The sequence below is a fragment of the Loxodonta africana genome, chromosome 24 (assembly GCF_030014295.1).
Source record: "Loxodonta africana isolate mLoxAfr1 chromosome 24, mLoxAfr1.hap2, whole genome shotgun sequence".
NCBI classification, from domain to species: domain Eukaryota; kingdom Metazoa; phylum Chordata; class Mammalia; order Proboscidea; family Elephantidae; genus Loxodonta; species Loxodonta africana.
The window spans coordinates 31,284,359-31,347,797 of record NC_087365.1 but is presented as its reverse complement, the minus strand read 5'-3'; the positions used below and the strand labels follow the sequence as shown (position 1 = coordinate 31,347,797).

The 63,439-nt window shown below is 50.0% G+C and overlaps 2 protein-coding genes across 3 annotated transcripts; both read right to left on the bottom strand.

The window, feature by feature from the left end:
• Positions 1-10,375: 10,375 nt before the first annotated feature.
• CCM2L (CCM2 like scaffold protein) lies at positions 10,376-27,410 on the bottom strand. Of its 2 annotated transcripts, XM_064275940.1 has the most exons (10): positions 27,381-27,410; positions 22,844-23,011; positions 20,831-20,914; positions 20,553-20,736; positions 19,205-19,659; positions 15,222-15,357; positions 13,397-13,460; positions 12,274-12,403; positions 11,582-11,720; positions 10,376-10,714 (listed from the first exon to the last, which is right to left on the bottom strand). In XM_064275940.1, the coding sequence occupies exons 1-10, from the start codon at positions 27,408-27,410 to the stop codon at positions 10,398-10,400; spliced, it is 1,707 nt and encodes a 568-aa protein (XP_064132010.1). In that variant the 3' UTR covers positions 10,376-10,397. The 2 variants fall into 2 exon arrangements, with proteins under 2 accessions (XP_064132010.1, XP_023405893.1); XM_023550125.2 differs by lacking the exons at positions 10,376-10,714; positions 13,397-13,460 and having other exon boundaries at positions 11,717-11,720.
• Positions 27,411-34,224: 6,814 nt separating this feature from the next.
• Positions 34,225-62,978, bottom strand: XKR7 (XK related 7). Its single transcript, XM_003411642.3, has 3 exons — positions 62,395-62,978; positions 42,328-42,560; positions 34,225-41,219 (listed from the first exon to the last, which is right to left on the bottom strand). Exons 1-3 carry the CDS (start codon positions 62,976-62,978, stop codon positions 40,273-40,275), a joined length of 1,764 nt encoding a protein of 587 aa, XP_003411690.2. The 3' UTR covers positions 34,225-40,272.
• Positions 62,979-63,439: the final 461 nt, after the last annotated feature.

Genomic DNA, 63,439 nt, shown 5'->3' with positions numbered 1-63,439 from the left:
ATATTTGTCCTTTTGTGTCTGACTTCACTCAGAATGCTGTTTCTAAGGTTCACTCATGTCCGAACATGTATTAGAACTTTATTTCTCTTTATGGCTGAATAATATTTCATTGTATGGACAGATCACATTTTGTTTATCCATTCATCTGTTGATGGACACTTAGGTCATTTCCACCTTTTGACTGTTGTGAATAATGCTGGAAAGAACACTAGCGTCTAAGTATCTGTTCGAGTCCCTGATTTCAAATCTTTGGGGTACATAACTTGGAGCGGAATTGCTGGGTTATATGGTAATTCTATGTTTAACTTTTTGAGGAACCGCCAAACTGTTTCCACAAGCAATGGATGAGGACACAAATTTCTCCACATCCTTGTCAGCACTTAATTGTTTTTGTTTTCCACATAACAGCCATCCTAGTGGGTGTGAAGGGATATCTCATTGTGGCTTTGATTTTCATTTCTTTAATAACTAATGATGCTGAGAACTTTCTAAGGTGCTCATTGGCCATGTGTATATCCTCTTTGGTGAAATGTCATGGATTGAATTGTGTCTGTCCAAATTGTGTGTCAACTTGGCTAGTCCATGATTCCCAGTATTGTGTGATTGTTTACCATTTTGTCATCTGGCGTGATTTTCCCATGTGTTGTAAATCCTACCTCTATGATGTTAATGAGGTGGGATTAGTGGCACTTATGCTAATGAAGCAGAATTCTATCTACAAGATTAGGTTGTGTCTTAAATCAATCTCTTTTGAGATATTAAAAAAAGAGAAGTGAGCAGAGAGACATGGGGACCTCACACCACCAAGAAGCACCAGGAGCATAGCATGCATCCTTTGGATTCAGGTCCCTGTCCTGAGAAGCTCCTCAACCAGGGGAAGATTGATGACAAGGACCTTCCTCCAGGGCCAACACAGAGAGAAAGCCTTCCCCTGGAGCTGGTGCCCTGAATTTGGACTTTTAGCCTCCTAGACTGTGAGAGAACAAATTTGTTAAAGCCATTCACTTGTGGTATTTCTGTTATAGCAGCATTAGATGACTAAGACAAATGTCTGCCCAAGTCCTTCCTCCATTTTTTGAGTTGTCTTTTTGTCATTGAATTATAGGTATTTTTTATATGCTCTGGATATTAAACCCTTCTCAGATATATGATTCTCAAATATTTTTGCCCATTCTGTAGGTTGTCTCCTCACTTTATTGATAAAGTCCTTTGACACACAGAAGTTTTTAATTTGATGAAGTCCAATTTATCTATTTTGTCTTTTGTTGCTTGTGCTTTGGTGTCATATATAAGAATCCATTGTTGAAAACTAGGTCCGGAAGCATTACCACTATGTTTTCTTCTAAGAGTTTTATGGTTTTAGTTCTTACGTTTAGGTTGACGACCTTCGTTCTTTGATTAACTCTATAGAGGGTCAGCAAAAATGAGGAAAACCCTCAATGAGATGGATTGACGCAGAGCCTCAACAATGGGTTCAAACGTATCAAAGATCATGGAGATGGCCCAGGGCTAGGCAACATTTCCTTCTGTTTTACACAATGTCCTCATGAGACAGAGCAGATGCCACAGCAACTAATAACATGTGCTTTTGTGTCAGGGTCTGGGAGCACAAAAATGGATGCATTTTGGCCCTCAAGTAACTTCTAATCCAATCAGGGAGACACACAAAGCAATAATTTAGATACAGAGTGGGCAATGCTGCGGTAGAGACAGAGACTCATGATATTGCAGGCATGAGGTCCAGTATGGGTGCATCAAGGAGGACTTCTTGAAGAAGGTGATATCTGAGTTGAGGGTTAAAGAATACTAGATGAAGAGCAGGGTAAAGGGAATTCCAGGCAGAAGGCCTTGACAAAGACCTCGATGGGGAAACGGCCAGGCCTGTTGGAGGAACCACAAAGTTTCATGCTGTTGGTACGTGAAGCCCAGGGCGAGGACAGCAGAAGAGGCTGGAGAAGGTAGCAGCACCAATGAAGGAGCTGGGCTTTATCAAGTGGGTGACGGGAGAGACTGGCCTATGGGTGTCTTCAAAGCTTACCTACCCCAGGTCCCATCCTAGAGGCAGTAGACTTCCTGCGCAGGGCGGGATGGGGCCGGGAGGGGAGGGGGGTGCCCATGAAGTTGTTTTTCTGTCCCCAGCTGCGTGGCCACCTCCAGCTGACAGGTCCCCCTAGGGGGGATGGGAGACAGTTCGGTTTCACAACCCTACCCCCTTCCCCAAGCGTCCCCGGAGGCCAAGAAAAGAGGAAGCGCTTTGCGGACTTCCTCCTAGATCGGTGGCGCCAGAGCAGAGGCGAGTCCTCGCGGAGGGGCGGGGCCGGGCCTGCCTGACCGCTTCCAGGGACAGAAAAGGGCCCCGCCCCGGCCCCGCCCCCGGCCACGCCCAGGCAGGGGCTCCCAGGCCCGGGAACTAGAAGGTAGGATTAGAGCCCCAACTCTTTCGTTTTGCTGTGTGTCCCTGAACAAGTCCTGTCCCTTTCAGAGTCTCGTTGTATCTTGAATGAGAAGGCACATCCTTAGCAAAACTGAGGCATGTGCATGCATTAACACGGGCAGATCCCCGAGATACAGATGCCGAATAGTACAGAGTATCCTTTTTTTAAAAAATTACCGAAATACATAGAGAAAGATCTGGAAGCTACACAGCCAACAAAAAAAGAGTAGCTGTCACTGAAGAGTAAAGCAACACTGGAGTCAAGGAGAAAGAAGGCTTTTTCTATATTTGGCTTAAAAAAAAAACTAGAATATATTAATTTTTACTTGTGTAATTAAAAAAAAAACAAAAAGAGGGGATTGGTGTAAATGGTTACCAAGGGTCCTTTTTTCTGAATCTTTTATGAAAATTTCCAAAATACAGCAAAATTGAAAGAATTTTACAGTGAACACCCCTAGACTCACCACCTACATTCTACCATTAACATTTTATTTGTTTTATCCCTTACATGTTGGGCGCAGTGGTTAAGAGCTTGACTGCTAACCATAAGGTCGCCAGTTCGAATCCACCAGGCACTCCTTGGAAACCTTATCGGGCAGTCTTGTGTCCAATAGGATCCCTATGAGTCAGAATCAACTCGACAGCAAGGGGTTTGGTTTGTTTTTTCCATTCATCAATTCTTCTTATTTTTTATGCATTTCGAAGTAAATTACCTCAGCGTGCATATCATTGGCTAGAGTTCAATATTTGTTTACAGTATTTTTCTTTTAATGTAAAATTTACATATAACAAAGTGCACAAGTGTTCTTTTGCTGAGATTTTACAAATGTTCTGCATCTTAATGAGGTTTGTGTGTACACATAGGTGTATATACATCTGTCTTGTCCTACAGGGTATTTTAATTGTCAACATTCTGTGAGTCAGCACTCAGTCCAGGGTCAGGATTATAGTAGGTCTCGATAAATGTTAATTTAAGATATGAATGAGTCAAAGAATGAATGTGCACATACCTTGCCCCCCTGAGGGCAGGATCATGTCTTTCTGTTTGCATTCCCACAGAATTAGTATAAATGCCTAACAGGAAACCTTGGTGGCGTACCGGTTAAGAGCCATGGCTGCTAACCAAAAGGTTGACAGTTCAAATCCACCAGGCACTCCTTGGAAATCTTATGAGGCAGTTCTATTCTGTTCTTTAGGGTCACTATGAATTGAAATCTCTCATGAGGATGCAGTCAAGGCATCAGCTGGTCTACAGTCGTCTGAAGGATTGACTGGGGATGGAGGATCCATTTCCAAGATGACCCATTCACATGGCTGTTGGCAGGAGGCCTCAGTTTCTCACCATATGAACCTCTCTATAGGGCTCTCCCAGAGCAAGTTATCCAAGAGAGCCAGGTGAAATATCCCACTGGCTATACAGGTCAGCTTTATTCCATGTTAGTCTATACAAGGGCACAAATACCAGGAAGCAAGACCAATTGGAACCATCTGGGTGAAGGTGGTCACTATGAACACGCACTCAAATTTTCCTAGCTCATGCTCTGTGATAGGCACTGTGCTGGGCTTCAGTGAGTCTAAGAATGAGTCAGTATCAGCCCCTCCCCTCACAAGATCTGTGTGTGGTGTGTGTGTGTGTTTTGGGGGTAGGGGTGGGGAGGGGTCAGACAGATGTAGAAACAGTGTCTACAGAGTGATAAAACCATAACAGTTGTTTTTTTTTTAATTGCTGTGCTGTAGTTAATGAGGGCAGTAGTTATTCAGTGGTAGAATTCTCGCCTTGCATGCAGGAGACTCTGGTTTGATTCCTGGTCGATACACCTCAAGCACAGCCACCACCCGTCTTTGAGTGGAGGCTTGCATGTTGCTACGATGCTGAATAGGTTTCAGCAGAGCTTCCAGGCTAGGATAGACTAGGAAGAAAGGCCTGGGGATCTACTTCTGAAAGCCAGTCAATGAAAAGCCTATGGATTTCAACAGCCTGACTCCTAACCAATCAGGGGATGATGCAGGACTGGGCAGTGTTTCATTCCGTTGAGTGCATGGGGTCACCATGAGTCAGGGGCCAACTGGACAGCAACTAACGACAACAGTTTACATTCACAACATGAAATTTAAGATACACCATGAAAAGAAAATCTCCTTCTCTCTTTATTCTACAGCCACACAGTTCCCCAGCCCAGAGGCAACAACTGTAACCTATTTTGTGTATCCTTCTTGAGCTATTCCATGTGTATACACATCTCCCGCCTTTTTAAACAAAAAGGCAGCACTATCCAAAGTGCATTATTCTGCACCTTGCTTCTTCTTTTTTTTACAGTTTGTCTTGGCAATAATTCCCTGTCAGTACATAGAGAGCTACCTTGTTCTTATTTATGGCTGCGTAGTATTCTATTGTCTTCAGGAACCACAATTTTTTTAACCAGTTCCCTATCAATGGACACTTGGGTTTTTCTAATCTGTTGTTATTACGGACAAAGCTGCAGTGTTTTCCCTTGCACATCCATCGTTTCCACTTATGTAAGTATAAATGTAGGAGAAATTTCTGGCAGTGAAATTGCTACGTCAAAGGGTCTGTGCATGTAAAGTGTTTGGTAGATACTGCTAAACAGAGCTCGTACCAGCTTCGCCTCTCACCCACTATGTGTGAAAGTGCCAGTTTCCTCGCACCTACACCCACAAAATAAATATTGAACTTTCTGAACTTTGCCTATCCAGTAATTGAAAAATGGTTTCTTGGGGTAGTATTCATTTGCATTTCTCTTCGTATGACTAAGGCTGAACATCTTGTCATATGTTTCAGGGTCACTTGTAATTTCTTTTCCCTAAATTGTATTAATAATTTGTCCATTTTTCTTTTGGCCTGTGGGTTTTTATTATCCATTTGTAGATTTTCTTTACACATCAAAGACACTATTTTGTCCGCATGATAAGCTTCAGAAACTTTTTTTTAAAAAAAAAAAAACAGGTTGTGTTTAAACAGAAATGAGAAGTTTCTGCGGATCGCCCCATTTTCTGCACATCACTGCTGAACTGCCCGAGGGCTGAAGGAGCAGTTATGCATGGAGAACTCTAGAAGGTAAAGCCAGGACCTGGGGGCGAAGGCAAGAGGCAGCTGTTAGCTCTTGCACAGACTGAACTGCCAAAGATGGGAGGGGCTGCCCCAGTAGGCAGTGAGCTCCCATCACAGGAAATGGGTAAGGCAGGCTGGCCTGGCTTTAAGCCCCTTTGCCCCTCATCTAAAATGTCTGAGGGTGGAGAATGAGTCAGAAGTGGAAGGACCCACAAATAGGGCTGTCAATTCCTCATCATTTAGGCCTGATTGGGTGGTTACCGCATCTGGAGGCTCCAAGTAACATTGTTTAGTAGTAATGCAAAGTCCCTGAATGAAAACTCCCTGAGGCCAGAGTCCAAGTGCTCAATAAAGAGCTGTGGAATGAATGAAAGACAGACAGAAAGTAAGGAGAAAGAAATAAATTAAGAAAGAACCCAAAGAATTTGAAAAGCTACTCTTTCCTTGTCCCCTCCCTCCCATCTTGAACCTACATCCTCCTTTTCATTATTCTTGCCCTATCTGAGTCAGGTCATGGCATTCCTCACCTGGGCACTGTCCCAGCCTCCTGCCTCATTCCACCTACTTTCTAGCTCGATTATGTTTTCCATCAGAGCCTCTTCCCCAACAATCAGACTCACTTCCAGACAATGCAGCCTATTAGGTCACTCCCAATTGCCCCTTGGGGAAGGTCCAGACTTCCTAGCCTGGACTTCAGGGGCCTTTTCACCAATTTACGCACTTCTCCAGCTTCCTCTCCTACAAGCCCTGCCCACCCACCTTGTCTCCCACCAAGTCACACATGCCATGTTCCTCTAGCAAGAATACTGGTCACGTCTATTGAGCACTTACTATATGTACTTTTGCATGGATTATCTTGTTTAAGCCTCAAAACAATCTATGAGATCTACAAAGGTGATGTTATTATTATCCCCATTTTATAGATGAAGAAACCAAGACCCAGAGACATTTAGGAGCTTACCCAACTAGCAGATGGCAGAGTTGGGATTCCAGTCTGATTCCAGGGCTGGCGCACTGAATCACTGCCCTGTCCTAACTGGTCACCAGTCTTGGAATGTGTTCTGCTCCTTCAAGCCCCCCTGCCTTTGCTCATGCTGGGTCCCTCCCTGGAGGGCTCTCGTCTGTATTACGCACCCACTGAAATCTTGCTCGTCCTTCAAGGTTTCACTCATAAGTCACCTCGTCAGCAAAGCCTTTTCCGGGTTCCCCAGGAAGAGCTGGTTTCTCACTCTTTGAGTTTACAGTTGAGAACCTGGTGCTGTGATTGTCTGGGGGCATCTTCCCCACCAGACTGTGAGCCCCCTCAGTGGGCAGGAACTGTGCTGTATCTTACAATGCCTGGTACAGACTGGGGGTTCTCAAAATGTTTGGTGACTGAGTGACAGTGGACCCAGAGACGACAATCCACACGCAGTTGTGAAGAAGTCCCAGAAGTTTCCATCTGGAAGCTGCAGAGCCCCAAATGGGAAAGGACTCTGTGTAGGGTGCAGCTAGAGACAATTTCACTAGCTTCACCACTCATCCTTGGGCCAGCAGTATCCCCAGGGGATCCAGCTGGTGGGGAAGTTCCATCCTTGCACCACCCCTAGAGGTCCCCAGGAACCAGCTGTCCTACCCCAAGGGGATTTTCCCCTCTTATGTTGCCAAGAATTGAACCATGATGGGAAGTGACCCTCGCAGGGTCTCTGGTGCTGCAGGAGGAAGTATGGCCAGTGTTCCTATGCTCAGTGTCTGGGCCACTTCAGCCAGGGCCCTTTGGACCTTGGAAGCCAAGGGATTACGTGGCTTTGGTAAGAGGGTAGTTCTGGGGTGGGTGGGGACTTCCTTGGGGTGTGAAGGAAGTTGCCTCATCCCCGGGGCTGTGGGGTAAGAACTGTCCCAGCACGTCTCAGCAATCCTGTTACTGTGCCCTGACTGAGGACTGTGGTGAACTTCTGAGCTTGGTCTTTTTGCAAGGCCTACCAGGTCTCTTAGAGGCACCCTGATGTCTTTGGCCCTGCCCCTAGTCAATCAATCAACTACTCCCTCTATGGCTGTCTTGTTCAAGAATTTACTAAGGCTCCCCATAGGCTCAAGTTCAAATGACTAGGCTTGCCAACACTGCCCAAAAACTGGCAGAGGGGATAGCAGAATGGGTTGGGTTGTAGTATGGGCCTTGGGGCTAGCCAGAAATGGGTCCCAGTTCCAGCTTACTGTGTGACTATAGTCACTCACTTCATCTCCTTGAACCCCAGTTTGACAACATGAACATTAAGGATTTGTTCACTGAAAGGCACCATACGCCAGTGGTTCTCAAAGGGTGGTCCCTGGATCATTGGCATCACTTGAGTACTTGTTAGCAATGCAAATTATTCGCCCCATCCCTGCTCTACTGAGTCAGAAACTCTGAGGGTGGGGTCCAGCAATCTGTATTTTAACAAGTCCTCTGGGAGATTCTGATGCATGCTAGAGTTTAAGAACCACTGCTACAGACAAAGATGGCCAACATACTGGGAGAAAGTATGTGGAATATCAATATCCAACAAGGGATTAATATCTAAAATTTATGAACTACTCCTGCAAATCAACAAGAAAAAGACAGGAAACCCAAAAGAAAATGGGCAAAAGATATAAACCGGCAACGCACAGGAGCGGAAGCCCAAATGCTTGATGAGTATAGGAGGAGGTTGTGCCTCAGGATTAACAGAGAAATGCCAGGAAAAACGATGAGATGCCGCCTTACACCCAAACTAGTCCCCCAAAATGACCGTCAGATAACGTAAAAGCTAACGTGGGGAGACACGATCCTTCACATGCTGCTGATGGAGCCATTCTGAGGTTTAAAACGTGTATGCTCTGTGATCTTGGGTATAGAGCCCAAAGAAATTTTCACATAGGTCACAAAGGTACAAAGGTACGAAGATGTTCACATAGGTACAAATATGTTCATCACAGGGTTGTTGTTTGTGATAAGAAGGAGCTGGAAGCAACCTAGGTGTCCATCTCTGGGGGAATAGATGAATAAAATATGTCGCATACTTAGCTTGGAATATTTTGCAGCAGTTGGATGCAACAAAGTAGGTGTCCCCACAGCAACATGGATAGAACTTTTTTTTTTTTTTTTAACATGGATAGATCTTAAAAACATATGTTATGGAGTGAAAAAAAGAAAAGATTTGAACGAGATTCTTAAACACAATGCCATTTATCTAGTGTAAAAACATACACAAAGCACTATATATTTTATGTCTAGGGATATATCAACACACAAGGGTGGGTGCCCATGGTGAGGGGAAAGGGTGTGGGGATGCGGCAATTAACAACAAAACATCGGAAGGGTCTTGCATGGACCAGTGGTGATGGGATGATCATGTCCCACAAAATGAGTATGAATCATGGAACTCTCTGGGCCTGAAGTCCTAGTAATAATAATATGACTTTTAAATTAGTGGCAATAGTACCTATATCACGGTAAGTGCCATGTGTCTGGCCACGGAAGGCTCACTTCAGCTCTTCTGTGTGAGGCCTGGTGGTGCAGTGGTTAAAGCACTTGGCTGCTAACCAAAAGGCTGGTGGTTCAAACCCACCAGCCAACCCGTGGGAGAAAGTTGCAGCAGTTTGCTTCCGTAAAACATCATAGTCTTGGAAACCCTATGAGGCAGTTCTACTGTGTCCTACAGGGTCACTATGAGTCAGAATTTACTAGATGATCTGTCGGCAGTGGGCTGGGTGTGAGCTTCTGGCCTCCTCTCAGGCCTCATTCCTTTTAGCCTCTAAGCCTTTACTCAGGCTGAGTGCTGTCCCTTTCCTGATTTCTCTACCTCTCCAACCCCACCTTGAGACTGATTGCCCCAAGCCCCTGCTGTCTATGCGGCCTTGGGTTTTTCCCATTTGGGGCTTGAGCACAGAGCCGGGCTGTAATAGTGCTGCAAGGGGGTGAGTTCTGCTCCCTCTCCCCAAACTCTGAGCTCCCTGAGGGTCTTCTTCACCTCACCCCCACCTCAGTTCCCCTCCCACTGCACACAGGCAAGACAGGTAAACTCAGTCAGAAAGTGTCAGATATGGAAGAAAACACCATTTACTGAGCACCTATGAGTCAGAGTCGACTCGACGGCAATAGGTTTAGTTTTTTTATCATGTGGTAGACCCTACACTGAGGTCTTGACCGTCACTAATCCCCACAAACACTGTGGGAGGTAGGCCGGGCTGACCTCATTGGACAGATGAGGAAGTAAGAAGCAGAGAGGCTGGGACACTAGGACACGTAGCCACATAGGCACCCTAGGTCTGTCTGGCTTCACATCCCAGACACTCAAAGGTTGCAGCAACTTGTCTCAGGGTCTGAAGTGGAACCCGAATCACCCACCTCTAATTCGAATCTCAGTGGAAGAAAACCTCTGATCTACGCTGTTGATGTAACTCCTGCCACTAAGGGATGGAGACCCTGCCATTTAGAGCCTTAAAAAATCCTTATACTATTTAGCACAGTCCTTTTGAGGGATATCTAAGGGGAATCAGCAGATTCCGTCAAATCCTTCCCCTCTTTTGAACCTCAGTTGCCCAATTTGCAAAATAGGACGAACGGAGGTCTCCGGAGTCTGAGAAATCTTTTCTCAGTCTGCCCTCAGGTGAAGCCCCCTTCTCACCCCTCCCTTGGCCTCCAGAAAGCTACGGTCTCACGTGGACTTAGCAGGACCCCAGTTCAACCTCGGGCTAGCAGAGGGGCCGGCTGAGCCCCGGCTTCGCACGCCCCCCGGAGGACACTCTCGGTACTGCACGGACCGGAGCCCGAGGGCGTGGAAGGCGATGGACTGAGGGGCGGAGATATGGCGAGGGGACCCTGAAGGTAGGGTCCCAGGGTAAGAGCCAGTGAGGCTCAGAGGTCAGAGTCCACGCCCTCCGCTGGGGTGGCAGCTAGAGGTAGTTGTCTTCAGCCGCATCTCCCCCGCCCTGGGGCTCCTCGTCTTCGCCCTCGTAGTCGTCGTCGTCGTCGTCGGGGGCCAGCGCCTCGATGTCGTGTGTAATGTCAGCCAGCAGCCGGTGGAAGGCCTGCGCCTCGGGCCGCTGGGCCGCGCCGTCGTAGCTGCGCACGGCTGACGCCGACGTGGAGCTCATGCTGCGCTTGATACGGCCGAAGCTGTCGGTGAGGATGCCCCCCTCGCGGATGCCCACGCCCTCCAGGAAGCCCTCGAAGTAGCCGATGTCCTGGTCGGGGATGAAGGGCCGCATCCCTGTGCAGTACGGGGCAGGGTGATCCCTCAGCATTCAGCCCCTTGCGCTCCCACAAAGGGATCACCCTCCCTGGAGATCTGAGTTCACATCTAGGTTCTGCCACTCACTGGCTGTGTTACCTGCTGCAAGTTCCTGAACTTCTCTGAGCCAGAGAATAACGACATAATGCTGGGTGTACTGTAAATGCCTACGTTATATGTTAGCTGCTGCTGCTTGTTATTGTTATCGTTATATTTCCATTCATTAGCTGTGTGACCTTCATCAAACGACTGCTCTGAGGCTCACTTTCTTCACCGTTAAAATTAAGATTATTACATCTGTTTCCCCAGCAGGGATGTGAATTAAATAACAAGGTACATGGCACACACTGAGTATCCCATTTTACTTCCATCCCTACTTACTAGCGATGTGACTTTGGCACCTCACTTCATTTCTCTGAGCTTCCGTTTCCTCATCTGTAAAATGGGGGCAAATCTACTATCTATCTACTTTCCAGAACTGTGAGCATTCAATGAGATGATGCTTGGCACGTGCTAACTGCCAAATACGTGTATTGTTAGCTCTCCTTACTAGGCGTGTGACCTTGGACAAGTACCTGAGCCTCTCTGAGCCTGTTTCCTCATGAGTAAGATGGGAAGAACCAATTCCTCTCCCAGCTTTGTTGTGAAGATGAAACGGCTCTAACAGTTCTTTGTTATTATTCTTACTATCTCTGTGACTGCAGTCAAGTCCCTTCCCCTCTCTGCACCTTGGTCTCCTCATCTGCCTGCTGGATCTCATGGCTGGGAGGAAAAGCTCCCAGCCTGGTGCCTAAGCAGGGCCGGTGGAGAGGGCCTCATGGAGCCCTGGGGAGGGCAGGGGCTCACCCAGGAGGAGGAACTTGCGCCGGTCCCCGTAGAGCTTCAGCAAGCCTGTACAGTAGTCCTGGATGGACAGCCCCAGCCGGTACTCCCGCAGCAGCAGGGCAAACTGCTGGATCTCGGGGGGCCCCAGCTTACTCCTCAACTGTGGGGGTACCATTCAAGGTTAATCCCAGCAGAACCCCCCCTTGACCCCTGCCCAAAGACCCAGAGCCCTAGTCTATAAGGACGCTTCTGGCCCAGCCCTCCTCTGAAAACCCTTCTGTGGCCCACCAGGGATATCCAACCCCTTGGGTGCAAACTGCCTGAGTTCAAATCCTGGCCCGTTCATTGATCACCTCTGTGATCTTGGGTAGGTGACAACCTCCCTGACCCTCAGTTTCCTCATCTACAAAGTAAGGACAATGACAGAACCTCCGTCTTGGGGTTGTTTTAAGAATTAAAAAAGATGATTATGAAAGGTGCTTAGAACAGTGACGGGTATAGAGCAAGCACTCAGTTAATGCTAGCTGCCATTAGTTAAGGCCTTGAACCATAAGCTGGCCTGAGTTTACTTTCCTAGTCTCTTCTCTTGCCCTGACCTCTGAGGTCTTATGCTTCAGATATGCCCAGGACTATTCATGATTCCTGAAATGCCCGTGTTTCTTCTAGCCTCTGAGCCTTTGTTCATGCTGTTTGCACTGCCTTCCCCAGCTCACCGTGACCATGTAGTCCTGCAACTGCTCAAGGCCAAGGCCACTGTGGTCGCTGCTGCTGCAGTGGGAGCCGTGGAAAGAGGGTGTAGATGTGCCACTGTAACATGCTTCAAAGGTGTCCTGAGAGCCATTGCTGTAGGGACAGACAGAATCAACTCAACAGCAACGGGGATTTTTTGGGGGAAGGGGTGCACAGCATTGGAAGCCAAATCTATTGTCACTGATACAGGAAAAGAGATACAGGGTATACCTCCTTGGCAGAGACTGCTGTTTGCCTACCCAGATCCCTTAGTAACAGAACTAGCGTGGTGACCAACTAGTCCTAGTTTGCTTGGGACTTTCCGGGTTTTAGCACTGAAACCCCTCGGTCCCAGGCCAACCAAGATAGTTAGCTACCCTAAACAGAACCCTGGACAATGTTCCCAACTGAAAGTTAACATACAATTATATTTCCTAGCGTTGCTTGCAGCTAGTTGTGGCCACATGACAAGAAGTTGTCCGGTGGAATTCCAGCAAAGCTCTTTACAGCAGCCCCTCATACTCCACCATGATGGCTGGAGCTATAACCACCTCTTGGTTCATGAGGTGACCTTGATGATGGAAGCATGTGTTGAGAGGGGTGGGGCAGGGAAAGAGAAGCCTGGGCCCCTGATGACCTTGAGGCCCTGAACAAACTACCTCCTTGTCTGTTTTATGTAAGAGAGAGGGGAATGAGGAAGCTCTATTCTTGTTTAAGCTCTTTTTTTTTTTAGGGTTTCCTTTTTTTTTTTTTTATTAAATGGAGCCAAACCTAAAGTAAATCAAAAATATTTTTTGGCATCAGCTGTCATTTTGGTTTCTGTAGGCTGCTATGTCTGGATGGCTGGGAAAGAACTGGCCAATCCCAGTGGACCCATTTCTGTGACTGGTTGTCCCCTGGGCCTCTCTAAGGGGGTCTGGGACCTATAAGCTCACCGGAGCCTGGAGAGCTCAGTTTACCTTCTACAGTAAGTGCCCAGTATCTCAGCACAAACCAGGGCTGGGTCACTTCTTCCCACCCACATGAGGCCCAAGAGTGCCTTGAAGAGGGATACTGTTTGTGCAGGGCTGGAGAAAGAGTAGGGTCCCCGAGAAGTGTGGTACCCACAAAGAGCTGCAGCAGCTGAAGTCGGCATCATAGGCGTAAGTCCCGTCCGTGTGGCAGCTCTCACCTGGGGCCAGCAGACAGAGGGGCTGTCAGAGGCAGCCAAGCAGGGACCACCATCCCTGGCTCCCTGAGGCCCCAACCTCAGCCCTGCCCTGGAGTCTAGTCCTGTCTCTGCCACCAACACACAGCTGACCTTGGGCATCTCTCCTCCCCTCTCCTGTTCCTCAACTTCCCCAGTGTTGGGACAATACCACCTTCTTTCCTACTGCCTGGGGGTCTGAGGGATAGCAGACAAGGAACAGTTGAGGGAGTTTTGTAAATTTTGTGTGTTTGAGGCAAGACAAAAACAAACTTTGTGAAGGAGAAGGAACTCAAAATCTGGAGAGGAAAGAAGGGCTATTTGCAGAGAACTTGCTCCCTTCCTGGCTCTGTTATCTCATTTAATCCAGTTCTTAGCCTCCCTCATCAGTCTCTGCTCGGTCAGCTTTCTCGAGGACACTCCCCCGACTTCCCAGGCAAGGCCAGTTCTTCATTACATGTTCTCAAAGCACATACTGATTTGCATGATTTTTTAATTAACGTCGACCTACCTCAGAGGATGCGAGCTGTGTGAGGATAGGGGCCCTGTCTGCTTTTGCTCACCATTATATCCTGGTGATTAGCATTGGATCTGACACATCGGAGGGCTCAGTAAATATTTGTTGAATGAATGAATTTGTTGAAATATGTCTTGAATCACCTCACTTACAAACCCATCATCCCTGTGAGAATCAATTAACTACCCCAGTTTCCCAACAAGCACAGCTTCCACAAGAGGGCCTGCCTCCAGAAGGAAGCAGCCAACCCTGTTGCTGGAGCTATGCAAACAGAGACCACATGGGGGTGCTGTGGCAGAGAGAATTCACCAAACAGCCTTGAAGGCCGCAGGGGAAGTAAAGTGGCAGATAGAGAAGCTTTGGAATCAGACAGACCTGGGTTTGTATCCCGGTTCTGCCACTTCGCAGCTGTGTGACCTTGGGCAAGTTTATTGGCTACTTTGAACCTTAATGTCCTCATCTGTAAAACTGGAATCAGAAGGCCTCAGAGGGTTCTTTCATCCATTTGAAAAATACTTCTTGAACATCTGGGATGTACCCAGTCCCGTGGTAGGCACAGGGCATACAGTGGTCACCAGAACAGATGAGGTTGCTATGAGGATTAAATAACACTGGGCACATTGGTACTGTGCTTGGCACATAGTTGGTGCTCAATAAATGCCTCTAGTAGTCTCATTCTCCTTCCAGCCCTTGATTGCACTCAAGGACCATTTGGAAATCCTGGTTTTAACCAGAGGCTGAGTGGGGCTGATGGCTTGGTAAGCAGACAGTGTGTGTGCTTAGGTTTTTGCAAAGCAAGGACACTACGAACAAAAGGAAGACAGGAAAGTTCAGCTCTGAGGGACTCATTCTGAATTTGGCAATGTGAACATCTATAAAAAAGCTAGAATTGAGGCACTGCAGTGAAGTCCCTGGGTGCTGCACATGGTTAATGTACTTGGCTACCAACCAAAGATTAGAGGTTCAAATTTACCCAGAGGTGCCTCAGAAGAAAGACCTGGCAATCTGCTTCCCAAAAACCAGCCATTAAAAACCCTCTGGAGCACAGTTCTACTCTGACACACGTGGAGTCACCATGAGTCACGGTCAGCTTGACAGCAGCTGGTTCCAGTAGTTGCAGTAGCGATCAGTACCCCTAAAGACCTCCAAGGGCCCCCAGTTCTGGGGTATCCCTCCTCCCTCCTCTTGGGATGTTTCATGGGAAGGGAGGCTGGGGTCCTGGTACTCACTGCGGCTGCAGAGCCATGGCCGTTCGGGTGTTGACATGTAGTGGTAGCCAGCTCGGTCCACACACTCAATGCTCTGATCCCCATAGATTATCTGGAGCACCTGACAGATGAGGGCACAGGATTCCTCAGCAGCGTCCTGGCCCAGAGAGGGAGGAGACAGAACTCAGGCCCTTGCCAATGACCAGGAAGGCCTCTGCTCCCAAAAACATAGTGTGAGGAGTCTCACAGAGGCGCACACACCCCACGGAGCCCTTTACGTCAACTCTAAGGACATTTCTCATCAAAATTATATGGCAGCTCTCTGAATCTTGGGCCCCTTTATAGAACCCAGTGACAATCCTGGCTCCTTTGCCTGGAAAAATGCACCCCAAATTTCTGGGTGATTCGTGGACTATCCTGAAGTTTACCTAAAGTAAACCCTAATTTAATTCAATTTACAGGTCCAGAAGCTGAGGTCCAGAGAGTAGAAGTGATTAGCCAGGACTAGAACCCAGGCCTCTTGACCCAGTAAGAGGAGGTATTAAATGTATCAGAATTTTAGGTTTACTGTAATTAATGATACTGGTTGTCATAGCTTCCAGGCACCCAGAGCAAAAATGGAAGCAAGATGAATACATAACCTCGGTCTCTGTAGAAGGAAGGAGTGTAAGTTCCTGGGTGAAACTTTGTGATTTCAGATTTGGAGAGGAATCTACCTCTTAGTCAGAATGGACTCAGTGGCAACAGGTTTGAGTTTTCTGGTTTTACCTCTTAAGAGGGAGTCCTGGTGGCGCAGTGGTTAAAGTGATCAACTGCTAACCGAAGGGGCAGCAGTTTGAAACTACCAGCGGCTCTGTGGGATAAAGATGTGGCAGTCTGCTTCCATAGGAAAGCCCTGTGGGGTTGCTATGAGTTGGAATTGACTCCACGGCAGTGTGTTTGGCTTTTTGGGTTTTACCTCTTAAGTTTTTAAGCAAGAGACAGAGAAAGGCAATAACTGCTGAAGAGAGCGTCTTCATGAAGCCATTTCCTATTTTGAGTCTCTAAAAAAACCCAGGGTGTAAATTGAAATGTAATTCAATAAAGGCATTTTGGGATGTTGGGGGTTTACTAGTGATTAAAACAGGATTGATTCTTACAATAACCCTATAAAATAGACAGGGTGGGGGGATCCCTATTTCATACTTAAGTTTCAGAGCGATTAAGGAACTTGCCCAGGCTCACACAGTAGGTCAAGGCACTAGCTGATATTGGCACCCAGGTTTTTTGACTCTAACTCCTGTACTCTCCTTGGGACCACAGTGCCTCAGACAGGAGGCCAGAGGCTCAGACACTGCCAGAAGGCAGCTCTTCATTTATTCCACAAACTCTTACTTAGTCCTATTGTGTGCCGGGTACTGGGGCTTGGGGTCTCCGAGGTGAATGGGATAAATTCTGTGCCCTAAAGCCCTCACACTACTCCCTCTGTCTGGAACTCACTTTCCTGACTTTTCACCTGCTGACTCCTTCCTCTCCTGCACATTTCAGCTTAAACATCACCACCTCACTTTCCCTACAGTAATGGTCTCCTCACTTATTCTCTATCACTGCCACCTGCTTGTTTTCTTTGTTCCTTATCCCAAGATATAATTATATAATATTCATTCATTCACCCATTCATGCAACAGATATTTATTGAGCACCTATCGTGTGCTGGGCACTGTCATAGGTCCTGGCGGCCCTGCTGTGAACCACCCAGAATGCACAGATCTCTTGCATCCCAGCAGGAGGCCAGTGTGGCTGGAGTGGAGTGAATAAAGGTGGGGGTAGAAAGAAATGGGGGTCAGAGAGGAAATGGAGGTGGTGGCTGGGGCATGTAAGGCCTTGTAAGGAAGGCTATGGACATTAGTTTTTCTCTGAGTGAAACAGGAGTCATTGGAAGATTTGAAGCAGCGATGCAATGTAGCATGTGTTAACAGGACTGCTCAGACTGTGCAGGTGAGCAGACTGCAGGCAAGGGCTGAGCGAGCCAGTGAGAAGGTGATGAGGAGGTGACTGCATGATCCAGGTGAGAGAAGAGAGGGGAGGACCTGGGTAGGGACAGTGGAGGATTGGCAGGGAGAAGTGGATGGGTTTGGATTATATTTTAAAAGCAGAGCCAACAAGATTTGTTGACAGAGTGGTTGTAGGGTGTGAGAAAGAGAAAGGAGCCAAGGATGGTGATTCCAAGATTTTGGTCTCAGCCATGGAAGGCCAGAGCTGCCGTGAATTGAGACGAGGAGACTGAGGGAGGAGCGGATTTGAGAGGGAGAACGGGAGCTCAGCTTTGGATGTGTTGGGTTTGAGATGGTCATTAGGCCTGAGGAGATGCTGAGTGAAGATATGGCAAGGGAGAAAAAATTTGGAGTTCTTACTGTTTTTAAAGCTGTAAGATTGAGATCACCTAGAGTGTAGATGAAGGAGAGAAAAGGAATAATGACTAAGCTAGGGCACTCCAACCTTAAGAGGCTGGGGAATAGGGAAGGAACCAGCTCCTGAGAAGGTACAGCCACAGAGTAGGAGGAAAACCAGCAGAAGGTGGAGAGCTGGAAGCCAAGTAAGAAAACATTTCAAGGAGTCAGCTAGCTACAATGTACACATGTAATCCACTGTCTTTGAGTTGATTCCAACTCATAACAACCATATAGGACAGAATAGAACTGCCCCCATTAGGTTTCCGAGGCTGTAAATCTTTACCAAAGCAGACTGCCACATCTTTCTCCCCCGGAGCAGCTGATGAGTTTGAACTACCCACCTTTCGGTTAGCAGCCAGGCCCTTAACCACACTGCACCACCAGGGCTACTGATGTACCCATTACTTGGTTATTACCCATTTCTCCCTCTAGACAGCACTGTTATGGATCGAACTGTGTCCCTCAAAAATATGTGTTGTAAATCTTAGCCCTTATGCTTGTGGTGGGAGCCATATCAGTGTAGGGTGTGTCTTCAGCCTTTGAGATATAAAATGAGCAGATTAGGTGCAGAGAAGCAAGGAGAGATGGGGGAAGATGTCAGGCTCCATGAAGATCACCAAAGAACTGAGGAGCAGAAGCTGAAAAGATACGAAGACCTTCCCTTAGAATTAGCACCCTGAATTTGGACTTCTAGTCGCCTAAACTATGAGAAAATAAATTTCTGTTCGTTAAAGCCACTCACTTGTGGTATTTCTGCTATAGCAGCACTGGATAACTAAGACAGGCACCATGTCTGTTTGGTTCAACACAGAGAGAGGCAGTGGCCCTGGGTCAGAGGAGAAGTTTAGAAGGCTCAGGGCTTGCAGGTATGCCTGCTTAGGGAGACAGCCAAATATGTCTTATTCACCTCTGTATCCCCAGCACCCAACCTAATGCCTGGCACATAGCTGGCACTCAACAAATAATGTCAAATGAACAAATGCAAGGATGACTGTGGATGATGGAGGAGGTAGAGAAGGCAAGAATGGCAGTAAGACTTCTGCCTTGGATGGCTGCCAGAGTTACCAAGAGGAACTTTCTGGGTGACCTTGTAGAAGTTACTTAACCTTTGGGTCTCTGTTTCCTTCTCTGTAGAGAGGGGATACTTGTGTTTTAATATCAGCCTCTGCAGATTGCTGGGATAATCATAGGAGTCAACACTGGTTTGGTGTCTGGCATGGGTTGGCACTTGATTCATGGTGGTGATTAGTGTCTTATGGTTGTTACTGTGGCGGCTCCAACATTGACGAGGCTGGAGAAGGAGCAGGGCTGGAGGAGAAGGTTAAATTGTTTTGACCAAATTGAGTTTTGGTGCAGTGGAACAGCCAGGGGGAGATAGGTGTCCAGGGCTGGAGTTTAGAAGATTTTTGGTGTCATGTGCACGCAGATAGTGCCTGAATCCTGGGTGGTGCCAAATGAGGGAGAAGAAAAGAGGCTGGAGCACACCCCAGGGACCTCGCCAATGTGGTGGCAGCGCCTCCCTGGTGAGCGCGAGAGGCAGGGTGCAGGTACACGGGGCGCCCTCGGGCTCACCCTGTTGGCCACAGCCAGGATGACAAGGTTGCAGTAGGCGTCAGGGCTGGGGTCCTGCGGGTCGAGCGGGTTGAGACCCGGGTGGCGCCGCTCCCAGCTGCCGCTGCCACCGCCACCCGCCTGCCTCCGCTCCCAGCTGCCGCCGGGCTTGCCCGCACCGCCGCCGCCGCCGCCGCCGTGCCGCCGCTCCCAGCTGCCGCTGAACGTCTGCCGTCGCTCCCAGCTGCCCGACGCCCGCGCCCCAGCGCGCTGACGCTCCAGGCTGCCGCCGCCCCCGGCCCGGGCCTCGCCACCCGCGCCCCACGCCATCCTCCAATCCAGGCTGCAGATGGTGTGGCGCCGCTCCGTGGTGCCCACTCGCCGCCTCTCGGGCGCCGCGCCCAGCGGGCCCAGGTCCCTCCCCGCGCCACCGGGGCTGGCGTCCACGCCGGCGGGTACCGGGTCCACGCCCAGACCTAGGAGAGGCCGGGTGACCGTCAGCAGTGGGAGGTCGGGTCTAGGAGCCCCCTCCGGCTGCCGGCGGTGGCACCTGACCCCGCCGCCCTGGGGCCCCAACGCACCAGGCCGGGTGCCCCGCCTCAGGCCCGCCCCAGCCTTGGTCCTTACTTTCAGGCCCCACCCTCGCCCCCAGGCTCCACCTCCGGCCTCAGGCTACACCCCCGACCTGAAGCCCTACACCCTGGGCCTCAGAATGGTGAGTCCACGCCGCCCTCCTCCGAGGGCCTTAATCTAGGCCCGCCCCTGGCTTTACCCCCAGGCCTCAGAGTAGAGTGACCAGAGCGCCTTTCTCTCTCTCCTTGTTCTACCCACCCCAGACCCACCCTCGCCTCAGACTCTACCGTCTGGCCTGGGGGGTGCTGGTCAGGACGTCCCCTTTTTCCAAACCCTTAGTCTCAGGCCCTGTCTCTGGTTTCAGGGCCTCCTCCTTGGATTCCAGCTTCCCCACCCTCTTCAACCCCGCCTCCAGTTTGGTGTGGTCAGACGTCTCCCTGCTACGGCCCGAGTACGTCCCCGCTCCTAGGTCAGGCTCCGCCACTGTCCAGGTTCTGTCCGAACCGCGGTGCTGTGTGGCCGCCTCTTTCACCCTTAATTTTGGACCCTGAAGTGGCCTCAGAATTCCAGCTTGTCCACCCTTCCCAGGCTCCACCACCTGGGCTTAGGATGGTGGGCCACCCTTCGACGTCAACCTCGGGTTCCGACTACTTGCACATGGCCCCTGCTGGCCGCTAGTCTCAGGGTAGTATGGTCAGGCCTTTCCAGAATCCCGCTCACCCAACCTCAGGCCCCGCTCCTGGCCCAGGTCCCAGACGCGTTGGGCCCTGCCCCGGCCGGGCCCCGCCCGCTGTACCGGTCTTAAGCACAAGCAGGTGCAGCGCGTCGTCCTGCAGGTAGGAGGCGGCGGCGATCTCGTGCGTGGGGATACGCAGGATAAGCTCCTCATTGTCGCGCCAGGTGAGCAGCAGGCAGCGAGCCGATAGGCTCAGAATGCTGTCCTGCTCCGCCGTAGTCTTCAGCGGCAGCTCCTTCAGCTGCTGTGGGGGTGGGTTGGATCACGTGAGCTCCCGCGTGCTGGTGGGAGAGAGAGAAGGGGAAGAGGCCTGCCCTCCCCACTCCCCAGGTCCTCACCCTGGCCGTGTCCAGCAGCTGCAGGAGCTCATCGCGGCTTGAAGGGTTCAGTGAGGAGGTCACCCAGGTGAGGTGGCCCAGGAACTGCATTGGAAATGGGGCGAGGAGGACAGAGAGGTCACCCTCTGGCTTCCTCAAGGACACAGCGTGGGTAGACTGAGATAGGAATGTCCGACTTAAGAATAATTACCTATGATAACTTTTATCGAGCCCATCGAGCCCTTTCTAGAAGCCAAGCACAGCTCTGAGCATTTTACATCATTCGTTCACCCTCATTTTAAGGATGAGAAAACCAGGCACAGAGAAACTTAGAATAAGATTATACAGCTAGAAAGGGTATACCCGGACTTCCGGGTCAGTCACCCACACCCTAGGGCCCACACTCTGAACTGCTGGGTTATAGTGCCTTAAAACCAATTGTTGATGAGTCAATTCCAATTCAGGGTGACCCCATGTGTGTCAGAGTAGAACTGTGTTCCACAGGGTTTTCAATAGCTGATTTTTTGGAAGTAGGTGGCCAGGGCTTTCTTCTGGGGTGTCTGTGGGTGGACAGCCAAGCACACTAACCATTTGTACCACCTAACCAAAACCAAACCCACTGCCAAAGAGTGGATTACCTATAGGACAAAGTAGAACTACCCATGGGATTTCAAGGCTGTAAATCTTTACAGAACCGTGGCGTGGTTGGTGGGTTCAAACCACCGACCTGCTGACTTTTCGCTTAGCAGCCAAGCTCTTTAATCACTGCGCCACTAGGGCTCCTGTTGCACCGCCTGGGAACTCCTATATTGCCTTTAAAAACCCGTTGCTGTGGAGTCAATTCTGACTCATAGTGCAGAGCAAAACTGTCTCGTAGGGTTTCCAAGGAACAAATGGTGGATTCGAACTGCCGACCTTTTGGTTAGCAGCCGAGCTCTTAGCCACTGTGGCACCAGGGCTCCTATGTTGCCTTAGGACATAATTACTTAGTCTTCACACCTATGAGTTCTATAAGGAAGCAAAAGTCACAATAACAGCATGAAAGAATGGACCACGTTTGAATTTCCACTTGGCGTCAGTGGCTCCCTCTCCATCCCCAACACCAGTGTCAACTGATTGTGCAAATCACTTGCCCTCTTTATGATCTTGTTGCAGAAGTCAAACGGAAATGGAAGAATGTATCAAATTGGGATATAATTTTGTCAGAAAAATTATGCCCCCAAAATTATTATTTAGAGTTAACTGATCATTGCAGTTATAGCTTAAATATTATTTGATATAAGAATTACTTTTTTTTATTAGTGTTATTCTTCAGGGGGAAATTCTACCCAGCAGAGCTCTTCTCTTTTATTCTCTATGAAATTTCAGTCCCCAGTTTTTAAGTGGATTCATTTTGGATTAGTTTTCCCACCGACCACATAGGATGGCCAGATAAAACACAGGATGCCTACCCAGCTTTGAATTTCAGACAAACAAAAAATACTCTTTTAATATTTTTAGTCCCAGCAATATTTGGGACGTACTAAAAAAATTCATTGCTTATCTGAAATTCAAATTTAACTGGATGGCCTGTTACTTGCTAAATGTGGTGACCCTACCCCTATGCCAGACTTCCTTGTCTAAATAAGGATCCCCCACTGTTCCTTGATGGTGTTCACAAAACAGAAGTAATGCTTTTGAGTTATCAAAGTCCTTTGTGGCTGGCTGAACTGGCTTTCTTTCACCTGGACACTGTCCTAGTAACAACATCACTGCAGTCAAAATCTCCCGGGAAGGTAGGATTTTTCAGTGCCCACAACACTTCCCATTCACTCTCCCTTGGAGGGTGATCTTAAAGTGTTGAAATGGGAACACTGAGGCTCAGCATGTGGCAGTCACTTCCTGGAGAGGCATAGCATAAGGCGGAGGCAAGACTGACCCGAACCAGGCCTCTTTCTATGAGCCATAGGCCACAGCTTTCCCTGGTCGGGGGTTGGTGAGCGGGGGAGATGAGGTTTCCCCTCCCCCGAGATTGTTCCCCCATCCCACACGCACCTTGACCTCTTTCTCCAGGTAGTCACACAGCAGAATCTGTGGGTCAATGAGATAGTCGGGGGGATACAGGGGCATTGAGTGCAGTGGCCGGCGGCTGACACTGCTCCGGCAGGCTGCCCGGCGCGCGGCCTTGGGGAACACTAGCCTGCGGATGGGGGCCACAAAGCCCTGGAAAAAAACAGAGGAATCAGTAGTCATAACAGCAGCTAACTCTTAACGAGCACTTCCTATGTCAGCATTTTATTTATATTACCTAATTCTCACAAAAACTCTGCCCAAGAGGTACCGCTGTGATCTCTATTTTACAGCTAGGGAAACTAAGTCTCCGAAAGACAACCAGCTAGTAATGGTGGAACCAGGAATCCACCTGGGTAGTCTGGCTCCAAAACCTCCTTTCTGAACATCCAAGTGAGGGTGTAACCCCTGCCCTGGTTTAAGGGATGGGCCTGGACTAGGGCAGGTACCAAAATGTATTAGGATTACATGTGGCTGGATGACAGATGCATAGGTATTTGTTAGGCTATTCTCTCTCCTTTCCTGAAAGCTAATTTAAGTATAATCCAAGGGACACCTGAATAAAAATGACCTGGTGCTAGATTAAAGGTGCAGATTCCAGGCTCATGGCCCAGACCAACAGAATGTAAACCTCGAAGGCCCAGGAAAGTCTGAGCACTCCTCTAGAGCAGCAGTTCTCCAGGCGTGGTCCCTGCATGTGGTATGGTGAAATCCACGTGAAACTGTTCTTTATAGAGTGGTAAGTAAGCACAAGTAAGCCTGTGCTTACCTTGCTTCTTGGAAAACCTGCCCCTGGGTCCTCCGGTCAGCAGCAGCATCACTGGGGGACTTGAAACACAAATTCTCCAGCACCTTGTTGTTGGGTGCTGTAGAGTCGTTCCAACTCATAGCAACCCTGTGGGGCAGAGTAGAACTGCCCCATAGGATTCTCTGGGCTTGTAGTCTTTATGGAGGATCCCTGATGGCGTATAGTTTAAAGCACTGGGCTGCGAACTGAAAAGTTGGCAGTTCAAACCCACCGGCCGCTGTAAGGGAGAAAGGTGTCGCAAACCCACCGGCCGCTGTAAGCAATAAAGATTACAGCTTTGGAAACCGTATGGGGGCAGTTCTACTCTGTCCTATTGGGTTGTTATGAGTTGGAATCGACTCGATGGCAATGGGTTTGTTGTATTGGAGCCCTGGTGGTGCTGTGGTTAAGGTGATCGACTGCCAACCTGAAGTTTGGTGGTTCAAAACCACCATTGGCTTGGCAGCAGAAAGACGTGGCAGTCTGCTTCCGTAGAGATTTGGAAACCCTGTTAGGGTGGCTATGAGTTGGAATTGACTTGACGGCAGTGGGTTTTTTGGAGCCCTGGTGACACAGTGGTTAAGAGCTCGGCTGCTAACCAAAAGATCAGCAGTTCAAACCCACCAGCTGCTCCTTGAAAACCGTGTGGGGCAGTTCTGCTCTGTCCTGTAGGGTCGCTATGAGTCGGCATCGACTCGATGGTAATGGGTTAACGTGTAATCCTTATGGCAGCAGATCGTCAGGTCTTTTCTCCTGTGCAGCTGCTGAGTGGGTTTGAACTACCTTAGCCCTGACAAACTGAACCAGGAATTCTGCTTGCAGAGCCCAGCAATCAGGCTTCAACATGCCCTCCTGGTGATTCTGGTGCCCACTCAAGTGTGACAGCTACACTTCAGAGCAGGTGCTACCAGCCCTGACTGTACTTTAGAGCTACCCGGAGAGCTTATAAAGCTTTGGGTGCCCAGGCTACACGCTGGGCTGACTGAATCAGAACCTCTGGGTCTGGGGCCTGGGCCTCAGGATTTTTAAAGTCTCCTCAGGTGAGTTCGACAGGCAGCTCAGGTGAAAACCATCAGGTAATATATGTTGTGAGTGTGATTAGCCAGCTTCTGCTACAAGACTAGCGTGAACAAGAGAATCTCCTGTCCTCAGGAAGCACACCTTCTTGGGCAGGTAAACAGACCATAAACTAGCCCACAAATGTGTGTATTCAGTCACTCATTATTCGTTCAGTAAACACTCACTGATACTTGTGAGCCAGGCCCTGTGCTGGGTGCTGGGGATGTGGAGATCTGGACTCCAGGGCTTAGGGTGAGGGCACTGGTGCACTGAGATAAAAGACCAAAACTAGTTAGTCTCAAACTTTACTGTGCTCACGAGTTCTGATTCAGCAGGTCTGGACGGGGCCTGAGACTGCATTTCTAACAAGCTTCCGGCTGATGCTGCTGAGCACACTTTGGGTAGGTACCTAGAATCTCAAAGTGTGGCCCACGACCAGTAGTGTCACCTGGGAACTTGTTAGAAAAGCAAATTCTTAGGCTGATCGCAGACCTACTGGATCAGAAACTCTGGGATGGTGCCCAAAAATCTATGGTTTAACAAGCCCTGCAGGTGATTCTGGTGCTCGCTGAGCTCACGTTTTAGAACCATGTTATGGAGCCTGGGTGGGGTATGTGGAAGCTCTGAGAAATAGAGACAGACTCCCTGGAAAGGGACATTCCATGCAGAGGGCCCAGCACGTGCCAAATCCTGGGGACTGAAGTGAAACAACTAGAACAGAAGTAAAGAGAAGGTTGACACAGTGTGAAGACTGTAACCAACGCCACTGATCATTAAGTCTAGAAACTGTGGAATAGGAGTGGGTTTTTCTGTTTTTTTTTTTTTTCTTTTAATTGTGATTTAGGTGAAAGTTTACAGAGCTAATCAGTTTCTCATTAAACAGTTAATACACAAATGTTTTTTGTGGGACTGGGTTTTGTTGTGTATATTTCCACCAAAAAAAAAAAAAAAGGCAGGAAAAACAACAAAAAAAGACAATACACGGTAAAAAAAAAAAAAAAAAAAAAAAATCCTGGGGCCTTCAAAGGTGGAAAAGAGTCCTTGGGTAGTGCAAACAGTTACTGTGCTCAGATGCTAACCAAAAAGTTGGTAGTTCAAACCCACCCAGAGTCACGTTGGAAGAAGGGCCTGGTGATCTACCCTTGAAAAATCATCCCTTGAAAACCCTACGGAGCAGAGTCTACTCTGTGACACATGGGGTCGTCACGAGTTGGAATTGACTCAACAGCGACCAGTTTGGTTTTTTTCGGTTTTCAAAGGCCAGATGCAGATGAGTCTAGAGAAGCCTTGCGCTGTCTGTTATAGCTGGTCGATGAGATGGACAAGTCATGGAGGCCTTGAATGCCAACTACGGGGCTGCAATTTTATCCTGAGCTATATAAGTGTATGTGTATGTGTGGGGAGAGGGGGAAATGTTTTGTCTATGACCCGACCATCCAGCCCTGCCCGCCTCTCCAGCCTCATCTTACCCCCCACTCCCCTCACTCCTGCCAGCTACATGGGACTCTTTCAGTCCTTCCTCCTTGCTCTGTTCTTTCCCAACAGGGGCTTTTGCACATGCTGCTCCCCTAGCTGAAACACTCTCCCCTATCCCCTTTCCTTCCACCCTTCAAATCTCAGCTCAAACTGACTGGTCGAGGGCTGAGTCCCTAATATTCTGTCTCCCCGTACTGGGTATGGAAACAGTTTTGCTATTCTGCATTCATTGCTTTAAAAAAAAAATTAATAGTTGCCCCCCCCACACACACACACTAAATTGTGAGCTCCAAGGGAGGGATAAGGGACCTTGTCTGACTTTGCTCACCACTGCATCATCACCAGCCCTGGGCATCATGCCTGGCACATAGTAGGTGCTCAAGAAATACCTATGGAAGGAATGAACCAAGAGAGAACATGCGGGTATGTCTTGGCTCCCTTCTTAGCTCTTCGTGATTCACTTGGGAGCCCTTTGAACAGCCCTGCCCAGCTTCCCTGGGGTAGGAGGGCCCTGTGGGGATGGGGGTGGGAATCAAAATCTGACAGTCCCTTGAACCCCAAAGACAACGAGGTGAGATCCCACCCTGGGCCAGACATGACCCTGGAGACCCAGACCAAAAGCCTTCTTAGAGCCAGGAAAGGGTGAGGATGAGGGGGGTGACCCCCAGGCTGAGGCCCTAGGAATGGAATGGGGTGCTTGTGCAAAGATGGGGAGAGGACGTGGGTACATTGAAACACAGCAGGGGAGCAGGTTGGGGACTCAAGCCTGGATGGGCAGCCTCAGAGCACAGAATTGCCCTGGTAGGGGTCCTTCTGTCTGGGGAGGATGGGGCAGGGGAATGGGTCTGCTGGGTGGCTGTCCATTGGTCTTTCTGAGAAGCTGCAGGAGGGAACTACCAGGCATGCCAGAGAAGCAGTTTTGGAATATCTCCCAAACCAAGCCTTCTGGCCGAGTTTCCCGGGAAGGTCCCTGGCTATCTGTCCATCTGCCCATGCTAGGGATGGCAGAGGCCACTGAGAGCAGGGAAACAGGCTCGGACTTTGGAGCCTACATGTCTGGCTGCCAGAGGGTGGGGAGGAAGGTCCTTCCAAGTGAAAAGAAAGGCCCCACTTATGCCATTCGCCCCCTCCCCCAGGCTCCTCACCTGTCTCCCTTTGGGGAGGGTTCTCTACCCTACATCCCTCCCAACTCCCACCTACCTTCTTCCCTTTCTTGACTTCATATTCCATGGCGAAGAGTCCCCTCTACTCCTGCCACCCTCCTGACCATCCGTCTCCCCCCTCAAACGGTTCCTTTGTTCTTTTTCCTGCCTGGTCGGAAACTCCACCAGGCCTGCTGGCCTGGAGTTCCTGCCCCTCCCGTCTGATAGCCAGCAGAGGCCTGGGGGGAGGTGGTAATGGAGGACACAGCCTAGGACTCTACAGCTGAAGAGTGGAAGCCTAGGCAGAGCAGCTGATGGAGGAAGAACTCCTCGAGGCCTCCAGTCAGAAGCATGGCTGCTGAGGAGTCTTGGGGCTTGGGGTAGAGGCTGAGGAAGGGTCTTCCCAATGGGGACTGAGAATTCGGAGTCAGAAAACCCTAAGTTCCAGCCCTACTTCTGCCAAAGACTTCTCTGTGTGACCTTGAAGAGGCAAGTCAGTGCCCGGTCTCAGAGCCTCAGTTTCCCCCTCTCACTATATATTGTAAGTAAACCTTGTCTTCCTCCCTGGGCTGTGGTGGTGAGAAATACACGCATGAGTGGGAGGGAATGTGCTTTGTAAACTATGGATTGCTGTGTCCAAGCAAGTTATGATTTAAAAAAATAATAATAATTACTATTGAGGAAGAGGAGTCCTGGTGGCACAGTGGTTAAGAGCTATAGCTGCTAATCAAAAGGTCAGCAGTTCGAATCCATCAGCTGCTCCTTGGAAACCCTAATGGGGCAGTTCTACTCCGTCCTACAGGGGTGCTATGAGTTGGAGTAGCCTCAATGGCAACGGGTGTTAAGGAAGACAGTATGCGTGGGCTTTGGTGACAGGCTGCCTGGGTTTAAATCCTGCCTTTGCCACTTACTAGAGTGTGATCTTAGGCAAGGGCCTTAACCTCTCGTGCCTCAGTTTCCCCATCTATAAAATGGGGATAATATTAGCTTGACCTCATAGTGATGTTGTAAGGATTAAACGCACTTAGGAGAGCTTACTTATTAAGTGAGCACTTATTTGTTGTTGTTGGTTGCTGCTGAGTCAATTTCAACTCATGGCGACCCCATGTGTGCCGAATAGAACTGTGCTCCATAGGGTTTTCAAGGCTGTGACCTTTTGAATGCAGAACGCCAGGCCTTCTGAAGTACCTGTGGGTGAGTTTGAACCACCAATCTTTCGATTAGTAGCCTAGCACTTAACCATGTGTGCCACCCGCGAATGGGGCTCCTCGAGTACTTATTAAGTATTCAATAAAGATTAACTATTTACCCATCTGGAACCCTGGTGGCACAGAGGTTAAGAGCTCAGCTGCTAACCAAAAGTTTAGCAGTTTGAAGTCACCAGTTGCTCCCTGGAAATTCTATGGAACAGTTCTACTCTGTCCTATAGGGTTGCTATGAGCTGGAATCGACTCCATTGTCACAGGTGTGAATTTTTTGTTTGTTTATTTACCTATCTGTGTGTCCATGGATCCCGGCCTGTTTTATCATCTCTTGGGAGAATATTAGGGAGGCAAGGCCCCCTTTGTCGCTCTGTACTAAGTACACATTTCATCTCACTAATTCCTTACGAAGTTGGAGTACCATTGTTATCCCTATTATACAGATTTTTTAAATGGAGGCTCAGTTGCAGAGCCTGGCCCAAGAGGTCACACCGTGAAATCAAAGGAGTTATTTGGGAATTGTGTCTGGTCCAGATCTAAAGTCTAGGGTTGCTTACCTCCAGGGACTGTGCAGTCTGCCCCAGATACCTGGACAGGCCCTGATTAACTGATTCACACCTCAGTCATGACTCCTGGGTTCTGAGGCCCAAGCTCAGTAGTGAATTTGCTATGTGACCTGGGGCAAGTGGCTTATCCTAGACTCTCGGGGTCTCAGCTTCTGCATGAACAAGAAGCCCTGTCCCATTCCCCAAAGCCCTGCCTGTTTGTCAGAGCTGTGGAAAGAAGACACAAGCCCAGGGATAAGGAAAGGGTTATGAATTGTAACGTGCAGGGGCCAGTGCACTGGATTGCTTTGAAAGCGATTTTGGAAAGATCAGCATGCCAGGTCAGTGCCTGTTGGAGGTTCAGAGCTCTCTGCTGCTGCCTCTGACATGAGACAGCAGGAGATGCCCGGCTGCTGCCTTCCTTCTCTCTCCCTCCCTCCAAGGGGAAAAGACCCAGGCTGCTTAGGGCTAGCTCAGACAGCTACTCCCTCCTGTTCCCCCACATCCTGCCTGTCTCCTCCCAGCAGCAGGGAGGGAGGTTACTCAGGCTGCAGGTCCAACAGGAAGAGGCCAGGATGTGTGGCCCAATTCCCTGACTCTGTTCCAGCCATCAACACTCCCATTTAACCCCTTAAGCAAGTCCAGAGTAGCAGCAAGACAAGAAGATGCTCTCTTAATTTGGCTCTTCCTTTCTCTGGGCCTCAGTTTCCTCATCTGTAAAATGGGAATTTACATTATTGCTGGACTAACTCTAACATCACTAAACTGCTGGTAATCTCAAATGGGACAATATTTTTTCCAAATACCATTAGAAACAAATCTATCTTTGTCTTCCCTGCAGTGCACACCCTGGGGCCATGAACAAATGAAGTGCTTAATAATAAACTGTCAGTGGAAGTGGCTGGAGTCAGGTGGGCCTAGGTTCGAACGTGTATGACCTTGAACAAGTTAACTCATCTCTCAGAGCCTCAGAGTCCTCATGCGTCAAAAACAGGATAATGATGGTGCCTGCCTCAGAAGGGTGCTGCAGGGATTAAGTGGGAACACAACCACACAATGATAATGTTTATTATTAAAATTAGAATAAAAAAAGAGATGAGTAAAACAAAGACCCTGCTCTCAAAGACTGAACAGTTGCAGCAGATGGGATTCATCTCTTTCTAGCCACCTCCACTTGATTGGCAGGAACTGCCTGGAATACTGTATAGAGGATTATAAGATCAGATCTACTTCCAGCAGGAAAAAGTGATTGATTATCAATGCCAGCCATGGGGCCAAAACCAAAAACCAAACCCAGTGCCATCGAGTCAATTCTGACTCATAGCGAGGTGGTGTAGTGGTTAAATGCTACAGCTGCTAACCAAAGGGTCAGCAGTTTGAATCCACCAGGCGCTCCTTGGAAACTCTATGGGGCAGTTCTGCTCTGTCCTATAGGGTCGCTATGAGTCGCTGTGAGCCATGGGGCAGGAGGAGGGAATGGCAGCAGATATGCAGTGCATATGTTGACCCTGGTCTGGCTAGAGAAAAAGACACGATCAAAGAACTCTGATATAAGGCACACAATTTGTTTGCAAAAGGCAGAATCAGGAGCCATTCATCAAGCCCATAGCATTCAAGCTGAGCCTTGAAGGGCAAATGGAAGGAAGGTCACTCTAGGCAGAGGGAACAGCTTGAGCAAACATAGGATGCGTAAGTTATAATGCTTTGGGCTGCAAGTAAGACTGCCTGACCAAAGATGGCTTAAACAATAAGGAAAATTTATCACCTTTCATGACAAGAAATCCAAAGGCGAGTAATTTCAGGGCCAGTTAATTGAGCAGCTCAACAATGTCATCAAGTTTCTTACATTTTACTACTTTGTTGGCAAGATTGCTGCTGCAGCTTTAGGAGTTACCCAGACCTGATGCCATCCAGCAAAATGAAGCCACGTGTTTCCTTTTCTTGTGTATCTTTTTATCATGAATGAAAACCTTTCCCAGAGATTCCTCAAAAGTCTTCTCTTAGGGGCCAGATATATTAGCCAGGATATAGTTTCATTGTAACAAAGACCCAAAATAACAGTGGCTTAAACATGGTAGAAGAATGTAGAAATTATCAAACAATGTCATTAATATCACACGCAAGTACAATTTTGCTGACGATAATTAAAAAACACTTGCAGCAGCACATCACCAGGGAACTGCCAGAAGTTCAAGCTGGACTCAGAAGAGGACGTGAGCCAGGGATGTCACTGCTGATGTCAGGTGGGTCCTGGCTGAAGCAGAGAATACCAGAAAGATGTTTACCTCTGTTTTATTGACTATGCAAAGCCATTTGACTGTGTGGATCATGAGAAATTATGGATATCATTGCGAAGAATGAGGATTCCAGAACACTTAATTGTGCTCATGTGGAACCTGTACTTAGAGCAGTCATTCTAGTGGAGCAAGGGGATACTGTGTGGTTTAAAATCAGGAAAGGTGTGCATCAGGATTGTATCCTTTCACCGTACTTATTCAATCTGTATACTGAGCAAATAATCTGAGAAGCTGGCCTATATGAGAAGAACACAGCATCAAGATTGGAAGAAGACTCATTAACAACCTGTGATACACAGATGACACAACCTTGCTTGCTGAAAGTGAAGAGGACTTGAAGCACTTACTGATGAAGATCAAAGATTACAGCCTTCAGTATGGATTGCACCTCAGTCTCAACATAAAGAAAACAAAAATTCTCATGAATGGGCCAAAAAGCAACATCATGATAAATGGAGAAAATATTGAAGTTGTCAAGGATTCATTTTGCTTGGATCCACAATCAATGCCCATGGAAGCAGCAATCAAGAAATCAAAAGATGTACTGCATTCGGCAAATCTGCTGCAAAGACCCTTTTAAAGTGTTAAAACACAAAGATGTCACTTTGAGGACTAGGGTGCACCTGGCCTAAGTTATTTTCAATTGCCTCATACGCATGGGAAATCTGGACAATGAATAAGGAAGACCAAAGAAGAATTGATGCCTTTGAATTACGGTGTTGGGGAAGAGTATTGAATATACCACGAATTGCCAGAAGAACAAATCTGCCTTGGAAGGAGTACAACCAGAAAGTTCATTAGCAAGGATGGTGAGATGTCACTTCACATACTTTGAACATGTTGTCAGGAGGAACCAGTCCCTGAAGGACATCACGCTTGGTGAAGTAGAGGGTCAGTGAAAAAGAGGAAGACCCTCGATGAGATGGATTGATGCTGTGGCTGCAACAATGGGCTCAAGCATGACAACAATTGTGAGGATGGCGCAGGACCACGCAGTGTTTTGTTCTGTTTAGGGTCACTGTGAGTCGGAACCGACTTGAGGGCACCTAACAACAACAAACATGATAAACGTTTCTCTCTCCTATCACACCAAAGTAGAAGCACAAGCAGTCCAGGGCACATATGGCAGCTCCACATGTCCGTGACCCTGGGTCTTCCTACCTTGTTTCTCTACCGTAGTAGGGTTTTGTACTAGACTGCAAGATAGCTCTCCACACAGCTACAGCAAAGTGGGTAGGAAGGGTAAACCAAGCAAGGACAGAGCACTACCTTTCCTTTTAAAGGGATTATCTAGAAATAGCACAAAGTTCTACTGCTTCCATCTCATTGGCCAGAACTTGGTTCCATGGCCACATCTCATGACAAAGGAGGTGGGAAATGTAGTCTTTCATTCTGGGTGAATATGTGCCCAGCTATTTTAGAAGAAGAAGTGCATGGATTCTGGGGGACACATAGCAGTCTCACCAATCCTTACCAGGATTGGGTCACACTCCTGCCCTTATCAATCCTTGGTCAGAGGAAGTGTCTTAGACTAATGGTTCTCAACTTGGGCATGCATCAAAATCACCTGAAAGGCTTGTAAAAACAGATTGCTGCCCCCTACCTCCACAGCAGCTGACTCAGCAGGTCTGGGGTTGGGGCCCTGAGAATTTGCATTTCTAACAATATCCTTGATGCTGCTGGACTGGAGAGCACACTTTGAGAACCACTGTCTTAAGCCAGTCATGATTTGCTTCCTGGGGCTAGGTACGTAGTTACATTCGTGAGCACTTGAGAGAGAGACCCCTAAAAGAAACAGTTTCTACCTGCAGGAAAGAATGGTGAGAAAGATTGTCGGGTAGCTGCCAGGAGAGTCTCACAGAAGCAGGAGAATGGGTGGTTGGTGGGACTGTGCAGCTGGGTGGGGTAATGAAGATGAGGCTGAAGAGGTGTTTTGGACCTGGTTTGTAGAAAGTCAGCATCAGGCAAAAAGGTTTTAACTTTTATCCTGAACGTACTGGGGAGCCATGGGAGGCTCTAGAGTGAGGAGATGTCATAATCACACTTGCATTTTAGAAAGAACTTCTGGTAACTAATGTGGAGAGAATGCATTGAAGCAATGGTCCTCAAAGTGAAACCCTCAGGCCTTTTGCATCAGAATTCCCTGGTGAACTTTAAAAATGCAGATTCCCAGGGCTATTCTAGCCCTCTCTGGTTATGGAGATGGAAATTTGCATTTAAAGTAAGCTCTCCCTCATCCAAATGATTCTGATGCACTTTGAAGTTTGAGAATCACTAGATTGTAGGGTGGAAGCCCTGGAGGTAGGCAACCATTTAAGGGGCAATGACCTCTGGAATCGATTCCATCAGCAACCAATCATGAGGATGGCACAGGGCCAGGCAGCGTTTTATTCCATTGTGCATTCAGTGGGGTCGCCATGGGTCAGGAGTCTACTTGATGGCGGTAACAACAACAACAACATCCTCTAGAATGTAAGTTCCAGGAAGGCAGGGACCATGACTGTTTTATATCTGTCTCATTCACTGGACCTAGAACTGCCTAGTACATAGTAGGTGCTCAATAAATGTTTGTTTTAGTGGGGTTAGAAACTTCGGTGTGGTTGCTGATTCTATTCTGGACTCAGTCTCTGACCTTGGCGAACCCCATCCCCCCTGGTGTTTTCCCTATCCATAAAGTAAGGAGTTTGAAGATAATCCCTACTGCCTTTGGGCCTGGGATTCTTGTTCATTGAGTGAAATGCTGTCAAATCAACAGGGGGTTGAAGGGATTGTGGAGATGGTATCCTTCTTCCCACTCCCTCCTCTTTTCTCGAGCCCAAAACAGCCGAAACAATAGGACACAAGCAGCTGTACTGAAATGACTTTTAATATCTCATGTCGCAGCAAAATTAAAAATATACAAAAAGTTTGTGGTGTACAAAAGAGTCTCAGTAAAGGAGCCCCAGCTTGGGGCTCCTGCCCCTGCTAGGGGAAGCGCAGGGGGCGAATGGGGTAGCGGTCTGGGGATGGCACAGATTTAGTAAATACAGAGAAGTGGGGTTGGGAATAGGAAACACAAGTGGGCAAGGGTGGGGGGCGATTAGGGAGGGAAGCAAGATGATGGAGGGAAAATCACCCAAAATTGTGCTGAGGGAAGGAGACAACCCCTCAGGCATGGCTAGTGGTTCCTGGAGTCAGGAGCAAAGGTAGAGCGGACTGTCAGGACTGGGGGTGTTCTGGCTGCACCCCGTAGGGCTTGGGTTCTGGTCCCACATCTGCCATCAACTCTCCACGTGACCCTGGGCAGGTCGCCGTCACCTCTGCCTCAGGATCTTCCCCTTCTGTAAATAGGAGGCTGGATGATTAAACCAATGATTCCCAGCTTGGGGTCTTAGACTCTGAGGGTCTATGGAGACAGGAGACAGGAGTGGGGGCCCACGGGTGCTTTTCAGAATTTTTGTCAAGCAATCTAACAGAATCCAGATATTCCCACCTTCAAGCCCTAGAAGCTTACTTGAGGCCTTAGCAGCATTTGTCTGCTCCAGCCAGAGCTTGGCTCTAGTGAATTTAATGTGGGAGAATTAATTATTCCCCAAGAAATGAGGCTTGTTTGGGAGAAAAATCTCCCAAGCCATGGGATCCCCAGGGATGAAAATAATAAGAGGAGGCTCCAGGAGACGTTCAGGTACCTTTCGGCTATTTTATGAAAATATTTTATGAAAGCCAATGGGGTGTGGGCAGTGTTTACAGGAGGCCCCTCTAAATTTAGTAGCTTAACCCCATGAAAAGGGGCAGGAAGAGGGCTATATTAGGCCTGGTTTGTATTCTGGGTTTTGAGTGAAGGAATATTTTTTTCTTACCCGGCACCTTTCTCACCCCGTCTTTGCCCCAGGATACCTTCCACTCTGGGATTATTGCAGATGAGGGGGCAACTCCTTCAGCCTGGCCTGCGGGTGCCCTTACAGCGATTGTGCATAGAATAAAGGCCAGGGTTGCTGAGGAGAGGGCAGCCCTCTCCTGGGTGGGAAGGGAAGTGGGTGGAGATCTGAGGGGAAGAGTGAAAGAGACCAGGCACAAGGGGACCACCCTTCTCTGTTCTGAGGTGTTTTCTACCTCCAGGAACCAGGCCATCCCTGGACCAGGCCTGCCTCTCTCCCTTCAATAATCCCCTGCTCCAGCCTTCTTCTTCCTCTCTCCTCTACCCGTAGGGATCAAGTAGCCAGGCATGTCCCATCCTGTTTCCAACCAGAATGGCATGTTACAGTCCCTCTTCCCTCAACCCCAGGCTGAGGAGACTCTAGTTGGATGGGGGGGAAGTTCAGCCCCACCCTCACTGCTGGCTTGGCACTCACTCATTCCCTTTAATGGAGACATCACAAAGCACTTTAGTAGCACAAGTTGATAGCTCCTCGTCCTCCTCGGACCCATCCCCACAGCTTAATCTGGGAGGGAGGCAGTACCAGAAGGTGGCAGGGGTCAACACAGGATGGGGCAGTTGGGTCCTGGTTTTCAGTCTTCATCTTATAGCTGAACTCTTTCCCCACCCAATGCAGACAGCCCAGCCCCTAAGCTACCCCCCTACTCAGGTACTGGAGGGGCCTCTAGCCCTTTATCGAATGATGGTCCCCAAATCAGGGACTCTGGGGACACCCAGACCTCCCTCCCCTTTTCATTGAGAGGGTAGTGAGGCCAGCCCTCAGGTGGCCAGGAAGTGTGAGTTCAGGGTTGAACTGGAAAAGTCTCAGGGGGAGCCAGGTCCTCTACCCTGACAGAGGGCTCTGTCCCAGTCCCAGAGACGCTGCTAGACTTTGCAGGGCTCCCTAAGACCTTCTAAACAACTAGAACCAGAGGTCTCAAACTGGCAGCCTGTGGGCCAAATACGAGTGTTTACTTTGGCCAAAATTTGAATTTCTGTGCCTTTAAGCAGGACAGGTACTCTTCTGTTTGCCAGAGTCCCCACCGCTCCCTATTGTCTATTACCTCCACTTTCTGATCTTCATTATCTGAAGGCATTTGAGTTTTCAGCCTGTAGACCCCTTCCCTGGAACACCTCTCCCCACTGCCCAAGGCTTCTGTGGATCCAGGCCTGCGTGAGCTCCAAGGGAAGGGCCTTCAGAGCTTCAGTCCTTCAAGGGCACTGGGGCTGCCACGTAAGGCCTTTCCTGGCTACCCCTAATCTCCTTGGTCCTTACTCTGAGACCTGGAGATTCCCCAGGCCTTGCCCTCCGTGTCATCTGAGTTCCCCAACTCTCATGGGTGACAATGCCTCTATGGGGTGCAGGTGTAGCAGGGAGCTGGCTGGGGGTAAGGTAGATTTTTGGAGGGATACAGAATGAGGCAGATGAGAGGAGGGGACCAAGAAGGGCTCCCTTGTTGGGGAGCCCCATGCTGAGGTGGAGGGTGGAGGTCTGTGCTGTTTAGCTGGGGTAACAGTTACAAGGCACATGGTACATCAGTGCATGGGGGTGCAGTGAGGGGTGAGTAGTGCCTGGAGAGGTCTAGGGGGCAGTCAGCAGCTTGGGGGAGGGCCAGCTCATGGGACATTGGAGGAACAGAAGCTTAAGAAAACTGGGAGACAGATGTCTGCCCTGGGAATGGAGACACTGGGGTTCTCCTGGGGGTGGAGATACCTAGGGCGGGACAGGACCTGGCATATTTTGTTCCCAGAGTATCCTGTTCTCTTCTGCTCCTGGTAAAATTGGGAGGAACCCCATCACCTCTCACCTCCAGGAAATTTCAACTCTGCCATTGACTTCCTGCATGATCTTGGGCAAGTCCCTTCCCCACTCTGGGCCTCAATTTCTCCTGTATAATAGGTGTGCAGGGGAGGTGGCTCCAGGGACCTGATAGGCTCTTCTTGCCTGTGGCTCTAGGACCCTCTCTCACCAGAACCCTGGAGGGATTCTAGGAAGGCTTGAGCATCCAGGCTGGAGTGGGGATGGGGAATAGGAAGCAGGGACTGAGGGGGTCCAATTCCGGCGGGGAAGAGAGAGACCAGCTGAGGTAGATCACGTCACAGAAAGGAAAACAAAGGACAGCTTGAGCGGGATGGTGCACCTCTCCCCACCCTGACTCCTCTATCCCAGTGGACAAGGGGACTTGCAGGAACAATATGAAGTGTGGGGTCAAGCAGGGGGAGGGGGACCTCAGGCCCAAGAGGGATGGGGTCCTGAGCTCCAGGGTGGGGTGTCCTCAAAGGACTCAGCTCTTTCCTGAGGGTGAAGGTGCCTCAGGCCCTCCTACAACCTTTTGCTTATGACCATTTCTAGGGCTCAGATGTCCCTGCTGACAGAGGCCCTGAGGGACGGTTTTGTGTGTTTTTGTGAGGAAGAGTGGAGTTAAGTCCAAAACTGCGGCTATGGTGTTCTTGTGAGCCTCAAGCCATGCCTAGCCCTGCCAGCTCATTCCTATGCCCTGGGAGCCCCCTGGAGCTGTGAGGGACTCCCAGCTCCTAGGTGGGATATTTTTAACTTTTCCCTCTAGAATGCTGGAGAATGGGCCATTCTAGAACTGGAGAGTAAAATAACTTGCCAAGGGCGACCCTCATGTCACCTCTGTGAGCCTCAGTTTCCCTCATCTGTAAGATGATTGACAACACCTCCCTCGCAGGGATATTGCAAGGGGGGAGGGAGAGTTTAAGTGAAACAATATGGGGTGAAAATTCCTACGAAGTCAGCCCTGGAGAAATAGCTAGATCTGGGCCACATCCTTGATGCTCGTGCCTCACCAAGGGCTTTGATGTGTGTGTAACTGGCCATGGAATTTGGTCTCTGAAGACAAATTGGAGCAGAGGACAAGGAGGGTGGGTGAACCCACTGAAGTGGTTCTGGGTCAGCCTGAGGCCTCCCCCACCACCCACCACTCTTGAGGCTTCTTAGGGGAGCAGGGGAGTGGAGGAATAAAAGAAGGAGAAGCATTCTTTATGCACTGGTGGGAGGGATGCACACACCTTGGCCTGTGTGGGTATCTGCAGCTGCCGATGGTGCCAGGAGTATGGGGTGACTTGTATACCAGGTGTGATGTGTGGTTTTGTGTGTGGGGACAGTCCTGCCCTCTCTGCCTTTGAGGTTGCCCTGCACCCTGAGTGTGGCCCTCTCCTACTCCTTGGCAAATTTGCCATCACCCCTCACCATTTGATGGCACAGCCAGGAGTCTGGGACCTGGTGAGAGCAGCTGCTACTCTGGGCCTCAGTTTCCCATCTACAACCTGAGGGAGGCTGAACCAGCAAGGGCTAAGAACCTCTCCAATTTGCATAGTCTAAAGTTCTCACTGCCCACCTTACCCCTAAGCCCAGGTCCACATCTGTAATTAACATCATCTGCTGTCCCCTCCCAATGAATGCATTAGTTGGCTTGGGGGAGTGGGGAGATGGATGGGGTGCGTTCTAAGCTCTGCCTATAGGCTCTGTCCCCTCACCCCACATAAACTGCTGACTTTCCTGCTCTCACACCCCCTACCCCATTCAGAACTGCCTGTCCCAGGTAGGGAGAGGACCCCTGGCTGAGTGGTCCCATGGGCATCCCAGGATGTTCAGGCCATGGGAATGGACCACAGGTCCTGGGGAGTTGTCAGTTTCCCAGATGTCGCCCCAGGGAGCCACATCTGCAGGGTGGCTGAGAGCCAGGATTCATGTCCCATCCCCAGTGCTAATTCTTTCCAGCTGGGAAAACAGTTGGCAGCTGAAATGCCTCAGGGGTTTTGAGGACAATTTTCTCTTGGGAAGATAGCTGTGGACCAAGGTGGACAGGGACCTAGAGCTACCATAAGCCCCCAAAATCTAGAACTGGAGTGCTCATTTTCCAGAATACTCCAGAGCTGACTGGCTCCCGTCCACTGTGGCAGGAGCTAGAATCCCTATAGTAGAGCAGCAAAGGCTCCAGTGCTCCCACCCTTCATAACAGAATCCAGATCCAAGAGTGACTCCCTAGGACATTTGATCAACAACACGTTCTAGAACTTAATCTAGAACTAAGCATGCCTCTCTAGAAGAGCTTCTCTTCTAAGTGTGCTAGAACTTCACGTATAATTGAACCCAGACAGAGTATCTTCCTAGGATGTTTTATCTGTAGCGTTCAAGACCTTCACCTAGGAGAAATGTTCTAGATGGTCATCTAGAACAAAGAATGTCTCTGAAACATTTCATCTTAGGTATCTAGAGCCTCATCCATGACAGGGCCCACAACAAAGGGTGTCTCCCAGGAGCTCACTTTTGAACATCCTTGATACTCTTGATCACAGGTTTCCTCTCCCACATCTTCAACCGCTTCATGCTTCTGACAGCCTGGAGATGGATAGGGTTCTTTCTCCTGTCCATCTCCAGCACTGTCAGTACCTCCCAAATCCCCACCCCACCCCAACTCCCTCCTTCAGTTCTGCTCTTTCCCAGGCTCCACACTTCAGACCCCACAGGAACTGTACCAACCCCACCCACAAGATGCTCCAACCTCACCCCACATCTTCCATGGCCTCCTCCATCCTTCTCAGCCATCTCCTCCAACCACACAGGCAGCCCATCCCCCATGCCCTTCGAGAAGCACAGGGCCTAGGTCATGGACTACAGACAGTGCCACCAAAGCTGACACGTGGGCAATGCCAGGCAGAGGAGAGGGTATGGGGTCCCCAGCACCAGACGACGTGGCACAGAGGCCACCATGAGAGTGGGGAGCTCATGATGAGTGTAGCACCAGTTGATTCCCCGGGACCTGGTTCAGGGGAGTTTAGGGAATGGGCCACAGGGCTGAAAAGGGAGCCTAGGGCTGGGGACTCCATAGGCTTCCCCTTCTCTGAAAGACCCAATGGGGAGGCCACTCTATGCTTGGACCAACAGATCCACTCCCCCTCAGCCTGGCAGCCCTGGAATTCAGGACTCAACACTGTGGTCAATGTGGGATCAACCAAGCCTGTCCCTTTTGGGGGAAAGATTGGCCTACACTGTGGTCTCATACTCCAGCAGCTCCTGGGAGATCCCCACGCTCCGGTACTGCAATCGGGGCGTGGCAGGCGAGGAGTACTCCAGCGCCAGAATGGTCTTCCGGAGCCTGCGGTCAATAAAATGAGCATCCCATGCTGGGTACTTCTTCCGGGGCAAGTCAATCCGAATCACCGGCCCCTCTGTCCGCAAGGTGCGAGCCACTGGTGTGGCAGGCAAGCCAGGCCGCACCTGGAAGACAGGTGGCGTGGGAGTCCCAGGCCGCTCACCCCCCACTGTGGCCCCCTCCCGCTCTGTAGTCCTTGGCAGGGACCTCGGGGGACTTGTGACAGCATCGGCTGGAGGGCCACAGGGCCCTGGGGCCTCAGGGCAGATGCAGCCAGGCGCCTGGGGCCCCAGCATGGGCCCATTGGGGTGCAAGAGGCAGTAATAGACACACATGAAGAATATGCCCAGTGCGAAGCTGGAGGCCACCACGCAGACCAAGATGAGCGAGCGATCGGTGGCGAAGTTGTGGCTGGAGTACCAGAAGCCGGTGAGCGCGGCGTTCTCAAGCAGGACAATGCAGTAGTAGAGGGTCATGCGGCGGCGGCTGCGGCCCTCCTTGACATTGAACCAGCAGAAGATGTAGATGATGCCCACAACCATGTTGTAGATGATCTCCTCCCACTTGGACATGCAGAAGTCCGTCTCACCCTGGATGACCCAGAAGGTCATGATGCACCAGTGGGCCACAATGAAGATGCCAAAGTAGAGCTTGTAGACGCTGGCAAAGAGCGCAAAGGCCAGGCTGCGTGCGGCGATGGTAAACAGGTGCCACAGCACCTGGACCACGGCGCCCTTGTAGGACAGTGGCCGCTTGTCATCCCTCGAGTCCCGCAGCACCTTCTGGTAGGAGGCCAGCGTCCAGGCCAGGGACAGGAGTGAGGCAAAAGTGGAGAAGACTGCAGAGACAGGGCAGGGGCAGGGTGGGCTGGGTTAGGGATGGGCCTGGGTTGGGGTCTAGGGAGAGGGGAGTGGCCTAGGTCAGGAGCTGAGTTCTGAGGAGGAGAGAGGGAAGCACCTCCGGGTCAGTGGAGGTGTGGGGAGGGTCTGGGTCAGGTAATCTTCAAGAACAAGGATGGAGGTGAGGTTAGACTGGGTTGGGGACTTCTTCAAGGGCAGGAGGTAGGTGGTTTTGGTCTCCGTACGGGTCAGGTATAGGTCTTTACTACGGAGCTACTAGGGTTCAGGGGTCTTGGTGGGAGGGAAGGGGAAATTAGGGTTCAGGGCTCTGGGAGTGGAAGAGGAGGTGAAGAGGGGGTGATAATTAGGCATGGAGATATCAGGAGGGACCATTAGAAGACATGGGTGACCAAGATGGGGCTAGGGTGTGGAGAGGGGTACTCTAGAGCTGAGCTGACATGGAGGGTGGGGACAGGGAGAAGATCCAGGGTGGGAAGGGTTCCAGTATTGCCCAACATCCTGGGCCAGGAGTCCACAGGGGACCTTTCTGAATCCTGAGGCTGTCTCTGCAGCCCTCTCCAGCACTGCCTGAGGGGAGCATGGCAAGCTCCTCGGAGATGGGGAGGTGGTTTTCCCACCACTGGGGGGTGGGAGGGTAGGCCTGGTCTGTCAGAGTTATGGAAGGGGCAAGGTGTAGCGTGCTTGCAAGGCCTGGGTGAGCAGTGAATGGGGACCAGGCCAGGCCTGAAAGGCGGCTCAAGTGGAGTGATGGACGGGTTTCCTGCAAACTGATGGATGGAGGCAGAGGGGTCCCCAGGTAGTACAGTCTGGGATCAGGACGGCTTGGGGAATGAACCGGCAGGGGATTCACAGGAGGTGGGGTACAGGGGAGGGCCTCTCTGGAAGTGGCAGAAATGTGTTCTGGTCTGTCCAGGCAATGGGGAAGGGTGGAAGGCACAAGACCAGAGTGCCCAGGCAGCCTGAGAAGTGGTGAGGGGAGGAGGGGACCGGGTGGCTCCTTCCTAACACTGAAGGTGGGTGGGCCATAGGAGTGCACACGGGCCCTCCCCAGCCCCGAGGGAGGGAGGTGGAGGGGGCGGGGCTCACCAGGCAGCTGTTGGAACAGGCTGCTGCTGCTGTCGCTGTCGCTGTCGCTGTTGCTGCGGTGCACGATGAGGCTGAGCTGCAGCACGAGCTGCGGCGCGCTGCGCAGGAAGGTCTCCAGCAGGCGCAGCATGCTCACATCGGCGCTCTCGAACAGCATCCGCCAGTAGAAGTGGCGCTGTAGCCGCTCCCCGCGCCAGCGGCTCTGCAGCCCCAGGTACAGGGCGTGCAGGTACCTGCGGGAGGCACACGGTGCTCAGGCTCGGCACACACGGCCCCTAGCCTCCCCCACCCGCCGCGAGCCACCCCACCAGCGCTCAGCGTGTGGCCCTGAGCTAGTCACTCCCTGCCCTGAGTCTGTTTCCTCCAAAAAAAAAAAAAAAACCCAGTGCCATCGAGTCGATTCCGACTCATAGCGACCCAATAGAACAGGGCAGAACTGCCCCACAGAGTTTCCAGGGAGTGCCTGGCCGATTCAAACTGCTGACTCTTTGATTAGCAGCCCTAGGACTTAACCACTAGCCACCAGGGTTTCCAGCTATAAAATGGGCCTATTGAAAGGATCACCTCATGGCGCTGTCTTTGGGAGCGCTGAATGGGCTCACTAACTTAAAAAAAACTGGCACACGGTAAGCCCTTAAGACGGCATCAACATGATCAGTAATCCAGTGGGGGAGGGGGCGCTTTCTTTGCAGGGTTCCTGACACCTTACAGTGCCCTGAGCTTACGATAAACCAGTTAAAAAGAAGTTGCTGTCCAGTTGATTGCAACTCGTGACGACTCCCTGTGTGTCAGAGTAGAAATGTGCTCCATAGGGTTTTTAATAGCTGATTTTGGGGAAGTGGCTCACAGCCAGGCCTTTCTTCTGAGCTCCCTGCATAGCCTTATCATTATTCTCATTTTATAGATGAGGAAAAGGAGCCCTAGTGGTGCAGTGGTTAAGTGCTGGGCTGCTAACTGAAACATTGGCGGTTTGAACCCACCTAGCTTCTGCATGGGAGAAAGACCTGGTGATCTGCTTTTATAAAGATTACAGCCAAGAAAACCCAGTGGGGCAGTTCTACTCTGTCACGTGGAGTCACTATGAATTGCAAATCAACTAGATGGCACCTAACAACAACAGAGATTAGGAAACAGACACAGAGAGACATGTCACTTGTCCAAGACCACACAGGAAGCAGCGAAATCAGGATTCAAATCCAGACAGTCAGGCCTCAGGAACCACACTCTAACTATTAAGCGACACTGCCTCCTACTGTAAGCCATAAAGAGCTTCGCCCACACAGGGGTTCCTGCCCCCAGCTCCTGGAGGGACTGTCCTCTAGGGGACAGTCCCTGGTGCCAGCCCCTGTTTCTGCTGCCTACAGCAGCTTCCTGGCCTGCTCGCTGATTCCACCTGGGAGGGTCCAGTTCTCATTGTCCAGCACAGACAAACTGCTCATTGACACCTCCCCTGGCTCTTGAGACTTTCCTGCTTCACCTCTTGCCACTTCTCCCAATGAACTTCATGGCCCCGCCACTCTGCATGACCATAGATCCTGGGTCTTGCCATCTCTCCCGCCCGGCTAAGCACCTGCATCTGCTGTTACTCTGCCTGGAACACACTGCCCTGTCTCCCAGCCCCACCCCCACCCCACCCCAGATCTGGAGAAATTTTACTTTTCTTCCAAAACTAAACTTTTAGACACGACTTCTTCCAGGAAACCTTTGCTTACTGCCCTTCTAGCTGGGGTGGGAGTTCCTGGGTGGCAGAAACAGTTAAGCTCTGGGCTACTAACCAAAAGGTTGGTGATTTGAACCCACCCACGGGTGCCTTGAAAAAAAAGCCTGGTGGTCTGCTTCTGAAAGGTTATTGCCATGAAAATCCTATAGAGCACAATTCTACCGTGCCACACATGGGGTTGCCATGAATTAGAACAGACTCAACGGCAACTGGTTTGGTTTGGTTTCCCAGCTGGGGTAGAGGCCTCTCCAGGGCTTCCCTATAAGCCAGCACTCGTCACAGAGGGGTTATGAATCCGATGGTCTCCCCCACCAGACTGTGAGGAGACTGTGAGCCCCATGAGAATGACTAGATCTGATTGCCTGACCACCACTGTACCCCAGTACTTAGCACACAGTCAATTGTGGTGGCTGAGTGAATGTGCGCATGGAGCCCTGGCAACACTGCAGGCTGTATGGAAGGCATTCTGAAGTCCTGAGTTCAAGTCCTGACTTTGCCTCTAATTTACTCTGTGATCTTGAGTAAGACGATTACCCTCTCTGAGCCCTAGTTAATCCCTCTCAAGGTGGCTATGAGGATTAAATGGATGAGAAGGTATTTAGGAAATTGTAAAGCGCCGTGCCCATATTGGATGAGATGGGACATGTCCATACAGCCTCTGGGCCTGATTCCCCCTCTGTGTCCTGGTTCCTTGCCCAGCAGCTCTGCCCTTCACTGCTGCACCCACAGACCTACCTCCCCAGCCCCAATCCCTCAAACTCTCTGATTCATGGGGCAGGCACGCTTTTTGCTGAAAGGGCTTCTCCAAAAGTGGCCTTTCCAGGAAACTAGGAGAGAAAACCCTAACAGACTCAGAGACCTTGTTGCCTGAATCTGAAACTGGGGAGCCAGGGATTTGGGGTCTATTCTCAGATGTGAAGTTCCCTGTTTGGGAACAGGGAAGCAACCGGATGATATTAAACTGTGTGTTGCCAACCAAAGGGAGGCCCTGTGGTGTTCCTGGCATTTAGGAATGGCTGATACCAAGTTTCCGCAAGTAAGTACCAGGCCTTAGCAGCTATGTGGCCCTCTCTGGGCCTCAGTTTCGCCCTGTGGCAACGAGAAGGATGGGCTTGATGACTCTGGAGATCCTTTCAGAGCTAAGGTTCTGGGACCCAAACTCTCCACCAGATGTAGCCAAGAAATATCTCAGTAGGTCCCTGGGTGGTGCAAACAGTTTGGCAGCTTCAACCCACTCAGCGGCACCGGGGGAAGAAATGCCTAGCCATCTGCCTCTGTAAAGATTACACCCAAGAAAGCCCTAGAGAGCAGTTCTACTCTGTAACACACAGGGTCGCCGTGAGCTGGAATCAACTCTATGGCAATGCAGCTTTTTGTTTATTTTCTGGTTTCCCCATCCCTGGACCCTCTGGGCACCAATAGATGGTGTAGACACACACTCAACATGACACAATACAGGGTTGGTGGCAGCGTGGAGAAGGAAACACAAGGGCCACTCAGTCCATCTCTCCCACCCAGTGCCCGGGTCCCTTCAGCAGTCTCCAGCCCTGTGTGCACACCCTCCATTCCCACACTTCCCAGGACAGGGCGTCACTGCCTCCTGGGGCCAGACCTTTGGCTTCTGAGCAGCCCCAAGTCTGCACTGTTTTTCTTCAGATGAGCAGAAATTTGTCTCTGCTTTCCCTGCTGCCCCCTTACAAGGATCCCTGCAGCCAGGGGTTGAAGGCTAAAACCGTCCATTTACGTAGCAAGCATACTTTGAGCACCTACTCTGTGCCCTTCAGTATCTCACAGTCCCATCAGAGAGAGACAAGAGCTGAAACAGATTCTACCAGGTGCTGCAGGACTCAAAGAGATGGGGAACTTTACCTGGGGGAGTGGGTCAGGGAAGGCTTCCTGGAGGAAGAAGCATTTGATCTCAGTTTTAAAACATGGGTAGGCATTTGAACGTATGCAAGAGGCAGAAGGGCATTCCAGGTGGAAGAACCAGCTGAGGCAAAGGCAGAGAGGCATTAAGAAAACGTTGCCTTTTTGGGGAATGGTCAGTGGTTTGATGGACCTAGAGGGGAGGGCTTTAGTGGGTAGTAGCATAAGAAGCTGGAATTGTGAAGGGCATCGAGTTCTGGGCTAAGAGGTTCAGATTTTATTCCAAATTGGAATTTTATCCCAGAATCAGGGATGATGTGATCAGCTTGGTGGCTTGGAAAGCTCACTCTGGAGGCTGGCTTGGAGGAAAGCCAGGGGATGCTGGGGTCTGGTCCAGGCTTGAAATGACAAGCAGGCTGATCTAAGGCTGAGGATAGAGGAGGGGCAGAGAACAGGCTGGTGGGGGGCAGGTGTGAAGGGCTCAGGGAGAAGCCAAGATGCTCCTCCCAGAGCTTCTAAGGGGCACAGAACACAGACCACTTTCCCCAGCCTCCATTCCCGTGGCTTTGGCTTCAAACAGGAAAGAGAGACCAGCTGGTCCAACTTGAAGGGGCCTGGGGAGTTGAGAGGAGGACGACACCCTGAAGTTTCTCTCAGGCTGGAAGACCATCTGTTTCCAGGCCTAGGTCAGCATGAGGGAGGCCCCGGCCTGGCCAGCATCCATCATCACCTGACAGGGCCTCCCCACCGCCCCGCCCACTCTGCCTCCTCCTTTGCCAGCTTCCAACACCCCAGCTCCAGACAAAGGGCTCACACAGCCCAGAACCTACGGGGGCCCCAGGAACAGCAATGGAGTAGGGGAGGAAAGGAGGCCCTGAGCCCCAAGAACACAGACTCAGCAGGGAGTGTGGACAGATCATGCCGCAGTCTGGGAATGAAAGGCCTGGGTTCAGCCCTCTCTCTGCCTCTTTTGGCAACAGGACCAAAACCGTGGCTGTTCCGCCCGGTTGGCGCTAAAGGCTCACTGCCAAGGGCCTACGAGATTTTCATGGGCCTAGGAAAATGTTTGAGCTTGGAAAAAAATTGGCTCCAAAACACAGGGAAAAACTGCAGATTCAAAATTAATAAATGTTTAATTAAATGTCTGCAAAACAGAACATTATGTCAGCCAGTCAACTGCAATTTGGCTTTTATCTGATTATATATAATTTACATTTGATGTTTGATGTCTCTGCATTTTAATATGCTTGATAGATGTGGGTCCCACAAAGGTATTAAAACAGCTCTGCCCAGTAGAAGCAACCTAACTTCCCTGGGCCTCAGTTTCCCTTTCTCTAAAATATGGCTGGCACTCACCATCCTGCCTACGTCACTGTCACTTGGGGTGGGGATCAGAAAGGCAAGATGGCAATATGCTGGGCCTGTGGCTTTGCTTCCCAGGCCTGCCCTAGCTGCTGTGCGCCTTTGGAGTCTCTCTGAGCCCTGTTTTCCTCCTTATTGTGAGCATGGAATGAGGTGATAGATTTGAAAACAGTTTGTAAACTGTAGAGGGATGTGCCCTTGGAGGGGGAGCATGCCCTGGGTGGAGGCCTCTGGCTCCTCCTAACCAAGCATCCTCTCTTGAAACCTCCTCCAGGAAGCCCACCCTATTGCACTCTATTTGAAAGGAAGTTGGAAGAAGCTGATCTTTGCCATGGGTGGGACTAACACCACACAAAGAGAAGGTACCCCCAATCTCAGAGAAAGGAGCCCACTCTCCCGGGGGCATCTGCTTTCTCCAAAATTCATCCCCAGTCCATCCATTCTCTCCACTGCCCCACCCTGGTCCAGACCTCAGCCATCTCTTGCCTAGACAACTGCACCGGCCTCCTCCCTGGGCTACCTGCATCTACTGCTGCCCCCTACAGTCCGTTTTCCACATGGCTACCAGAGGGATATTTTAAAAACCTGTCAGATCATGTCATTCTCCTCAGAGCCTTCCAAGGTCCTCCCATCACACTGGACTAAAACCCAACTTCTCCCCTTGGCTTTAAGGCCCTAAGCCATCTGGCTCTGTCTGTTTCTCTCACCTCATCTCAAACCCCTGCCCCACTGGTTCCTGACACTCCATATGTACCAGCAGGTCCTTCAGCCTGGCCAAACTTGTTCCTGACTCCAGACCTTTGCACTTGCTGCTTGGTCTGCCTGGAACACTCGTCCCCCAGTTCTTCCTGTGGCTAGCTTGCCAGCTTATGTGTCACCTGCTTAGAGAGGTCTCCCAGGCCACCACCCCATGCTGGTGCCTCTGCCATCAACAAATCACTCTCTAGTCTATCACATCACCTGTTCTTATTTTCTTCTTCTTCCTACACGCACTCTGAAACAACCTTATTTATTAACTGACACATTTATTTTCTGTTCTACCACTTGAATGTGGCTCTCTGGGGGCAGGGACTTTGCTGTCACCACTGTATCCCAGCATCACTGCATGCAGCAGGTACTCAATAAATATTTGTAGAATGAATAAATGTGTGTGTGTGCACCTGTATGTGTGTGAGTGTGTGTGAGTGTCTCCCTACTGATCTAGGAGGCCCTGGGGCTTCCCTGCCTGAATTTGTGTACAGCCAGGATACCTGCAGACTTCTCTCATCCTCTCTGATGCATTCTTGTTATTCCTCCTCCAGGAAGCCTTCCTCGATGCTACTGCAGTCTGGTTAGGCCTCCCCCCCTCTAACGAGCTCCAAGACTTAAACTGAGACCCAGTGTAAGCCCGGCCCTGCAGTCAGTGTTGCAGTCAAGTCACCTTAACAGTTCCTACTATCCCCATTTTACAGAGGAGGAAACAGAGGGCTCAGAGGCCAGATTTGGAACTAGTCTCCTGACTTAGCCTTGTGCTTAGAGAAGTGCATTTGGGAGAAAATGGGAAAAGAGGATGAGTGTGTATTGTTGGGAGCAGAGCCGGGGGCGGGGGCGGGGGCGGTGGGCAACAGAGCCAAACCTCGAGAAGAGGAGAGAAGCCAGCAGTTGGGGTGTGGAATCCCTCTGTCTCTTTTGGGCCCCCGAGCAGGCAGCAGGTCAAGACGTGGACGGGAGCTCCTTTCCTTCTGCTGGTGCTTGCTTGCATCTTGTGAGCCAGGCACCTCCCAGCACCCCCCAGAGTTGGGGGAATCCTCTCTACTGGGCAGAAGGAGGGGAGAAGGATGAAGGGATTCCCCTCCCTGAGAAGCCAGGAAGCTTCTGGGCCAGCATCTGGTTACCTGTGTCTCCCTTGTTCTTTGTCCTCATGCTGGGTTGCCCAAGCCTCTGGCACTGGGCCTCAGCCTCTATTCAGACTGGTCAGACCTAGGCCTAAGCCTGGGCCTGTAGCTCCATCTGACCTCAAATCCTGAGTCATTGTCTGTCTGTCCATGGCCCAAATCAGTCTGTGGCTTGAGTCAGCTCATCTGTCATGTCTGCCTTTGGGTGCAGGGTCAGCCTATTTATCTGTTCCTTAGTTGCTGTGTCAGTCAGTCAGTCAATCTGTCTGTTAGTTAGTCTCACCTTGGGATCCAGGGTCAGTCCAGCTGTCAGTACTTTGGACCATGGGACACATTGTTAGCCTCTCAGATGCTATGTCCTTCTGTTTGTCTGTTAGTCAGTCTGACCCTGGAACCCTGGGTCAGTCTGTCCATCTAACCTCAGAGGCCCGGAACATCAGTCTGTCAGTCCCTTGGATGCCAGGACAGCACTGAATCTGCTTTTCCATATTTCTGTCTGTCTCTGGGATGCCGGGTTTGTCTGTTGGTCCGTCTGTCTGTCAGTCCCTGGGCTGCTTGGTCCATCTGCTGATCTGTTGCTCAGCTCGTGGCTCTGTGTACTGCCAGTTTTCCGGCTGTCCTCCCCTGCCTGCTCCTCCTCTCCCTGACTCTGGGGCTCTCTCTGTCTGTCTGCGTCTCTCACATCCTCAGCTCCTCCATCTGTCGGTCTCAGCGTTTCTGCGTGTGTGTCCTCGCCCCTCCCCACTCCCCCTCACAGCTCCAGGCCAAAAACACAGCAGCTTCCAGCAGCTCCCCCGCTTGCTTGTGCTTGTGCGTCTCCATCCAGGAACCACCCCCTACCTGGGCTAGCTCGCTGGGCACCAACGTGGGCCAGACCCTGTGGACCTCTGCTGGGTGGACAGGGTGGAGCTGGGGAAGCAGTAGAGAGCTGGAGGAGAGGCAGGGCTGATGGGAAGGAGCAGGACCTTCCACACCAACTGAGCCCATCTCTGCTTCTAAGGTCTGTAGGGGGACAGTGTGCAGTGTTAATAATGACTATAGTTCATATTTACTGAGTGCCAACTACATGCCAGGCTGTGCTGAGCCTTTTTACACATATTAACTCATCTATTCCTCACAACAAATATCTTAGGTGGGTGCTATTATTATCCCTATTTTATAGATAAGGAAATTGAGACCCATAAAGGGACTGGGATATATCTAAGGTCACGTAGCAAGTTAGTGCCAAACCTAGGACTCAGAGCTAGCTCTCCATGGCCCCCTGAGCCAGGGAAGGGATGGGGGAAGTCAGCAAGTCTCATTCTTACCCCTCTCCCTGTCATCCCAACTGTCCACCATGGCAAATTCAACTGCATGGAGGCTGTGCAGTACAGCTGCCTGGGAGACCTATGTTGGACATGGATGGACCTAAAAGCTTTACCTGGGCTTACATGGGTTCAGAAAGAAAAGGAGAAGTTTATTCAACATTTATTCGACAAGCACTTTTGAATACCTACTATGAACCAGGAACTGTGCTAAAATGCTGGAGGATACAGTGATGAGCAAGACAAACCCAGCCCATCTGGAATTCATAGCCTATTGAGGCCCCGGACATTAGTCAAATAATCCTGCCAACATGTAACAACAAATGTGTCCCACAAGTTCCAGACATGTTGAAGGAGGCACAGGAGTGAACCAGGTTGGGGAGGAAGAGAAGGGAGTTTCTGGCAAAGGAAACAGTACGGGTAAATGTCCTGAGGTAGGAGGGAGCAGAGCACTTTCAAGAACAGTAAGGGCTCAGAATGGCTGTAGCTCAAAGATGGGGGTGAAGAAAGCAAGAGATTAGGTGGGCCATGGTGAAGGACTGGCCTTTATCTTAAGCACAGTGGGAGCCACAGGAAGGTTTTAACCAGGGGAGTGAAAGGATCAGATCCCACATCTGCATCTTAGAGTTAGCACTCTGGCTATGCAGAACAGATTGGAGGAGTGCAGGGGTGGAAGACAGGAGACCAGTTGCCAGGTGAGAGGTAGGGATGTCCCTCTGGAAGGTGGTAAAGTTCAGAGATATTTAGGAGGCATTTGGAGAAGTGGCTTGCCCAAGGTCAAACAGCCAGAAGGCATCAACTTGCATCTCAAACCAGGGCCACCGACACCCCTATTTCATTACAGGGCATAGATCAAGCTGAGCTCAGGTCCTGGGGACCCAGACCTCAGATACTGTCAGTGGGACGGTTCTTGGGGAAACATTGGGTCCCCAGCTACCCAGCCACCTCTCCTGCAATGTGGGCCAGGAAGCTTTTGGGAGGGATGGCCCTGAGGCACCCTCCTCATCTGCCCATTCCTCGAGCTGAGCCTGCAAGGATGCAAAATAGGACCTTCCTGGGGTTGGCAGCCAAATGAGTCATAAATGTCAGTAAAGAATGCGATTTTAACACATTTGGCTCCCATTTCGTGTGGTGCTGGGGAGCTGGGCTGTCTCCCTCCTCCTTAGCAGCCCCCTAGAGTCGTGGCTCCTCTTTTTTGCTGGACTGAAGCCAAATGTTTTCCAGCCACTAATTTTAGGCTCTGGCCGAAGCCGAGACCCTCTCCCACCCTCCCTTCCCTACCAGCTCCCAGCCAAGCACCTCTCTTTCCTCCAGCAAAGCAGCAGCCAGTCCCTCTCCAGCAAAATATATGCGTCCAGGTTCTGGCCTTTCATGTCCCTCATTGCATGAGTGCAGACAGCCCTCCTAGCCTCTCTGGGCCTCAGTTTCCCTATCTGCAAAATGGCTCAATGACAGAGCAGATACCAAGACCCAGGACCACATATTCTAGTCCGAGGCTCTTTGTCTCCCGTTTTCTCTTCTCCTGATAATCCTGGTGGAATTGGGAAGTTATAAACCAGTGCAGGGTAGGGGATAAATTTCAGTCTCCTAATGGATCTGACAGAGCCCCAGTGGTGCAGTGGTTAAGAGCTTGGCTGCTAACCAAAAGGTTGGCAGTTCGAATCCACCAGCTGCTCCTTGGAAACCCTATGGAGCAGTTCTACTCTCTCCTATAGGGTAGCTATGAGTTGGACTCCACAGCGACAGGTTTGGCTTTTTTTTTTTTTTAATGGCATCTGAAGGTACCTAGGGATCAAGGCAGAGAGAAAACATCACTTCTATCTGTGCCTGGTCTGGGCATGAATTCTAGGTGACAGGTGCAGGGTCTCAAACTCCAGTGCTCAGAGGGGCCAGGCTGATATCATTATGAGGGAAGTGGGCCAAGTGGGGACTCTGGGAAACTATAAATGGGTGCCTGTTTTAAAGGGACAAGGTGCCCCCTCAGCTCTAGCTGATTACTGCCTGGGAGAATGTGAGCCCAGTGTGGCTGGAGTTTCTAATTTTTCAAGAATAGCTGGAAATTAGGATATTTATACCAAAAACAAAAAACCTCAGTCTGAAAATGTTGTCAACTAATTAAAAAATACCAGATGAATTTTTTAGAAGTTATTATTTCTTTTTAAGGTATGATAACAGTATTATGCATTGTAGCTATATATTTTTAAAAAGTATCTTTTTAGAGACTTACTGAAGTATTTATGGATGCAATAATATGATGTCTGGGCTTTGCTTCAAAATAACATGGAGACTGAAGGAAATGGGGTGGGGTCTAGACCTCTGCTGTTGAATTTGGTGGTCACTAGCCACGTACGGCTATTTAAATGTAAATTAATTAAAATGAAATAGAATGTAAAATTCAGTTCTTCAGTTGCTATAGCCACATTTCAAGTGCTCAATAGCCAGGTGTGGCTGTTGGCTACTGTATTGGACAGTGAAGGGATACAGCCACATTTCAAGTGCTCAATAGCCAGGTGTGGCTGTTGGCTACTGTATTGGACAGTGAAGGGATACAGTATTTCCATAGATGTAGAAAAGTCTATTTGATGGCGCTGGCCTAGATCAAACAAGGTTGGCTAGGAGTAATAATTGTTGAGCTGGGTGATGGTTCATGGGGGATCATTCTCCTATTCTCTTTCCTTCTGTATATGTTTAAAATTTTCCATAATAAAAAGTTTCATTTAAAAGTCAAGGAAAAAAAAAAATACTATGTGGACCAATCAAACCCATGCTCCGGCTGGATTTGGCCCATGGCGGCCAGTTTGCATTCTTTGATCGGACAGTTAAGCATCATAGCACTGAGCATCATAAAACCCCACAGTTAGGGCTGCAGGCTCTTAAAAACTGTAACTGTAAGGGCTTTAGAGACCATCCAGTTTATCCTCCAAACCAAAGCAGGTGTCCCTGCCACAGCATCCCTGCCAAAGTCAGCCACTTGTGTCTACAAGCCGGGGAGTTCACACCCTCAGGAGCAGCCCACTCTGTTTCTGGGCAGCTTTGGTTTTCAGGATGTCCTTGGTTCTACTCAAACAGAATCTGCCTCCCTTTAACCTTGGGTTGTCATCTGTCCTCATGTTTTCTCTGGAACCACAGAACAAGGCTCTTTCCCCAAGTGGTTGAGGGCTGGCACGGTTAGGACCCATGATGCCCCCTCCCACCCCCTGTCTTTTTACTAAGCAAGTAGATGGCTCCTGTTGGGCTAATAATAATAGTAATCATGGTACATGTCTTCCGAACTGGCTTTACAAGAACCTCAAGTGGTGAGTACTGTCATTATCCCTATTTTGCAGATGAGCCTGGAGCTCTGGCTGGGGAAGTGACTCATCCAAGGTCACACAGCTAGGAAGTTCTGAAGCCATGATCTGCACCAATGCCCCCCATGCTCTCAGCTACTCCACTGTCTGGTTCAAGCTTTGGAAAACGCCTCCAGAATTCTTAAGCCTCCAACTGGGCTTGGAAGATGATGTAACTGAAGCCCGGGCAGTGAAATGACTTGCCCAAGATTCTGAACTCTAAGGCCCCACTCAGTCCACATCAACATTTATTGAGCACTTATTGCACACAATGAACTCTATTTCCTCTAAGTCAGCCACACCGGCATCTTCCAGGGAGTCAGCCCCAGGCTTGTTCTTGCTACATAGTCTGACCTGCTCTTAGCCTGCATTTCGTCCACTGACAGTTTGGAAGACTGAAGCTGCAGGCCTAGGAGACCTCATCGCTGTGTCCACAACTGCAGATAGCTCCCACGCTGCCTTGTTACTGTTGTCAGTTGCTGTCGAATTGATTCCTGCTCATAGCAGCCTGAAGTGTGCAGAGTAGAACTGTACTGCATAGGGTTTCCAAGGCTGTGACCTTTTGGAGGCAGACTGCCAGGCCTTACTTCTGAGGCACCTCTGGGGGGGGGGTTGAGCCACCACCCTTTCAGTAGTCCAGCATTTAACCATTTCTGCCACCCAGTGGCTCCTCCACACTGCCTTAAAACAAAAAACCAAACCCAGTGCTGTTGAGTCAATTCCGACTCATAGCGACCCTATAGGACAGAGTAGAACTGCCCCATAGAGTTTCCAAGGAGCCCCTGGCGGATTCAAACTGCCAACCCTTTGGTTAGCAGCCGTAGCACTTAACCACTACGCCACCAGACTTTCCACACTGCCTTAGCGCCCCCCATATCAGCCAGGTACCCAGAACCTGCTTCGACAGATTTCATGAACCAAGAACTAGCTGAGGACGTTGCCAGAGCTGGCTGGGTGCAAGGCCACCATCAGTCACAGAGGGTCAGTCACCGTGGGGGGTACAGAAAAAAAGGACAAGCCCTTGGCTCCCAGGGGCTTGTGATCCGGTGGCAAAACCAGCCAGGTGGGCAGATGATCCAAACAGAATGTAACCAGGGCTGTGGGGGCCAAGGAGGGATAAGTAATTTTGCCTGAGGGGAAGTTTGAGAGGAAGAGATGTTAACAGTGGGTACTTCATATTGAAATAAAAAATTTTAAATATTAAAAAAAAATCTGCTTCCAAAAGCAATGTAGGATTATTTTTTCAGGATTCATTTAACTAGCAGAAGGCACTATAGTTTGGTGACATGGGGGCTTCAAAGCCTGACTGCATGGTTTCAAACCCGGGCTTTGCTGCCTCGCTTTCCACATTTGATTAAACAGGTCGAGTTGAGCACCTACTATGTGCTGAGTACTATGCAAAACACGCTCCGTATCTTAATTCAATAAACTCTCACAACGGCCACTCTCATAGAGACTGATATCCCATTTCACAAAGAGGTTAAGTGACTTGCCCAAGGTCACACAGCTCATTAGTGGCAGAGCCAGGGTTTTGACAAAGCTTCATTCTTTACTGCACTCTCCCCTACCTGGCAGAGCTGTCATGAGCATGAATAATCTAATCTAAGCCTCGATAAATGAAAACTATGATTTTCTATGATATCTGACTTTTTAAAAACAGATGAATGTAGACTTTTTTTATTAATTAAAAAACATAGGTACAATCTTCAAACAATGCAAGAAATATCTAATTAGTAAGTGGAAATCTCTCTAACCCCATCACTCCATTCCCAGATATAATGAGCAGAGGGGAGTGTTCACACTTTTCTGTATTGCCTGAGGCTTCAACAGTGAGAGTACAGCTCCTTTATGACAGAACAACCAAGCAATTTCCATTTTTAGATTAAAAACAACAATGACTCTTGTTTGACTGAGGGGGCAGGGTCTGGAGGCAGCAGGTGGCATGTGTTGGGTTTGTTCAGGGAAAGCTTCTTAGAAGAGGTGGCATTTGAGCTAGGCCTTGAAGAACGAGCAGAATTTCACAGGGACGAGAATGGGGAAGGGTTTTGCCAGAGGAGGGACTACAGGTAGCCGCTCAGAGGCCTGAAGGAGCGTGTGACTTGTTTTGGGGGTGGAGGCAGCAAGTCACCATGCTCTAGCTGGAGCAGAGAGGAGGCAAAAGGGCAGGGACAGAGGGCTTTGGGACCGGGCTAAAGCATCTGGGCTTGCTCTAGGGGCAGAGGGAGCCAGGGCTCTCTGGCTTCAGCATGGCAGGATCAGATCTGAGCTTTAGAACTATTGCTGTGGCTGCCAAAGGTGGGGGTGGGACTGGGAGGGGCAGGGAGACACAGGAGGCTGATGGGATGTCCCAAGGGAGGAATTTGGAGGACCTAATTATTTTTTTTTTTTTTAACAAAGGCAGGGTGGTGATGGGGAATGGAGAGGCCAGAGTAGATCCCAGCCCATCCTCCCTCCTATCTCCAGGGACCCTCGCCCCAGCTGCTGGGTTCAAAGCCATTTCCTGGCAGCCCTCCTCATCCCCCCCACCCAAGGCTTCTCCTGTGTGGTCTTTATAGATTAAACAGGGAGGAGGGGTGGGATGTTGGGCCCAACTGCCGCCGCTGAGTCTGTATGGAGCAGCTCTAATGGCCTGTTGCTGCCGGATGGGGTGGGGAAGGCAATGGGGGTGAAGTGTCCAGGAGAGGGCCCTCCCAGGAGGTGGGTAGTGAGGCCAGGACTGGAATAAACCTGCAAAGTCAGAGCAGGGAGGAAGCTTGTGGATTGCCACCGAGTTCAGGGGTTGTCAACACCTTTCAGCTGTGGAACTGATGATGCAAAGCAAAACCTTAGACATGTAACCAACATATTGAAAAGGGAGCTCAGAGATCCTTGGGTGGAAATCATGATGAGAGGGCCATGAAACACAGCTTGAAAACCACTATAGAATTCAACCCCTGACCCACTTTATAAATAATAATATAAATACCAATGGCTAATGATAATTGTTGAGCACTTCTGTGTTCTAGGTACTGTGCTAAATCATATAATACATTATTTAATTTGTTATTCCCTCAGGCCACATGAGATAAATACCATTATTAGAATGTCCATTTTGCAAATGAGAGAATCAAGGCACAGACAAGTTATGCCATTTCCCCCAAAATCACAGAAAGTTGCAGCTGCAGATATAACTGATCCCAGAGTGTGGGTTCTTAACCATTACGCTACCTGGCCCCAGTGGGGATGCTGAGGACCAGAAAAGATATGCTGTCGACTTTCCCTGAAGCAGATGCCTCTGCCCCTGCTGCTCCTACCCTTGTTTAACCCCCGTCGTCTCTATCCCCGATCATTGTACTGACCTCTTTATGGGTCCCCTGGCTTACCTAGACCTCCTGCCAAGTGATTCTATCCAGTGGTCAGAGTAGACATTATAAATCTTCAGTCAAGACCCTACAACATCTCTGCTGAAACCCTCCCAGGCTCCCCATTTCAAGCAGATTAGAAGTCCAAATCCTCTTCCTCTCCTCTGGGGCCTATGTGACCTGGCCTCGTCAATCTGTCCACCCTCATCTCCTTCCTTTCTTCCCCTCGCTCTTTGCTTCTGCCACACTGGCCTTCTCCCTGCACTTCTCCCTCCCTTTGCCTGAACACTCATTCCAAGACCTTGGCCCACATGCCACCTCCTCAGAGATGCCTGCCCTGACTTCCTGATCTCAAAGAGCCACATTCTCCTCCCTGGCACTTGTGGCCACCTTCCTATTTCCATAGCAATGCCCGCCATCCGACTCATTATGTATTGTACTTTTTTATTTGTTTGTTGGTCTCTCCCATTAGACTATTGACCTCCATGAGGACAGGGGCTTTGTCTTGTTCATCACTCTATTCCCAGCACTTTGAACAGTGCCTGGTATACAGCAGGTGCTCTATAAATATCTCTTGAATGAATGGCTGCAGATTAAGTGAATGGCTTTTTTGTCCCTATGGCTTCAGGGCTCTGTGAGGCCTCCTTGCCCTCCTAACCTCCGGCCACCTGCTCAGTGAACAGACCTCCTTCCACAGGGAACAAGCCTAGGCAGACGGCAGTAATCACTGCCAATAGTTTTAAATCCTTAACGTGATCCTTTGTACACATTATCTCATCAAACCTTGACATAACCTAAGAGGTGGATACCTTTGTAATTTCTAGCTTACAAGGGAGGAAATGAGACACAAAGAGATTATGTGGCTTTTCAGGGTCACATATAGGAAGTAGTAGGGTCAGGATTTGAACTGAGGACATTCAAATCCAGAATTCATGCTCTTTACTATTATACCAAGAATACAGCTTCCCACAGGGAAGAGCCTGACTTTCACACTATGTGGTCACTAACGCAATTCCAGACTTCTCTTGAGTGCAAGCCTTGTCAGAAGGTAGAGGGAGCAGGGCTGGAGCCTGGACATAGAGGGGGTAGTGGAGGGATGGTCCTCAAAGCCAGATTTGCCTCCCTTCCTCCCCATTTAAGGGTCCCCAGATCCTGACAGCCTGGGAGTGATCCCAGGCCAGATTGTCTCTCACTAATTGGCTTAGCAAACCATGTTTATCCAGGCAAAGCTGGGGCCCAGAGAGTTCAAGATTACCGAAAGCAGGATTCATGGCTTACTGCTCTGCTGCCCACAGGGTCAGATGAGACAGAGTTAGGACTTTAATTGGCTTAAGAGCCCTGAGTAGTTTAACAGCTCAAAGGATTGGGGGGTGAAGACACAGGTGGGTAACCAGCCCACAGACAGCTTCATGCCCCACCGAAGGATCTGTTGGTCCTTCTCCCAGGGATTCAACCTGTCTCTGTCTAGGGACATTGCTCTACAGTTCCCCCAACACAGCCTAGAGATAGAGCTTGAGCTTGGCAGTTGGACAAAGCTGTGATGGTACCTCACCTCTCCCCCACTTCCTCAATGGATGACCTTGGACAAGTTACTTTCCTTATCTGATAAATGGGTATATCAATAGCCACAGGGAAGATTTCAAGGTAACACAAGATCACATGCCTAGAACACCTGGCATGGGTCCTGCTAGGACATGGTGGTGTGCAGTGGCTGTGTATTCCTTTTCCTCCTTGGAGCCCCATTTTATGCTTAAAACCATAATAACAATACCCACCTCATACGGCTGTTTGGGATAGAATAAAATCCTGTGTGTGAAAGGACCTTATCAACTGTGAAGTGCTAGACCAGAGATTGCCAAAAAGGACGGTTCGCAAACGGATTTCCCATGGTTGACACCATTAAAAAAAATCTTAATTAGTAGTTGAAAATTGGGAGGGTTCACACAAGTATTCTAATCTCATATTTCTCTTGAAAAACTAAGATGTGACAATACCAGTTCCACGGTTTCTCATGGCACCATCAGCTGGAGCTGGGTAGTAGATGCCCCTTCTCTAGGACACGACTTTTCCCATAATGTCCTTCTGCTTGACACTCCACGAACCTTATGGTCTGTGTTACCTGCCTGGCTCCTCAAAGTATTTGAGCTTTTACTCAGCACTGTAGAAGCATGAGGAGCTGAAAGGTATCTTTATGATTAAAATCACTATTCCAGAATCAGGGACATGGGATTAGGAGGTGAATGACTAGCCAGCCTCCCAACTTTGACACAGGAGGGCTCAGACACACATCTCATTCCTCGCCACCCCAGGCCCACATCAAGTCCTGCTCAACAGTGAACCTGCTCAATGTGAGAACACTTCACGAGGTAAGCACACATGTTGTGCCAACATTGCTTAATTTCTAGGAATTGCAGCCCCGGCAACTTCTCTACAACTTTTCTGGATTCCTTCCCCTGCCCTCCCCACCAAATTTAGCCAGAATCTCAGCCATTTTAGAATCCAAAGCCAAATGGCTTTTGGGACAGGGGTCCAGATGGAGTGTGGAAGGCTTTAGTAATGATAACTAGACTCAGAATTCCAGAAAAAGGAGGGCTCTTAGGGTCATTAAGTCTAATCATCTTGTTTCACACACAGGGAAACTGAGGCCCAGAAATGGAAAGAGCCTTGCTCAAGGTCACCTAGCAAGCTAGTTACAAACTAAGACGTAGGTCTCCTGACCCTACCCCACCCCCTCGCAAGCCAGCATTTTTCCCACAATCGACACTGTCTCTCATTCTCACCCGGGAACATGGTTTAACCCCCTCCCCCTCTTTTCACATTCTTATCTCAGTATAGCAGAAGCCCTGACTTTCTATCATCCTGGAATCTTGGGATCTCAGGTTCATAATTCTTCAAGCTTGGGGGACACTTTGGAGGCAGAATTGCAGAGTGGATAAATTGTACTTGGGCTTTGAAGGCACAGTCTTGAGTTGCAGCTCTTTCGTTCCCTAGCTATTTGACCTTGGCAAGGATGTCTGTCTCCAAGCCTCGCTCCCTCATCTGTTAAATAGGAATTATAACATTAACCTCATCACAGGATCACAGGAGAGATACAGGAGATAAAGCAGGTAAACAGGCAACCACTAGGCTTGGCAAATTGTGAGTGCTTAATAAAATAATGGTTATAGAATTGTAAATTAAGGGCCTCAAACTTAAATGCCTAAGTACAATGGGTCAGTTGTGATCAAAGAGAATGGTGGGAACTGGACAAACTGGAGCACATATACCCTGTCTAAATTGTTATAGGCTGATACTGCTAGATCCATTTTTTTTTTTTAAAGAAGCTTTTTAAAATACTGTGCAAGCCAAACAAACCGCTTCTGTAGGCCAGAATCAGCCCAAAGGCCATTAGTTTGTTATCCTTGCAAAATTATCTCATCCCAACTTCCTCACTTTACCTAGGGGAGAGTGAAAATAGCTAGCTAGCCCTTCTGTCTAAGAAATTATGGAGTCCAGTGGACCCATTTTCAGCCACTCCCCTGAGACCTCCCACCCCTTGGTCATTTTTTCCCATATTTGAGAGAAACTCATTTTCAGCTTAGGAAAGGAGAGAAGTAGCAATTTCTTATAAGTGGGTTCTGAACAAGGGGAGAAAGAGGGACTTGAGGTAGCCGGTAAGTCAAGGGGCAGCCAGCCCATTTTAGGCAGAAGAGAAAGGTGGATAAGCCTTGGCTACCAAGAATAGGAAGTCACCATTTCAGAATCTAAAAATATCTTTTGCCATCTGTCCACTCAGGCACAGAATAATAAATGCAGATTAGTTCCTGGATGTAGACATGAATATTTTTATGTGTCAAGCTAATAATAATACCACCACCTTGTGTGGAGAGAGCTCCACCCCCCTTTTTCCCCAAGGGCAAGCTAAGTGGAATATACACCATCTTGGCAGGCATAGATGGGAAACCAAGGCAGAGAGAGATTCAGCAACACAACAAGGGTGACACAGCAAGTGAGCAGCTGGGACAAACCCTGGGAGTCCTGTTCCCAACCCTCAGCCCGGAGCTGAGTCTTCTGAGTTAGTCAGAATGCATTAACAAGTAGCAGAATAAATATAACTGCAGCAGTAATCACCCTTTTCATCTCTAGAGTGACTTTTCCCATGCTTTCCCCACATCTGTTATAATTTGTTACATTCCTAAAATATGTTACAGTCTGCAGAGCCCTTAAACAGAACTTATCTGATCTTTCCAATAAGTAAGAAAAATATGATGGTAGACCAATGAGCTGAGATGAGTAGAGACTTGTCCCCGTTTTACAGGTGAGGGAACTGAGATTTGGAGTGAGAAGGGGATCTTCCCCATATCACATAGCAAGCAAATTCACCCTGTCATGAAATTTCCTGTCAGCAGACAGTAGCCCTTAAGCTACTAGAGCAGTTCTGATTCAAGGGGAGCCCAGGTCTAGGGTTCCCCCTCTCTCCAGAATTAACACAGCACAGCAGGCACCCTCAGCCCTGGCAAATGAAGAAGCCTGGAAGTGGCCAGTTTGGGCAAAGCCTCAGTTTTTCCTTGCTGTCCTGGGATAAAGGGCAGCTAGTGACCATTTAATCTCAGACTCAAGATCTCAAATCCCCTTGGCCTTGTGGGGGTTGCGGGGAGCAGCTCTGGGGGAGATGTAGGAAGCAGAAGGAGCCAGAAAACTTCTCAGCTGTGTTTAGCACACGCCTCCCCAAAAAACTCGAGAAGTTTGGGTGGGATACTCATTTAGTTGCCTCAAATTTTCTGTCTCTCCTGGGAGGCTGGGAATGGGCTGTGATTCAGAAATTAGAATCTTTGAGAGAACGGAAAGACTTCTAAGATCTTTCCTAAGCCCAGGCTCACAGTTAGGGAGAGGGGAGTGGGTGGGTTAGGCCTGGAGGGAGTTCTGTGGCTTGCTTCAAGCTTCACACTCACCCCTGTCAGCTCCAGGCTCTTCTCACTCACACACCGCTGGAGATCTCCTTTTCTCCCTCCTTGCACCCTTTCTCTCCTTTCTTGCCACTATTTCCCCCCCTCACCACCTCGACCCCCCCCCACAGTCCTCAGTGGTCAGATCAGAGAGGATGGCATTGGGGTTGATCAAGGCTTGGGGGCAGAGGTCAAGGAGGAGCTGGAATAGAAGATAGCAGAGTTGCAACAGGGTGGGGCGTGGCGGAGGTCAGGACAGGAGGGGTCCTGGAGGAATTGAAGCCGGGTTGAGGCAGCAGGCAGCCCTTGGACACCCCACTGCTCCCTCCACCTGTGTCTCTCCTACCTCCAGACCTGGCCGAGCTGCAGGAGGTGGACCAGAGTCTGCAGCAGCCAGATGCAGAGGCGGCAGCAGCGGCGGCGGTAGGTGTGGGCCGAGGAGGGCGCGGGCCGGGAGCCCACTTCTGGGCTGCCTTCTTTGGTCCTGAAGGCGGTGGCGCTGTCCTTGGTGCTGATAACGGGCCCACCGACACTGCTGTCCTTGGTGCTGACGGCGGGTCCCGGGGGCCCCGCTGGGTCCGTGTAGTCGTAGACGAACCAGCGGAAGCTGAGCAGCTGCACGACCAGCGAGGGCAGGAGCACGAACAGCAGGGTGAGGCCGAAGTAGGTGCGCTGGCCCTGTATGTAGTAGGAGGCCGCCAGCCACAGGTCCGTGGCGCCGTCGGAGAAGAACACGAGCAGCGCGCACAGCACCCAGCAGCAGTCCCGCAGCTCGTAGCGCGGCCCCGGGCCTCCCGCCTCGGTCACCCCGGCGCCCCCGGCCACCGCCGCCGCCTCCCCACGCCCACCCGCACCACCCCGGGGTCCTCCGGCCACCCCCTCCGGCTCCGGGCCGGCTGCGGCCGCGGCTCCATCCGACTTCGCGGCCATGTTGGCGGAGCAGGAGGCGGGGAGCGACTTCCGGGCGGCGGAGGAGGGTGGCGGGGTGGGGAGGACCGTATGCGGGCGGCTCCTGCCTCTTCCTCGTCTTCCTCCTTCTCCTCCTCTTCCTCCTCCCCTCTACTTCAATTATTCATTCCCCTCGGCACCGCCCCCGCCCCTCCCCCACCCCTCCCGGGTTGTGACCGGATGGGAGCAGCCCCCCTGGGAAAGAAGAGGAGGAGATGAGGGGGAGGGAAGAGGAGAGCAACCTAGGTCACCCTCTCCCTCCTTCTTCAGAAGCCTGGGGCCCCAGCCACATGCTTTCTGTCTCTCTCCCCCTCTCGACTCCACTTCCTTCTTTTCTTCACCGCCCCTTCCCCTTACTTCCCTCTTCCATTTATCTCCTCTGTTTACCTGTGGTGGCCGAGGTCTAAGGGAGGTGTGGGACCCGGGACTTGGAAGTAAAGGGT

Bases quoted from the DNA above. Each gene is read 5' to 3' on its own strand.
- XKR7 (XM_003411642.3), bottom strand. From the start codon at position 62,978: ATGGCCGCGAAGTCGGATGGAGCCGCGGCCGCAGCCGGCCCGGAGCCG. The intron at 42,561-62,394 runs GTAGGAGAGACA...TGCCTCCCGCAG, and splicing joins CAGCTCGGCCAGGTCTGGAG to GTACCTGCACGCCCTGTACC. The intron at 41,220-42,327 runs GTGAGCCCCGCC...CTGTCTCTGCAG, and splicing joins CCTGTTCCAACAGCTGCCTG to TCTTCTCCACTTTTGCCTCA.
- CCM2L (XM_064275940.1), bottom strand. From the start codon at position 27,410: ATGGAATATGAAGTCAAGAAAGGGAAGAAG. The intron at 20,915-22,843 runs GTGCGTGTGGGA...TTTCCAATGCAG, and splicing joins ACCTGGAGAAAGAGGTCAAG to TTCCTGGGCCACCTCACCTG. The intron at 11,721-12,273 runs GTGAGCTGGGGA...GTACCCCCACAG, and splicing joins TGCAGGACTACATGGTCACG to TTGAGGAGTAAGCTGGGGCC.